Source organism: Papaver somniferum, chromosome 8, assembly GCF_003573695.1.
Source record: "Papaver somniferum cultivar HN1 chromosome 8, ASM357369v1, whole genome shotgun sequence".
Classification (NCBI taxonomy): Eukaryota; Viridiplantae; Streptophyta; class Magnoliopsida; order Ranunculales; family Papaveraceae; genus Papaver; species Papaver somniferum.
In genome coordinates, this window is record NC_039365.1 from 96,907,342 (window position 1) to 96,979,430 (window position 72,089).

The 72,089-nt window shown below is 38.1% G+C and overlaps 2 protein-coding genes and 1 long non-coding RNA gene across 12 annotated transcripts; 1 reads left to right on the forward strand and 2 right to left on the reverse strand.

Moving 5' to 3' along the window:
- Positions 1 to 11,278: 11,278 nt before the first annotated feature.
- LOC113302194 (trafficking protein particle complex subunit 3-like) lies at positions 11,279 to 15,857 on the reverse strand. 3 transcript variants are annotated; one of them, XM_026551047.1, is made up of 7 exons: positions 15,659 to 15,857; positions 15,467 to 15,564; positions 14,939 to 15,038; positions 14,669 to 14,716; positions 14,112 to 14,294; positions 13,767 to 13,898; positions 11,279 to 11,588 (listed from the first exon to the last, which is right to left on the reverse strand). In XM_026551047.1, the coding sequence occupies exons 1-6, from the start codon at positions 15,713 to 15,715 to the stop codon at positions 13,776 to 13,778; spliced, it is 609 nt and encodes a 202-aa protein (XP_026406832.1). In that variant the 5' UTR covers positions 15,716 to 15,857; the 3' UTR covers positions 11,279 to 11,588; positions 13,767 to 13,775. The 3 variants fall into 3 exon arrangements, with proteins under 3 accessions (XP_026406832.1, XP_026406831.1, XP_026406834.1); XM_026551046.1 differs by lacking the exon at positions 11,279 to 11,588 and having other exon boundaries at positions 13,491 to 13,898; XM_026551049.1 differs by lacking the exons at positions 11,279 to 11,588; positions 14,669 to 14,716 and having other exon boundaries at positions 13,491 to 13,898.
- A 30-nt stretch (positions 15,858 to 15,887) lies between these two features.
- LOC113302192 (pentatricopeptide repeat-containing protein DOT4, chloroplastic-like) lies at positions 15,888 to 21,389 on the forward strand. Of its 4 annotated transcripts, none has more exons than XM_026551045.1 (2): positions 15,888 to 19,111; positions 20,804 to 21,389. In XM_026551045.1, the coding sequence occupies exon 1, from the start codon at positions 15,914 to 15,916 to the stop codon at positions 18,662 to 18,664; it is 2,751 nt and encodes a 916-aa protein (XP_026406830.1). In that variant the 5' UTR covers positions 15,888 to 15,913; the 3' UTR covers positions 18,665 to 19,111; positions 20,804 to 21,389. The 4 variants fall into 4 exon arrangements, 1 of the variants encoding a protein (XP_026406830.1); XR_003336683.1 differs by lacking the exon at positions 15,888 to 19,111 and adding an exon at positions 19,807 to 20,568; XR_003336684.1 differs by lacking the exon at positions 15,888 to 19,111 and adding an exon at positions 19,807 to 20,556.
- LOC113302195 lies at positions 21,258 to 25,055 on the reverse strand. 5 transcript variants are annotated; one of them, XR_003336687.1, is made up of 4 exons: positions 23,879 to 25,055; positions 22,252 to 23,540; positions 21,475 to 22,029; positions 21,258 to 21,345 (listed from the first exon to the last, which is right to left on the reverse strand). It is a non-coding gene; the product is annotated as an uncharacterized LOC113302195 (long non-coding RNA). The 5 variants fall into 5 exon arrangements; XR_003336689.1 differs by lacking the exon at positions 21,258 to 21,345 and having other exon boundaries at positions 21,606 to 22,029; positions 23,879 to 24,361; positions 24,476 to 25,055; XR_003336690.1 differs by lacking the exon at positions 21,258 to 21,345 and having other exon boundaries at positions 21,606 to 22,029; positions 23,879 to 23,927; positions 24,135 to 25,055.
- Positions 25,056 to 72,089: the final 47,034 nt, after the last annotated feature.

Sequence of the window (72,089 nt, forward strand, 5' to 3'; positions counted from 1 at the left end):
CTTTGTATTTCAGGCGGGTAAGGGGGTTGATGCTGATGCATGTCTATATCATCACTTTTGATTCGATTCTGAAGAAGTTTCTCCAAATATTCTCGCGTGACAAAATTGGACGGTTGATTTCTCTCCAATGGGGTTCTGGCGCGAGTTTCTTCGTCTGCAAACGTATGCCCTGCTGAGGTGCCGGCGCCAGGGGTATTGGAGGTGTTCCTCATCGACTTTGGATGTCACGACTCCTGTGGTAGCCGATCCGTTAGGGTCTTGATAAAGACAAGTACCTCTTTCTGAGTCGAAGCCATGTCCGTCTGGGCTCTTGCAACAACTTCATGTCTTTCCATTAAATCAGCGATGGTGATATGGGGTCGGCTTCCTCTGGCTTCTCCGGTTTCTCGTCCTGATGACGGAGTAACTGGAGGTGCCATACTCGACGAAACATTAGGGGCGGTAGCAGCAGCTCTGGCCATGGTGACTGGTGGTGTAACACCTGAAGGAGCGCTTTCCGTGCTGATGGAATTGGTAGGCTGCGTAGAAACATTAGGGGCGGCAGCAGCTCTGGCCCTGGTGATCGGTGGTGTAACACCTGAAGGAGCGCTTTCCGTGCTGCTGGGATTAGTAGGTGGCGTATTGATGTTACCAGAAGGAGTGTTAGTACCAGGGACGAGTTTCGCGCTGGTGTTCTCAGGTCTTGTTGCTGACCCGGTTCTGAGTTCTACCATGTTAAAATTGGAATTGAAAGGTGAAACTGGAAATTGGAAATCAATATTGCAACCGAGAGATTGATCTCCCACTGTGGTCGCCAATTGTTTGAGGGTGAAAACGGTTTCTGCTGATTTTGGTAATTTCGTGTATGGGTGAGAAACGAGTTTAAACCCTAAACAATGTAATGCACGGGAGTACTTTAGATTCGAGAGATCAATCTGTACAAATCCGACCTAAACCAAGAAATGGTCGTTCCAGACTTGCTTCGATCACAAAGTGAAGAAGAAGGGTTGGTCTTGGGGAGGGAAGCGAAGAGAGTGTTGAGACCAGAATAGTTGATTCTGGTTGTTTTACGACTTGTATCATAAAGTGAAACGCTAACAATGTGGAAAGATAACAAGTGATTTCTGAGTGTTGTATTCTTCTGACCCAAAACTTGTCCTTTGATGGAAATAGGTGAGACCTATTTATACAAGTCGCAAAAAACGTACCCTGATCTCGTAAGAAATGGAAACAGTTGAGTAATTGAAGAGAATGGTAACGAGTAACGCCTGCAATTGATGTTTTCATAATGAGGGATACGTTTCACCATTATTTCCTGTCATTACTAACCGCCTTACTCTTATGACATTTTGTTGTAACGGGATTATTGCACGCCGCACACTGTAAACCGCCATACTAATACCCTAATGAGCATCCCCCAATTTGTGACATGTCTTGATGTCTCGAGTGTTTTCGTGGAAAATGTGTAGCATGTTGTTATTCTTTGGCAAGTTAAAATTGAGAGGCTTGCTGGTTCGGTGACGACCTTCGACGGCCGAGATTTTGCATCTTGAGAGGAAGGGTAGCCGTTGATTGTGGATACCTTTCGTTGGTAGCCAGTGTCATGGCTACGGTGCTGGCATGGATTGCGCATGCTCTTGGCGTGACCAATTAGGGTGCTGTGACCAAAGAGTTGGCAGCGTAGACAAAGGGTTGCCACAAGTCGTGTGGTTTGGCGTCAAGCTTGTACGGTTGAGATCTGTGTCTCAGGAGGAGGGGTAGCCGTTGATTGTTGCAACCCTCCGTTTGACAGCCAGTGGCATCGAGGCTGGCCGGCATGGCTCGTGCATGCTCTTGGCGCGACCAAATTAGGGTTTGGCGCAAACAACAGAATTTTGGCATCGCAGCCAAGATGTTGCACAAATCGTTTAGTTTGGTGGCAAGCTTGTACGGCTGAGATTTGCACCTCAGAAGGAGGGGTAGTCGTTGATTGTTGCAACCCTCCATTTGGCAGCCAGCGGCATGGAGGCATGAACAACATGGCTCTACATGCTCTTGGTGTGGTCCAAATTAGGGTTTGGCACAAACCGCGGAGTTTTGGCATCATAACCAAGAGGTTTCCATGCGGTTGGTGGCGAATTTGTACGGCTGAGATATGCATCTCAAGAGGAGAGGTAGCCGTTGATTGTTGCAACCCTCTGTTTGGCAGCCAGCGACATGGAGGCATGGATGACATGGCTTTGGCATGTTTTAGGCGCGGGCAAATTAGGGTTTTGTCATAAACCGTGGAATTTGGCATTGGGCCAGAAGTTGCCACGCGTTTGGTGGCAAACTTGTACGGATGAGAATTGCATCTCAGAGGGAAGGGTAGCCGTTGATTGTTGCAACCCTCCGTTTGGCAGCCAGCGACATGGAGGCATGGCCGACATGGCTTTGGCATGTTTTAGGTGTGGCCAAATTAGAGTTTTGGCATAAATCGTGGAATTTGGCATTGGGCAAGAAGTTTCCACGCGTTTGGTGGCGAACTTGTACGGCTGAGATTTGCATCTCAGAGGGAAGGGTAGTCGTTGATTGTTGCAACCCTCCGTTTGGCATCCAACGACATGGAGGCATGGCCGGCATGGCTTTGGCATGTTTTAGGCGCGACCAAATTAGGGTTTTGGCATAAACCGTGGAATTTGGTATTGGGCCAGAAGTTGCCACGTGTTTGGTGGCGAACTTGTACGGCTGAGATTTTCATATCAGAGGTAAGGGTAGACGTTGATTGTTACAACCCTCCGTTTGGCAGCTAGCGGCATGGAGGCATGGCCGGCATGGCTTTGGCATGTTTTAGGCGCGGCCAAATTAGGGTTTTCGCATAAACCGTGGAATTTGGAATTGGGCCAGAAGTGGCCACGCGTTTAGTGGCGAACTTGTGCGGCTGGCATGGTTGGGCCTTTGGTCCGTGAGGTGTGGATGGCATGGTTGGCATGCCGTTGGCACGGTGGTGGAGATGGCATGGTTGGCATGCCTTTGGCGCGGAGGTGTGGTTGGCATGCCGTTGGCATGGTGGTGCGGCTGGCATGGTTGGCATGCCTTTGGCGCGGAGGTTTGGCTGGCATGGTTGGCATGTCGTTGGCACGTTGGTGCGGCTGGCATGGTTGGCATGCCGTTGGCATGGTGGTGCGGCTCGCATGGTTGGCATGCCTTTGGCGCGGAGGTGTGTCTGGCATGCCGTTGGCACGGTGGTGCGGCTGACATGGTTGGCATCCCTTTGGCGCGGGGGTGTGGCTGGCATGCCGTTGGCACGGAGGTGCGACTGGCATGGTTGACATGACTTTAGCGCGGAGGTGTGGCTGGCATGGTTGGCACGCCTTTGGCACGGTGGTGTGGTTGGCATGGAGGTGCGGCTGGAATGGTTGGAATGTATTTGGCGCGGAGGTGTGGCTGGCATGGTTGGCATGCCGTTGGCACGGTGGTGTGGCTGGCATGGTTGGCATTCTTTTGGCGCGGAGGTGTGGCTGGCATGCCGTTGGCACGGTGGTGTGGCTGTCATGGTTGGCATGCCTTTGGCGCGGAGGTGTGGCCGGCATGGTTGGCATGCCGTTGGCACACTTGGATAGCATGCACGACTGGCATGTGCGCAGACAATGCCAGTCGATACTTGAGGGTTATTTCGTGGACATAGCGTATAGATATATAAAAAAAGGTACCGTGGTAAATTTCTCGTAGACGTATTGAAAGGCTCAATAAATGCGCTAGTGGAGATATTGATACTCACGACTTCATTTCCTTATAGAGTGACGTCACGTCAGACTAAGGTTTTACAATTTTAACCCTAACCTAAAAACCACCATCAACAGGTTCTTGAGAAACTGACATAATTTTATGTAATGAGCCAGTTATCTTGGAGAGTATGTAATGAGCCAGATAATCTAATGTCTCAAGTCTTAAGCAGCAGATACTTCAAAAGCGGAGATACTATGCATCAAAATATATCTGCAAAGAGTTGCTCATATGCTTGGAATGGTATAACTAGAGGTCTTCGGATTGTGCAACAAAATTACTTTATGGAAGTCAATAATGGCAAGAGAACAAAATTTTGGAAAGACAGATGGATTCCAGGTATGCTCCATCCACCAACCCCAATGCATGATATTTACAGATTTTATGAGGAGGTTGCTGCACATCTCTTGCCAAATTCTCACCAATGGAATATAAGTCTTCTAAATAAACTTTTTGATACTGATACTTCCAATAGGTTTCATAACTTGTTCATAGATAACACCAAAGAAGACATTATGGTCTGGACGCCTGCAAGGGATGGTAAGTTCTCTGTTAAGAGTACTTACAAAAAGTTAACCATGAGCAGCAATGATGTTCAGGTAAATGGAGTAGTTATTGAAAACAAAATCTGGAAAGCCTTATGAGGGTGTCACACTGTTCACAGGATCAAGATTTTTGTTTGGAAGTGTATAAGAGAAGCACATTCAACAAAGAGTAAATTATCAATGCATAATTTCAGCTTGGATGCACAATGTGATATATGCAGCCACAATGAAAAAACAACGGAACATATTATTTTCGAGAGAAGACATGCAAGAGAAGTTTGGAGGGGTGTTAACATCAATATAGATTCAGTAAGAGAAAACTGTCAGTATGTGTCTGAATGAGTCATAAGTTGGTCCTTTTCTATTGATAATAATAATGAAGACAAGTGGTTATATACTCTCATGGTTGGAGCCTGGATAATCTGGAAGGACAGATGTGATGCCGTGCATCAGGGAGTATCTCTTAACCCACATAATTCTGTTCATAAGATACACTATCATTTATCATTCCATATGCATGCAGCTGTACAAAATTTGTCTACTTATAATACCATTAAAACATCACACTGGAAACCTCCTTTAGAAGATGTGTTTAAATTTAACGTAGATGCATCTTTTGATTACAACACTAATTAACCAACATGGTACGGGTGTTATTTACATGATCATACAGGTTCTTTCTTTGGAATCAAAGGAACATACAAAGATGGAGCAGTGAGTCATGAAACAGGAGAATGCATGGAAGTTCGTGAAGCTTTATCGTGGGCAAAAGACATGCAACTCTGAAAGATACAAATTGAAGCTGATGCAAAACTTGTTATTCAAAGTATCACATGAATTACTCTTCTCATAAAATGGAAGAATAGAAAACATTTAATCTCTAGTTTTACTTCTTGTATTTTTTCCTTTGTCAGTAGGGATGATAATCAAGTTTTTGATGCACTTGCCAAATCTGCTAGAGAGAAAGGCTTAGCTTTTGAAAGATATGAAAATCTTTACTGTGTAGTTTGTGGTCTTCTGGCCATAGACTAGAATTTTGGAGCTCAATAAGCAATAAAACTTATTATAAAAAAATATATTAAAAACTTAGATATCTTTCAAAATACACATCGGATTTTTGCGAAATTAATATATTTAGAAAGCTCTTTGAATTATTTACGTAATGAGTACAAATAAGTACATTAATAATGAGTACAAATAATTACATTAATTTTTATTTTAAGAATTCTTTTTCATTATTATCAAATTTGGTGTTGTTAAAAGAATCAAATTTAAACATGTGCATCGTACATGTGGTCTTACTAGTCCACGTTAAAATAAGAACCCTATTATTGGGGCTTAAAAAGTCTTGGTCTTTTGGGGGCTTTTTAGGGTCACCAGATAGTAATTGGGTCACCCCCATCAAATATTTATATAATGACTAATATCACCCCTCACTGATTTTAGATAATAAACTTTATTAATAGCACTAATCATGATTAGCTAATTAATCAACACTAATTCATTTCTTTAAGTTAAGTGTTGAAGTTGAAAATCAAAACAAAAAAATCAGAGGGACGAGAAGAAGAAGAGGAAAAAAAATTGGGAATTTTTTTTTTTGAAAATCAGTGATTCAAGCAAAATTTTTGATATAGGTGAACCCTCATCTTCAAAATACGATAACATATTAATACCCATCAACAACGATCAGTTCTTTGCTGATTTTTCATAACATCATGAAATTTTTTCTCAAACTCAAAATAACCCTTATGAACCAGATTATGATTTCGGAGGACCAAACCAAGAAGAAGAAGAAATCGAAGAAATAATGTTCAACATTACCAGGTATACCTCTATTCTAACTCCTATTTCAGTTTTTAAGCTCAGAGTTGCAACAAGTTTCGATTTTTTCCTTCCGAAAACCCTAGGTTTCCAGCCGCCAAGTACAATCACGGCTGGGAAACCATGAACTCCTAGACGTTATTCAATATTACGGTTCACTATTGATGAACTCCCAGCCATTATCATAACGTTACGAATGGGACGATGAATATTCCTGGCCGTAACTTAAAAATGACGGTCAGGTTTTCTCTACGAGCATGTGAAGCATTTAATACTATCGGCGGCGGTTAGGTATCTTGTGCGAAAATATTAAATTCTATTTAATGCTGTCGGCGCCGGTTGGGTTACCCATCCGTAACTAATTTTACGACTCGTTTTTTAGGCCGTAAGCTGACTCATCCAGTTACAGGGCAATTTACGTCTTGGAATTCCTGGACGTAACCGATTTACGGTTAGGAATAGTACTTTTCAACCATCCGTTGATGTTATGACCGCTGGAAAATCACTTGTCGACCCAGCCGTATACTGTTTGACGGTTGGAATATCACTTGTCGACCCAACCGTATACTCCTTGACGGCTAGAATATCACTCGTAGGCCCATTCATCTCTGTTTGTTTAAATTTCTTTTGTGAATAATTATGTGACATATGTCATTCTATTATAGATTGTACCGTACATTCCGGTGGAAGACCAAGAGGTGGTTATTGAAGAGCAAGACGAGGTTATGGAAGATCAACCCCAACCTGTGCAAGTTTCCGAGGACACAAGTGCTCACTATACAAACAACTATGAGTGGAAATATAAGGAAGATGCAAAGAAGTGGGCTCGATCACAAGGGCTGAAAAAGATGTGCATCATGGTCCAGAATAAACAAGTTACATTCAACAGCTTTCAAATGGTTTGCGAGTGTAGTGGAAAGTATGAGAACCACTGGAAAAAGGGTAGTGAGTATAAACCAAAAACCGCGAGGAAGAAGGGAGTATATAATACGAAGAAGACCGGATGCCCTTTTAAGATTAAATTTAAAGTTAACGACGACAAGAAAATGTGGTATATGGAAAAAGTCGTCTTGGATTATCATAATCATCCTATTCCGAAGCGTTTGATCAACCATCCTTATTCGGCAAGGCTCAACCCTTTAGAAAAGGAGTTAGTTCGTGTTGAGTAGAGGACGCACAAGACCTATTGATATTCTTAGTGGCATTAAGGTGTTAAACCCATCAAACTCATCCTCATTGGAAACTATCTATAACAAAAGAGAAAAATTTAGAAAAGGGTCATGGGAAGAGAGATTGCTTATGCAACAATTATTGTTTTTGTTTGAGGAGGCAAAGTACTATACTGCCTATGAAACGAATGAAGAAAAGGAAGTGGAATATCTTTTCATGGCCAATCCGGAATGTGTACAATTGGAAATATGCTTTCATCAAATTCTCTTTATGGATTGCACGTATAAAACGAACAAGTACAACATGCCGATATTGAACTTTGTTGGGCAAACATCTACCAAGTCGACATTTACCGTTGCGTTTTATTTCTTGAAAGACGAGTCGGAGGAAAGTTATTTGTGGGCATTGCAAAAGGTAAAGTTATTGTATCAAGAAGGTTATACTCTTAGGGTGTTGATTACAGATAAGGAGAAATCATTGATGTGGGGTAGTTAATATCGCGTATCGGTCGAGTCCTGCACACTTATACAAATGAAAATATCTGTTTTTACAGGCGATACATCATTTAATATATAATTTCAAATAATTATAAAACCATAGTAAAAAATAATAAGAATCATACACATATCTCAAATTTCCAAAATACAAGGTGGTTTATTAGTCAACGTTGTGATTATTGTCTCATTATGCCGGTAAATCTTTTTTATTATCATTCATATTTATCTTTTATATTTCTCTGCCTTGCAATCGAAATATGGTTTCCATCTTATATCCTACCATATAGTCATTGATTTTATATTATAAATATATTAGGGATTTTTACCTTCTCCAATTCACATTGTACTTTTCTGTAAAGACTAGATGCATGTTGATGAAAATTTATTCATGAAACCGATAATATCGGTGTACAAGTAAAACCGATATGTCGGTCTGTAGCGGCCTGTACAACCGATAATATCATTTCATCTTTATATCTCCGATATTTTCTATATCGTATAGGTATTTTCCTATATCCGATAAAAACATGTATTGGCCTGTACAACCGATATTGACTACCTTGGCCATACCACGTGTTTTTCCCTACGCGCGTCATCATCTTTGCACGTTTCATATATGGAACAATGTGCAAACTAATTGCATGAGGGTTATATGGCCAGCAAAGAAGACCGAGATGGAGAGGATTAAAAATCTACCGTTGGAGATACAACAAGAAGAGAAAGAAAAGTTTGAGATCAATGACAAGATAGCCAAGGTGCTTTGAGCGGATTTTCAAGGTGATTGGGAACAACTAATATAGTCGCTCGCGGAACCATTATATTTCCTAAGGGAGCGTTTTGTAATGGAAAAATGGTCAACCTACCCGGATGTTATAACATATTTGAAGAACGAGTTATTGGATCCCCATAAAGAAAAGTTTGTTAGTGCATGGGTAAACCGTTATAGACATTATGACAATCAAGCCATAAGCACGGTGGAGTCGGATCACTATCGGTTCAAGAGTAAGTTAAATGGTTGTGATGGTGGATTCGTTGTTGTTTTTGAAGCTATGGTTGAGTATTTTAAGCGTGATCTCGATAGAATTAAAGGGGATTTGAAAAGAGCCGATATAGACTGGTTACCGACTAACGGGATAGACCTTGGGTCCAGGGAATAATATGTTTCTCAATGGGCAATCCTAAAAATGATAACGGAAGTGGAGGCTTGGGAGGAACACAATTTTCCACCAGGAATGAGATGTAATTGTCCCATTAAGTCGGCTTTGGGGCTCCCATGTAGGCATGCAGTAGAAAATTATCCCACAAGGATGATTCCGATTGAAGATATAAACAACTAACATTTAAAGATCCATCACCAAATCAAGGTCTTGGGGAAGTGTTTTGAGACACGGAGGTACACAAGGAACTTTTTGAGAAGTATGCTTCTTTACTACCGGAGCAAAGACAACTTTGGTTGTTTGAATTGCGTAAATTCAACCGTCCATTCACTAGAAAATATATTTTAGAACCTCAGAAGGGGCAGGGCAAGGGTAGGCCTTCGACCAAAAAAACAAAGAAACATGAAAGGGCAGAAGCTAAGAGAAAGGTTCAAGAAGGTCCACAGTTGACTCCTTCAATGCGAAGAGATCCTTCGGGTTTTGAGAAGTTAAACGAATTGTACAAACTTAAACGAAAGGAAATGGGAAAAGGCGGAACAAACGGAGCTAGTGAAATTAAGGGAAAAGGCCGCAAGAAGAATGTGGTTGTTACATCCCAAGAAAGTTCAAAAAGAAAAGTTGATAGTGGAGTCAAAATTAAAGACCCGGTTGTTCTATCCCAAAAAGGTTCAACAACAAAAGAAATTAGTAGTGTCCAAAGAAAAGTTGGTGGTGCGGTTGGTATTAAGCAATTAGCGAGAAGCCGAGGTAATGATGTCAAAGGAAAAGCACCGATGCTCAAACCATCACAACTCACCTCACAAAGAGTTGTTAGTAACCTTGATGGTGAGAAAGAGACGGTCTCTTGGATGTAGGTCAGATGAAATCACCCCCTATAGATGAGGAAGGTAATTATATCCGACCTACTTACACGATATACAAAATTTACATGCACTTTTTACCACATTTTATTCATGAGTACGTCAAGTCCAACGACGATGTTGAGGGCGACGGAAATTGTGGTTACCATGTGTTCGTAGATCAACTTGAACCTTTTGAGCAGGCAAAAGAATGGGGTGGCGACCTAATTACTTATGTTAGGAAAAAGTGTTTACTTGAACTACGTGGTTTCCCCGATTTCTACAAGCCAATGATGAGATTCGAAAGAAATGACACAGAGGCGATGTTAAACGAGGAGTTCAAAGCATTTGAGCGGCATTTAATGGGAAACACTACATTGACAAGTGAATATTGGATGAAAATGCCAATATGTGACTATCTACTCACCAACTCATTCCATTGCGTTATTCATTCCATTTTCTATGAAGATAGTGTTACATACGCACCAACAAGACGTTTTTTTACCGAAGAAGAATCTCCAAAGATAGTCATCATGGGGTTCAGAACATTAACCATTATATCGGTCTCCAATTGAAAGATGGATGCCCATTACCTCCATTAAGGAAGGTAGACGGATATGACAACGAAATACCAATGAGTTGGTGTCATAGGTTCGAGGAAAGATTTTCTATTGTGGGATGCCTTGCAGTTATCGAGGGATGGCCCCTTGTGTGTACTAATGAGTTCCGATGAGGATGACTATGAGTAAATGTGGTGTGAAGGTATATGATAACAATATTTTTGGTACGGTGGTGATTAAAATGATAACATGATAACAATGTGGTGTGAACCTATGTATTTTGAATCACTCATTATATATGAAGAATCCAGTTTTACTCTTATTATGTGTTTGTAACGATAATATGATAAAGTTATGTGGTTATTTAGAGGTATTTACGGCCAGGTCATACGCTGACACGACCTAGCCGTAATGACCCAAGTGAGCTATTCGCAGAATCACGGCTGGGAAACCTAACCGAAAAGCCGGTAACGTCTAGGAATCCTACCCGTGTTTCTCGGTACTGTCAGATTTGGCTGGTAATCCTGGCCGTAACTCTTCCTGGATTATCGGTTTCAGATTTTACTCCGTTACGGTTGAGACACAAAAACGTAAAACCGATTTCGGATAGGATTCCTTCCCGTAATTCTGGGAATTGTCAGTTTTACGGCTGGTAAACCGGGCTGTAACTCTTCCTGAAATATCAGTTTCAGATTTTACTCCGTTACGGCTGAGACACTGAACCATAAAACCAATTTCGTCCAGGATTCCTGCCCGTAAATCTGTGTACTGTCAGTTTCACGGCTGGTAATCCTAGCTGTTAATCCAACTTACGGTTGGAAATCCTGGTCATAAATTGCCTTGGAAAGTTAGTATCATATTATACTTAAACAAGAATCTGATAAATTAAGAATCAAAACAACAGTATCCATTCATTCAAGGTTAAGTCTGCATAATGAAAAGTAAGTCTGAAAAGTAAATCACCCAAATCCATAACCTAAAACATGCTAAAAGTCTGCATAAACATAAGCTGGAATGACTTAAACAAGTACATAACCTACAATCATCCACTACGACCAACAATCGAAGGAACATCCTCAAAAGATGATGAAGAACTGTCTGGAGTTTGGGAAAGACTAATCCAATCAACCTCGTCGTTAGTATAGAGATCATCCTTCGCTGGATTATGTAACTCCAGAAGCCTGAGAATCAGTGTTCTTTGTTCCTCGCAATCCAAATGTAAAACCTCCTCAATGTTACGTCTCAGTCCCCTGGCAATCCACTTAGCTCTCTTGACCTATTTTCACATCATTCAATTAACAGTGGTACATAATTTTAGAAACGTATACCAAAAAAAAAGAATCATATACTTAGCCTACGTACCATCATCGTAGCAATATCACACATTGGTAGTTCCTGGGGTTCTTTCTCCTTTTCAGGGTTCCAAAAAATGATGAAAAACATATCAGAAGATAGGATTACGGATTGGAAATAACAGATAACCCATCCGTTATACACATTATCGGCTAGGAAATGTGAGACCTTCTCACCGTAAATATAGTCTCGGCTAAGAAATATGCAGACGACCTAACCGTAAACACAACATCAGCTAGAAATTACAAATAACGGTTAGGAAAATTTATTTACGGTTAGGAAACTCCCAGTCGAAACACTCATCCCGTCCAAGTAAATTGGTATACCCTATTAGCATTCTATTCAGTATTAAGAGACGCTTCATCGACCGTGATTGGTTCCGAACCGAGTTTTCTCTTCCCCTCCAAAAGAAACTCCGTCCCCCAATATCTGCTTGATTTGAGATTGAGCCTTTTGGTGAGTTAATGCCATGTATTCGTGTTTTCTTCTCTTTTCTTTTGGTTATATAAATTTTGTTTATTGGGGTTTCGTTTGGTTACATGTAGTAGAATATCTGATTTGGATTTACGACTACTTATCATCATCTCTTGTTGAAGGAGGAAGCTATTGTGAATACAGAACATGTATCCAGTCAGTAGTTTGAGTTTGTTGTGCATTGGTTTGCCTGTAGCTATAAGTCTGTCATGCCCTCATGTGCTGTACGATCGTAATACTAGGAAACCTTGTAATATTAGGAAACCTACAAGGTTTCCTTACTTGTGGATTTTGTTTTAGTATAGATAGAAAAGCACAGCACTTTGTGTGTGTGCGAGAACGTTACAAGATTCAACTGCTATAATGGAATTATTAGCGGGAACAACTGAAGAAGTTGCACCACCACTGAACGTAAGCTTGTATAACCCGACACCACTACTGTTTTATGCTCAATTATCAAACTTATTGCTGTTGTGTGATTTTTTCTTTTGTTTTAAGATGAGGGGATCAATTATCAACAGTAACAACAATAGACTACAAAAATCAAGCTTTCTTTTATCATCTGTTTTTCTTTCCAAGTGTATGTTGTGTGATCAAATGTTGTGTAACCAATTTTGAACAGCTTTTGCAGGGACTCCCACAGAGCATTGAGCCCCAGCAAAAAAGAAGAAGAAGAGGATGATTATGAAGTAGAATGCAGAGAAAGCTTTAAGCGCGTGTTCAAATCTGTAGTGGCAATTGGGAAACTGTCGCAATTCGTTGCAAAGCTTGTTCAAAATGATTTATGTTTACACAAGACCAGAAAGACCATGAACGGGCTTTTGAACTCAGCAAAGATATTTTCTCTGATATCTCCATCCTCGAGAGTCGTGGTCTTAGTTGGTTCGTTGTGTGTTCTCGTGACAGGGAAAGAAATGAAGCTGCATATCATGTCGCGAATCTTCAACAAAATAAGGAGCTGAAACTAAGGGAAATTGTTGACTCGCCGGAGTTATGGGACATTTTGTATACACAAGTCTTTGGTCATTATTTCGAGTAAGCTGGTATGTGGGAATTGGGGCTGTGCCCATAGGGAGAATGGTCATTTTCCTGCAGCCTTCGAGATATGTCTTTGGTGAGAGCAAACTGAGCTAAAGAAACAGCCTTCGAGATATATTCAACAGTTTCCTAATCCAAGTGGTACTGCGACTGGTAGGTAGTACTAAATGGGAGATGTTTTCAGGATGTAAAAACAAACTTCGACTAACGAAAAGATATTATGTGGTAAGAAGGGATGGAAAGGGTTTTTAGTGACAGTATCAGTTGTCCATGGCTATTTTATTGATTGGTCTAGTTAAATAAAAGAGCATAGTTCAGCAATCACAAGAACTTTTATCAACTGATCTGGTTCAATCCTACACAGTAAATTTAGTGAAACAAATGGACTTTAAAGACACAGAAACAATTGATGTTTGCTACTAAAGTAGGACGTTAAACACCCAAAAACCACAATTCTAGTAAGGTTTCTAAGAGAGCTTGTTTGTGCAGAAATCATTACGAGCAAAGAGCAAAAGTATAAAAACTTCTGATGATTTGGAGATTTTTTTTTTTTAACATTGCACAAGAAAATGAAATTACTTATGCATACCGTCAGAAGTTACTCATCATCTTTGTACGGGTACTCTTCAGGAACTTGCTTCAGAAGCTTCACTCGTAACTCGTATGCATCATCTCCGCGCAACATATCACGAACCCATGTGACTTCAGTCTTCATTGACACCTGACAGTGACAGACAAATATTTTAATTACATAAAAGTATTTAAGAAACCTAAAGCAAAAGGCTAGGGGTGCTGTTTAACTGCTAAGAAAAACAAGACCAGTTTCCAAAAAGCAAACATTTAGATTGCTGAGATCGCTGAAGAAATCATATATACTCTCTGCTATCATAAAAATTCAATGTCAAAAACATTAAAGACTCGGTAAGAAAGCTACCATTTCTAGAGCTCCTCTGATGACTCCGCTAAGGACATTGCAATAATATAGACCTTGGCATGTATCAGGAAGCTCAACAAAGTCTACAAGGGGGTTATCCTCCAGGATGAGACTGCAACTTGTTCCATCAGCATCCCAATTGGCCACAGTTGCAGTGACCCCTAAGAACATCTTAAAACCAACCTGCATGCAAGTATTTCAGAGTTTGCAACAATTTTTTGTAGTGAAGAACAGCAAACCACAAGATTTCAGCAAGTCTTTGATCACAGAATCTTCGCTCTATCATGACAAAACAGCGTGCTCATTCTAAGCCCATTTTGAAGTAAACCATGACTTTAAATTGCATCTGAAAAATGCTCACAAACCCATCACAGTTCACAACCTAACCAGAACCCGGTGCTGGAGGCAAGTCCATAGGTGTTGCTATAAGCCTATAATATTACTGACTAGATGGTCCTGACCATCAGACTTGACTATGTAAAAAGCAATAGAGTGGCTAAATGAAGAGGATTTGTTGACAATGCATTAACTAAATGGTAGAGAGTGATGGAGCTTACATAGTTTGGGGTAGTGTTCGATGACTTTTTGGAACAGAGAAAGCATGCCTAATCACCAAACCACAGGACATACTGGAACTAAGTTAGAGAGTTTGCCAGACTGGTAACTCGATAGCATCGATGCTAAAATGACAGGCATCATATAAATATAAAACACCCTAGAGCAAAATTTCAACAAAAACTCGTGCCGGTTACATAATGTTAATAGTTTACCTAATGTTCGTCCAATCTATAATTGTTTGATGTCTGAAAAGCAATATATGAACAGACCTTTGCAATTACATCAGCAGATTCCTTGAAGTCAGCACAGCTAGAAACATTGGATTTTGCAAGAAACTCGTCAATTAGTCGAATTCCAATATTATAACCCCTGCATACATAGGACACAGAAATGACTCAAATACAGTTTGACATATAAAAAACTGCAATGCCGACACACACACACACACAAGACACCTTCAAAGCTGCATGGAAATGCTTTGGAAAGAACCTAAGGTAGGCATTCTGATTAACATTCTAAAAGAAAACCCAAGCTTAACTCAAAATACTTTGTACTTATATGCAAGACATTTAGCCTTTAACTAAAAATGTCATGTTCATACACAGTGAATCCACACCAGATGTACACACCACAGCTAACATTAACATGTCCAAGAGTCAGCTGAATGTCTATTAGTGTTGGACATGATAATTTTTTTAGGAAACTGAATTTCCTTGTTGTATAGTAGAAGTCAAATTTCTACTGATAGTGTAGTCTTTAATCGATTAGAGCATAAGGTGAGATAAAACATGACTTACATCTGATCAAGCTGCTTGTTAACTTCCTCTACCTCTTCTAAATCGGTAAGTAATTGTCTTACCATTGCTCCATAAGTTAAGCTAAACAATTCCGCATTCTAAACTCAAATTAAACACAAGAACTTCAGAAACATGACATAAAAAAGAATCAAATAGTAAGAAGAAGAAAAAGAATCAATGTTTTTAACTTACCACACGTTCAACATTAGCGAAAATTGCATCTCCAGATCTTGGACCAACCGGAGCCATCCGAAAATTCGTTAAGTCGAGATCTTCAAAGACAATCAATCAGCTGGATAACAAAATTCTGATCTACTTCTCTGTTCAGTTGCTCTGCAAATGAATTTCCTCCCAAATTTTCCTCTGTAGCCCTATATTTTCCAATTCCCGGTTTGTCAATTATTTTCTATTTAGACTCGCTCACCCGTCCGGCCGTCCCTCATAAAAATGGGACCCAGTAGTGAGTCGCGTGGGAGGTGGCCCATCTTAGAACAGTGGGTGGAAACTGGAAAGTGGAAACTGAACTCCTCTGAAGTTCACTTCTCAATTCTCACCATGTCACTCATGGCAACAACAACTACATCAACTGCTGCAACAGCAAACTTCTGGTTCTCTTCACCTAATCGAAGCCAGAGAAAAACTCTTCCAATTAAACAAGATGGTTACTTCCTGTTCAAACCCTTCTCAAAAATCTATCTCTTATCATCAAATTATACTGCTTCAACTTCCCTTAGAGCTTCTTCCACAGTGCTCATTAAACAAGATAAAATCAACTGCAATACAGAAATCGTAAGATTATGTGAATTGGGTGACCTTAAAAATGCCATGAATTTGCTATGTGATACTCCAGTATCTCAGATTGAGCTGAAGACATTCTGTGTAGTCTTGCAACTTTGTGCAGAACAGAAATCATTAAAAGACGGTAAGAAAGTTCATTCCATGATTAACTTATCTGGGTTTGTAATAGATGGCATTTTGGGTACAAAACTAGTTTTCATGTACTTACACTGTGGTGATTTGAAACAAGGTAGGTTGATTTTTGATGATATGACAAAAGACAAAGTGTTCCTTTGGAATTTAGTTATGAATGAGTATGCAAAAATTGGAAATTTTAAAGAAACTCTCTTTTTGTATAGAAAGATGAAGGAGATGGAAATTGAACCAGATTCTTATACTTTTTCTTGTGTTTTTAAGTGTTTTGCTGCTTTGGGAAGTTTGGTACAAGGACAAGAAGCTCATGGGTATTTATTGAAACTGGGGTATGGTTCTCACAATACTGTTGGGAATTCTTTAATTGCTTTTTATTCCAAGTGTAAGAAAATTCAGAACGCGCGTAAGGTGTTTGATGAATTGGTTGATAGAGATGTTATATCGTGGAATTCAATTCTCAACGGGTATGTGTCTAATGATCTTGCTAAGGAAGGACTTGGGATTTTTAGTGAAATGATGGCTGAAGGAGTTAATGTAGATTTAGCTACCATGGTTAGTGTTCTTCCTGCTTGTGCCGAAATGGGTAATCTTTTGATTGGGAGATCTCTTCATGGTTATGCAGTAAAGTCCCGGCATTTCTCCAGAGAGATTACTCTTGAGAATTGTTTACTGGACATGTATGCAAAATGTGGAGATTTGGATTCTGCTGTATGTGTATTTGGGAAGACGAGCAAGAAAAGTGTTGTGTCGTGGACGTCGATGATTACAGGATTTGCCCGAGAAGAGAAATTTGATATGGCAATTGGATTATTTCGTGAAATGGAAGTGGAAGGTATTAAGCCTGATTTGTTTACTATTACAAGCATCCTTCATACTTGTGCACGTAATGGATCAGTGGAAAGTGGTAAGGATATTCATGATTATATAGTGAGCAATGACCTGCAAACTAATCTTTTTGTTGTTAATGCTCTAGTGGATATGTATGCAAAATGTGGTAATATGACAGAGGCTCGACTAATTTTTAATCAGATGGTAGAAAGGGATTCAATATCATGGAATACCATGATTGGTGGTTATTCGAAGAATGGTCTTCCTAATGAAGCGTTCGATCTTTTCATGAAAATGCAAAGCCAGTTTGATCCAAATGCTGTGTCTTTCTCTTGTATCCTTCCTGCCTGTTCAAGCTTATCAGCTCTTGAAAGAGGCCGAGAAATCCATGCCTATGTACTGAGAAATGGGTTTATCACAGATCGTTATGTAACCAATGCCCTAGTTGACATGTATGCAAAGTGTGGAGAGCTATCAGTTGCACGTTTTCTCTTTGATAGGATACCTAAAAAGGATTTGGTCTCATGGACAGTGATGATTGCGGCTTATGGCATGCATGGTTATGGAAGAGAAGCTATTGCTATGTTCAATGAGATGCGAGAAGCAGAAATTAGTCCTGATGCGATCTCGTTCATTGCTATATTGTATGCTTGTAGCCATTCAGGATTACTAGACGAAGGATGGAGATTCTTTAACATTATGAGAATTGAGTGCAAAATTGAGCCTAAGCTGGAGCATTATGCATGTGTGGTGGATCTTCTTTCTCGTGGTGGGCGTTTAACCAAGGCTTACAAGTTTATTCAGGCAATGCCTATTCACGCAGATTCCACTGTATGGGGGGCATTACTTTGTGGTTGTAGAATTCATCGAAATGTGGAGCTTGCAGAGGTAGTGGCTGAGAAAGTCTTTGAGCTTGAACCAGAGAATACTGGTTATTATGTACTTCTAGCTAATATATATGCTGAGGCAGAGAAGTGGGAGGAGGTAAAAAGATTAAGAGAGAGAATTGGTCGTAGTGGTTTGAGAAAGAGCCCCGGTTGTAGTTGGATCGAGATAAAGAATAAATTTCACGTTTTTGTTGCACGAGACAGATCAAACCCACAATATAAAAAGATTGAGTCGTTCTTGGAAAGTGTTGCAATGAAAATGAAAGAAGAAGGGTGTCTTCCTAAGAAGAGATATGCTTTGGTTAATGCAGGTGATACGGAGAAGGAAGATGCTCTTTGTGGTCACAGTGAGAAGTTGGCCATGGCTTTTGGAATTTTGAATCTGCCTCCAGGTAAAGCTGTACGGGTAACGAAAAATCTAAGAGTGTGTGGTGACTGTCATGAGATGGCTAAGTTCATGTCAAAGATGGTTGGAAAGGAGATTGTACTGAGAGATTCCAATCGATTTCATCATTTCAAGAATGGGAGGTGTTCTTGCAGAGGTTATTGGTGAGCAAAGATTGAGGTCTGAAGCCAAATGAGTGAACTATTCTGATTCAGTGGTGGCACACTGACACTGCAGATAATTTTGACAGGGGTCAGGGTCAGTTTTAAAGCAACTTACTGGCTGCACCAGATAAAGACTCTTCAGGGACCGGTAGTTCTACTAGGCTGGTCATGATCTCCAGGCCAACTGGAGCTTTCCATTAATTAGATTAGTCTAAAACCTTCAATCTATCAAGAGCTAAAATGCTCAAGTTAGGATCATTTTCCCTCTTTACCTCCATATTTCGACTACTTTGGGTTCCCTGGACGAGTGTTTGATTCACATTAAGCATAGTTACAAAGAGCAGCAGGTACTGTCAGATCCTATTTTCTCTCTAAGCCTCGATTTTGCAACGAAACTTCAAGTTGGCGCAAGCAGACTGACATATCATATCTCTCTCATAATTTTGATCTGGTGAGTTTCTAAATTGTGTATATCATTGCATTTCTAGATTATCTCGTCAAGTATGTGTAGAAACCATATGTTAAACTACTCTCTTTGTGAAACATAGTTAAAATTTAGTACAAAAATGTTTAAAGACAAAACACGTGCATCAAATTCTGAGCAATTGCATCTCATTCTGGTGTCCAGGTTTGTATGTATTATTGTTGATAGGGTTATTAGGTTTTCTTTTCTTTGGTTTCTGAAACTAGTCGTTGATGTGCATCATCACAGGTGAGAAAAAATTAATAAACATAAGTTCTCGTTAACGATTAATCTTAATCTGATTATGCAAATGCATACTGTTAAGTACTTAAATCCTTTAGTAATAATCAGAATTTTCCTATCCACAGAAAGAGGAAAAGTAATTCCAATTCCGCACTCTTACTACTTGATTCCACATTTTGACTACACTCGCACCTTACTTACACAGAAAGTGCCTGTTGTGGAAAAAACTTAAAAGACTAATATTCAAAGAATATGATCCTTCAAAAAGACGAGCATCAACGTTACCCTTCGTACACGAGTATCAGCATAAAGTGTAATGCAGCTGTAAAGGAAGGATAAGTGGTGTGTAATTATTTAGAACAGAAAAGATACCACCAGTTAAGAAATCTAATAATTCAGTGTCTTAGGGTCAATATGAGTTGCTGAGACAAGTTAATAGAAGACAAAATCCATCCAGGGTCAGTGAACCCAAAAACATTACACTTGGTGGAATGCTAGAGCTAGACAACAACGTCTATATGTTCCTGGATCCAACCTCAAAAATCAGACTTTGAAAGTTAAGAGTAAACTCCTTGAGGAGCAAGTCAATCTTCAGTATAAATTAGTCCATGTCTGAGAACCTTAAAAAGATCAATGTCTTTTGCTCTTGCTACTGGTACACTCTAATTGTCTAGAATACTAGTTGATTCTATGGAGGGGAAAAATTGTGTTGATCTGTTGTGTAGATTTTTTCCAATGTTAAGATGTGTGATGGGTTTTCTTACTCTAATTTCTCAAGAGAATCATCTTCAACTTTCATTAGATGATCAAGAAGTAGACTGCAAAAATGAGGGCGCCGGTGCGGATAGTTCCCACCAAAATTGCTTGGTTTCGGCGCAGAACCACTTTCGACAAATTCAACACGTCCGGGGACCTTAGTTGTTGCTCTTCGCAATATTGATGGATAGTTTTTGATTCAAGTAATTGCTTGCTTAATAAGGTTATGTGGAAGATTTTTAAATTCTGAAGTTACTAGTACTTTAGTCTAACTAGGGTATCACCCAGGCCTTCGGCCTGGGCTCAACCTCTCGTGCGCCTTCGGCGCGGAGGACTCTACGATTTGGGCTGCGCTTTCGACATATCCTAATTCTTTCGGCTCCTATGATATCCTCAAGGATTCTAGAGTTGCATCGCTGCAATATAACTCGTGGGTAGTGATGAATGTACTTCTCCCATTACTCTCAGAATTTTAAACAAAGATATTACTATCATCTTAGACACCATCCAAACAAGCTTCAATCTTAGCATGCATCCAATTAACGTTAGTAGGATTTAATCTTGATTCTGGCGTTGCATCAACAGAAAAAAAAAATGGTTCTGGGGTAAACTATAGTTTTAGCATATAATTTGTTTTTGTTTTCATTTGTTACTTTTTAATTTTTTTTTTAATTGAATTAGGTTTTTATGAGGCTATTTCGTAACACGGTATAATAGCGCTCGGGATGGAAGGATGAGCCTCACTGATAAGTCCAACGGAAGACAAACTTTCTTAGGTGTATGTAAAGTCGAAGCACAAAATACAACACATTATTGTTGCACTACGGTTATACATCGAAAAAAGAGGTCGGTTAACTATAACATAAAAAATAAAAATAACTGTTAGATATTTTGTATACTTGCCATGTGCGGCGTCTGCCGATATAGAATTTATAGACTGCAAATGTTTAATTTTCTCTTAGCAAATACTCCAAACACTTCCATAAAAAAAATAGATGGAGTTATTAGCCTCGGTAAGAATGAGGAGAATCGAGGCACTAATGTGAACAATAAACTTCTTCCTGCTTCAAAATAAAATACAGTAAAAAATAAAATTCTCCCCACGTTGTTCCAGTAAAGTAAACTTTAGTACCTTCAAGAATTCTTGCATGTATCTGCTTATTTCTATTTCTACTACATTGTGGTGTTCATACATTCTCCACACTCTCATTTCCCACTTTCCCCTGTAATATACATATCAATTAGATGAAAAATTTCTTTAGTCTTAGTTGACTCATGCAATAATCACGCAAAAATTGGATGTTTTCACTTGGTTCAAATATCAATAAAAGAACGAAAGTGTATGTATTTACACTGTCTGTATCTCTATCCTTTTACCATGATATCCTGCAATTCATATACAAAAAAGAAGCTAAATTCATTAGCATCTCCGAAAATAAGAGAACCAATGTTAGTCGATCAACGTACAGATTGAAAGACACCAAAGCCAAAGATATAAATAAACACAAAGCAAATAGAAAACCACTTAGTCTTGTTGTTTTCTTTGTAATTGATACTATTTCCTCCCTCCAATTTTATTGCACTTGGGAAGAGGAGATCACTGGCCTCCAGGACGCACCGAAACACCCAACATTACATAGCAAAGAAAAGTAAAATAGAGAAAGATTATAAGGAAGGCAGAGAAAGTTTGCAAATTAAAAGAAGAAACGAAGCCTGTAAACTGCCTGCAAAAATGTTTGATATCTCTTTGAAAATGCAATAGTTACTGGAATTTTAAAACTCGGCCACCAAAGTCACTCGACCATCCCATGGGTTACTGTAAGAGTTCCATCCATAACCTTGGTCTGCATTTCATGATTAGCTAACCCCAATTCTTCCATGAATCTCAACTTCTACATTTTGATTGCCTAGTAAAAAGTTGTTCAAACAAATGGATCAAAAACATGTAATTTACAGAATTTTGCATGAGAAAACCATTTTCATGAATAATTTCGCCGAGTAAATGAGAACAAAAACAACTAAACGGAATGAGAACAGGAGACCTATAACAGTTATAATCATTACCAACATTAGTCAAATCCACGGTTGAAGAAGAACAATATTGTAAAAAATTGTGTGGAAAATCTCACATGCAACTTATTAAGTACACCAAGGCCACCAACTTTAGCATCATCATGGAACTTTGAATGTATTTCTTTCTTCTATTCGTGGTGTTGGTGCATCCCCTCTTTCTCTCTACCCACTATTCTCACCTGCAAAATTCACATCAACAAACTAACCTCAGTCTCAGCTAATGATGTGCAAGATTATGCCACAAACCCTCTCCCTCTACCTCTCTATATGGGCTATAGATTTTGGGAGACGATTTGTGGTGAAACTTATGGTAAAGAGAGAAAGAAGCCAGAAACCCTCTACTATGGCCATTCAACAATGAAGAATGCAAAAGAATTATTGTGCAGGAAAGTATGTAGAGAGACGATTTTTTTTTTCTATGAAACTGCTGACTAATTACGGTTTCTACAGTTAGGAAGATAGGATTTGTAACCACCCGCTTAGGATTTGTACGCCTGGCAGAGTTTTGAACAAATTTTAAGTGACAGCTCTCCACGTATTGAAACTGCAAAAACGGCACCAAACTATGATGCAGCAGACAAACTATAAAAACGATAAAGCATAACCAAAATGAAAAACAAAAAAGAAAATAAGTCATTCCTTCGTCTAAGTACTTTCGGTAAGAATAATCAACATTGGCGCCAAAAAAATTAAGAAAAAACACAGGCAAAGAAATGGTGCCACTTCATTCGCAACAGAAGCTAATAACATGCATAGAAATGGTTAAATGAATGGTACAGAAGAATATCACTAACAATTCTTCATCAAAAGAATTTTATCGTTGTTAATGTATCCTTTACAGAAGAAAATGTTCAGTAAAAGCAGAGATATTTTATGTGGACACTTACGTGGATGTAAAAGAATACGTTTTCCTTAACAAAATAATGCAAGAAATTACTTTAGTGCGTAGGAACTGCAGTTTTAAGAGTTCGATGACCACTACCAAAGAACTCCATAGACTCCACCTTTGGGTCCAAATACAACAATCACACTCAACAATGTGTAAAGAGAAATGTTATTTGATGCAAGTAAAAGTAACTACCGGTGTATACCTTCTTTGAGACCCAAGATACCAAAAGACATAGGCATACCTGAATCCAAGTGAAAAACAATGCTTATCAGTATTAAGTGATTGATGCACTATAATTATTTGAGGTTTAAAAAGAATAAATTGATGGCCACAGCAAAAATCTGTTGATTTATGACAGTACTCAAATCATTCAATCCAATAATTTCCATAGTGACTTCAGTTGTTACGGAACTCTTTTAACTACACTTCGAGTGGAACTCTTTTAACTTCAGTTGTCTGCAATACAATTTAAGGCATATTAGACTATTTAAGGCACCATCATAAGTTGAACTATTAATGCATGCACCAAAACAAAACAAAAAAAAAAATGGAAATGCCAAGAGTCGACTACTTTATTCTGGTTTACAAAGCCGGACATTGTTACATGTTGGACGGTAGAGACTCTGGACGAAGGTGATTTTTACGAAAAAGAGATTAAAGAAAAAAGAAAAAAGAAAAAGGACATGGATCCGTTCAAACTGTCCCGTTACTCTGGAGACACACGGTGCAGATTTGGGCTACAAAATCACGATCAACAACAACCACACAGTAAAGGGAACTACAAAAAGCCTTACGAATTTTTGTTGGATTCTTAAACGTAAACCCCTGGATCCATAGACATTTCTGCAAAACCAAAACCAAATCACCCTTTCACTTTTCTGAATCCAACTCCTAAGGAGATACGAAGAGACATTATCTGAAAAATGTCGTTAATGGTGGGGACGAACTATCAAAAGATTGAGGGAGATTTCTGAAACAGTTTTCATATCTGAAGTCCATGATACTCATCTACTTGTTGAGGGAATAAGTCAGGGTAGTTTTAGAATCAACCTGTATCAAAGACCCGTAGGGAGAATAGTGAGAAAAAACGGAGGACGTGACACATGATTGCCGGCAGTTTCCAACTTTTATCAAATTTGGAATCAGACCAAAATGAGTGATCAAGATTTTCTTAAAGACACAAAGAACGGTGGATGAGATCAAAATTCATCCTGACCACTATTTGTCTTTCCAAGACTCCATCCCGGCCTTTCTTTGTCTCCTCCAGAAAAAGGCAACTGTGTTATAGATTAGTGATAAGAAATATTTTGCTAGTTAAGTTAATTTAAATTTACGTCATTCTCATTTAAGTAGAGCCCTTGTATATCAGCCGCTAAAGCCATATATCTTACCAACAAAAATGAGATCTGAAGCTGCGAGAGGAAGCGTCCGTTATCATTGATTTGGCTGCACAGCTTCCACTCCTCCACCATTTAAGAATGCCTGGAAAACACCTTTACCAAGGCTTGCAAAAGTATATTTCTATGGTAGAAATGATTCGAAGTTAATTATCTACCATTTTCCAATCTCTGTAAAATTAATAAGGAATGAACACTTGAAATTACTGATTCAGATGAACCGAACCAAAATCACAAAATCAGAAGCAACCATACATATGATTAGCATCAATCGGTAGAGTTAAAACAAATCCATTAAAAATGACTATAAGTGTAAACAAATTATGCAACCCTACAATGGAAAAAAATTCACACATGGATAAAAAACAGATGGGAATAAGGTTTTGTACGGAGATGAAGTGATATTATAATCTGTTTTTGTGATTGAAACAGAGATGAAGATCGAAGTAATCAAAGATACGCGATTTGGAGTAATTAGGGAGTGAAACTCACATGTCGGAAGAACAAACTTATTAGGGGGAAGCAATTGGAACTGATTTGCAGTTTTGGTCTCTTGTTTGGGGAAGTTATACGGAGTTATGATTTACAAAAACTGTATAAAAGACACATAAGGAAGATAGGGAGGAACAAACGGAGGTTGTGCCACGTACACGCAAAACTGCATTGCAGCGGTTTTAGAAAGACAAAGGACGGCGGATTAGTGTTTACTTATGGTAAAGGACGGTGTAAATCTTCTCCCGTTTGAACTACAAAATCACCACCCCTCTTTGTGTTTCCAAAATTCAATCCCGACCACTGTTTGTCTCTTCCAAAAAGGCAACTGTGTCATAGTTAATTGATATTAGTGGAGTAGAAGTATTGATATGTGGGTGAGGTGATGAAAATTTTCATTTAGTACAATATATCATGTAATCAAGGTTTAGAAATCTAATTAATAAATTCATGGTTAACTTGTGTCTGATTATGACTGTTGATAGGCAACTATCCAGATTTATGTCGTGGTGGAGAGGCCGACACCGGCGGCTAGAGTAGAAATGAAATGTTAGTATGTTACCATATTATAGGACATCAGCTCTATTCTTAGAGCCCAAAGTAAAAAAGCCCAAGAAACAAAACCCACACCATCTGATGCCCTAATTAGAAGTTTCTGCATTTCTAATTTCTTATTTCTTATTTTCTAATTTCTTTCGGTCCCTTTCTTCTTCTCAAGTGCCGATTCTCTTTGTTGTTTTTGAAGGATTAGATTCTGGTTCAACATAATCAAAGTAGTAATCCTCAAACCCAAAGATGGAGAAACTTCCACGCGATATCATGGCAAAAATATTTTCAAGAGTTCCACATGAGTCGATCTTTGACTGCAAGTTGGTATCAAAATCATGGAATTCTATCATAAATCATGGTCTACGTACTGTTACTCCAAGTTTGGATACTTCAAAGGTGAGTTTCATATCCTTAAACATGTTAGAAAACAACACTTTTGAAATGCTATACTTAGAATATGATGAAAATGAGAAACAGTTATCTAAAATCAAAATTTCAAAGTTAAATCATCCACCTATTCAGAGAGTTCACTATACTGAGAAAATGTACGGTGAAGGACCATTTAAGAAGACAAAGTCTGTGATTATTGGTTCATCCAATGGTTTGATTTGTTTGGCTTTTCCTAAAGATGGTTTGTATGGGGCTGTTAATGATCCTCTTTACATTTGCAATCCCATCACTCGAGAGTATATTTATCTGCCAATACCAACTATCAATGAAAACTGTGCCACAGTTAGGAATGTGTTTGGGTTTGGGTATAATGATAAAACTAAAGAGTAAAAGGTTGTTAGGATTTATTATGAATCCGAAGATGTCAAAGAAAGGGGATTGCTACAAGTTTATACTCTTGGGGCTCGTACTGGTTGGAGAAACAAAGGAAAAATGATTTATTCGTTGCAATCAAACAATTCTTATTCACCTGGTACGAATGTGGATGGGGCTATTTATTGGTTGCACCAAGAGGAGCCAAAACTTGGAGTCTGCCATCCTAATTCAACTGAAGGTAGAATTGTTGCTTTCGATTTGGCTGATGAGGTGTATCGGGTGATTTGCAGGTATTAGGAAATAATATATGAGAGTCTATATTTAGGAGATATGCACATTAAGTTGTGAGAGTTATATTAGGAAAATGTCTATATTTAGAGTTTGATCTTAGTTAGGAAAGTACCTTGAGTGGTCGTCAAGTTTGTGAACAATATAAATAGGCTGTTGAGCCATGAAAGTTGACACACCGAATTATTATCAATGTAGTCTTTTATGCTTCCGCGTTTATACTCTTCTCTCTCTTGCTCGATCCTTAACATGGTATCAGAGCAAGGTGAGAGGAAGAGAGAGGAGAAGGAGAAAGAGATACAGAAGTTCTATTGTTTTTCGTTTTAGGGTTATCAAAAAAAAAAAAAAAAATCGTGTGAAGAAGAAAGAAGTTGAAGGTTTGTCAAGCCTTGTTTCTGTTGCTGAAGTGTTCGTTGGTAATTGAATCACGTCTGTAAGTTCAATATGTCAAAGCTGGGCTGTTGATTAAGTGCTAAGGTCATCGCCGGTAAAACATTGGTTTAGGCGAGTTCGTTGATGCTGAAAAAGTTTGAGCCTGAGTTGATGTGTTTATGGTCAATGCTCATCTGCATGGAGCATGGCAGCGATGGGGACGATGAGTGATTGGAAGTGATAACACAACCGGTGACTGATGGAGCTGAAGATGACAACAATAGAAGATAGTTTCGCTATTACCATTGGAGGTGAATAAAACTGAGAGATACTCGACGCTGTGAAGGCTTGGTGTTATCGATCATGAATCTGTGAGGTTGGTGCTAACCATGGTTGATCATGGTGGTGATTGCAAAGAAAGAGCCCAAACTGATCATCAATGGGTTGATCATTGTGCTTGAAAGTCTGTGGCAAAGATGAATAGAGAGAGTGGTTGCTGCGATGATTGATGTCAGTATTTGCGAATGTTTATGGGCTTCTTTTGGAAGTCAAAATAAATAAGGAAGTTGTATCAGTTTCCTGGATTTGATGGATTAGGGTCTGTGGTTTATGTGTTGGGTTTAGCTGGCGTATTCGAACTTGAGCTAAGAAACCAACAGTGATGATGAAAATTAGGTATTAATCACCTACGGATGGATGCTGATATCAGAAGGTCTAGGGCTGAAGACGAGTAAGACGATGATATTGATCATGATTCCAAGGAGTACGTGAGTTCGAGAAGGAAGAAGTTGAGTGTTGTCATTGTGTTTAGAGAAGAAGATTGTTAATCGCGTGGTTTGATTGATTGGTTGCGAAGATTGGCTTGTTTAGAAGATCCGAACAACACGAGACTTGATGGTTTGTTACAGAGGCCGAGTAGTAAGAGGCAAGACGAGAGTTGTTGTTGCTGTGGTTTGATCGTATGGTCGTTCGTGGATGGTGTTCCATGGTATGATGGCAAGCAACCCAAGATGTAGGTCGGTGGCTAGAATCTGGCGAGATCAAAAGTAAGCAAAAATCTGTTCTGAGTATTTCAGGAAAGCTGAGTTTGAGTTTGGCAGAGTTGGTGGAAAAGGGAAAGTGTTATTGAAAAGTTTGGGTGTTACAAAGGTTAGTGTTGCAGTTACAGAAGAACAGTAGTGTCACAGTTGTGACAGTGAACGTGACAAAGGGGTTATAACAATGAAGAAGTGTGGCACTTTCCGTAAGAGGTGTTGCAAAAATCAGAATTAATGATGATCGAGAACAAGGGTTGTTGTGGCAGAGCATTGGTTAATTTTAGAAGGTAAAGAAGCTTTGAGTGAGTGGTTGTTTGAGCTTAAGGGAGGATGGTAGGAGTTTAAGCTCAAACATGTTGGAAGATTGAAGTGTGTTTGAAGAGTTTGTGACAGAAACTTGAAAAACTTACAAAGTGTGGCAGACTTTGTGTTAGTTATTGCTTGTGGTAGAAGCGTAACAAAAGAAAGATTGTGAGAGAATCTTGAAGAACAAAGAAAAATCACCAAGAGGTGATGAGAAAAAAAAAAAGAAAAAAAAAAAAGAAACAACAATAGTAGGTTAAAATCCTATGAGTTGTCGAGAGAGTACAAAAAGTATTCTATCGAAGAAACAAAGAAACCAAGAGTACAAGAAGTATTCTACCTAAAACTATAAAGATGGGACCGAAATGTCCTTAAACTTCCGAAGATGGGACCGTAATGTCCTTAAACTTCCGAAGAGGACCGAAATGTCCTTAAACTACAAAGAGGACCGAAATCTCCCTAAACTACGAAGGGGACCGAGATGTCCTAAAACTAAGAAGATGGGACCGTAATGTCCTAAAACTTCCGAAGGGGACCGAGATGTCCTAAAACTATGAAGATGGGACCGAGATGTCCTAAAACTACGAAGGGGACCGAGATGTCCTAAAACTAAGAAGATGGGACCGAAATGTCCTTAAACTACGAAGGGGACCGAAATGTCCTTAAACTACGACCTGAAGATTTTTTTTTCACAAAAGTGTTGAAAAAAAGAAAGAAGAAAACTGAAGTTAAATTTCTTTTGTCCAAGATGGGCATTCTTGATCTACATGCTCCATCTTGAGGGAGGGTATTAGAAATAATATATGAGAGTCTATATTTAGGAGATATGCACATTAAGTTGTGAGAGTTATATTAGGAAAGTGTTTATGTTTAGAGTTTGATCTTAGTTAGGAAAGTACCTTGAGTGGTCGTCAAGTTTGTGAACAATATAAATAGGCTGTTGAGCCATGAAAGTTGACACACCGAATTATTATCAGTGTAGTCTTTTATGCTTCCGCGTTTATACTCTCCTCTCTCTTGCTCGATCCTTAACAACAGGCCACCTTATTTCACAACCCTATGCTGTGGCAGAATAATTACGGTTTTTTTGTATCATAAAACTCGGGTTTTAGGAGGCAGTATATGTGAGGTTCATGAATTCAGAAATGAATTCGGATATTACAGTTTAAACATATGGTCATATGTGAAGGAGTTTGATGGTTGGACTTTGGGGAGCAGAGTGCCATTGAAAGAGCCATTTCAAGACAGCCTTAATGTTGAATTTTTCGATCTCACAAAGAAACGTGAAATTCTCTGCTGGGACCATAAAAAACTTCCTTTTAAGCTATAATTTTTGGAAGACTGAAACTGTTAAACATCTTTTGGTTGACGGTCCTGCTGGTCTCGAAGTCCTTGAAACTATTCGTCATAAGAACAGCTTTGTTTTACTTAAAGCACTAGGAGAACTAGGTGTTCAGATGTTCGACCGGATCAACTGAATGACCATTCAATAAGCTAAAACTCTTTTACTTGTCTGATATTATGTATTTAGCAAACTATAAGCTATAAAAGTAACGTCGCGTGATGGTAGGTATGTTTACTCCTTACTTATCAGACCTGTTTCATTTTGAAGATTTTTTTTGCCCTTGTCTGTTAACACTTGGAATGTTTATCTATTATCGAGGTGGAGTTCTTATTCCTTTAATATATTGTTATTTGCGGTTCACTTATTGTTATATGAGCCCAATATTGCATTTATTGGTTTTGCGTGTGTATCTGTGATTCGTGTTGCCTGATTGTTTGATCTTCTTTATATGTCTTCAGCACTTGGGAATTTAAGATGCATTACACAGGTGAGCAGCGAGTCTACATCATACTTAATACTACCATGTCTTAATTTGTTTGTCTTTATTACATAGGAATCATGATGCATTTCACAGGCTATATCATAGTTCAAGGCAATCTAAACATAGTTCAGCGCAGAAATGTGAATAGTTCCATGTATTGAGAGTGATAAAGATACTATAGCTTTTATGGTTTGGAACTTTGGAAGACTACTAATGTAGACCCCTGATAACTGATGGAAGTTCTGTGCCTAAAATGCATGTGATCCCAACTTTATTCATTTGGACACCATCTTCAGTGCATTGGTGGTGGCTCATGGTGGTTGTGGTGGTCATGTGGTTTTGCAAACTCATCACCATTCTGCAGCAGTTTCTAGTGCTCAAGGCTTACCCCCAATTAATCATCACCTTGCTTTCAAACCTAATAACTTATTTGTTAGATTTTTGTTCAAGCATGATTACATGCTCCTCTCTCATGGGTTTGGAACAAGTTGATATCATATCTGTGTCACTGTGTGTTCTATGCCTCCTTGCATACCTTCTTTATGTTTATGCTGTTTAATAAAAGCGTAAGCTTAAGGGAGGTCAGTGGACTTGATTGGAAATGATTAGTAGAGAATAAGCTTAAATGAGGTAAGAAGGGTTCATCTTTAGGTGGATTAAAGAGCACAAGGTGGGTCGGATAGTGTTATAGCCTGGTAGGTTTAGTAAGTATATTACAGTATTGGAGTTTAGACAAATTTGTTGAATTTCATTACTGGTATAAAATAGTGTGAGAGCACCATGAAGTTGTCCTTATGCTTAGGGAGTGGGCACCGTATTGTGATTGAGAATGTAGGCAGAATGTATTAGTGCATGCATGAGTTTCTTATGATTTTCGTCCTCTTAACATGCTTTTAGCGCTATTTCCGTCTATGTGTTTCCGCAGTTGAGTGGTGGTGCTGTAAATTGGTCAGGTTCAAGACCTTACTAGTAACCAATTGTTGGAACTCCTTGAGACTGACAGGTACATTGTCTTGCAAAGATGTAAAAGCTCTTTTCTATATTGTGTGACACCTCTGAATTTATTATAGATGGGTTTCATTTAAGGTTGCACTTATAAATGCTAAGGTCATATTATCTCTTCTCTCTCTAGGAAGAAACTAAATGACCCATTTCGGAGTGAGTGATTAATAGGGCCTAGGATCCCAAACTTACACTGGTCTAAAGACTGATGAACAACTTACTGTTCAGGTTGTCAATTTATCTGCAGATCTTGGAAGGACCTTTACTGATGTAGGACATCCTACTCACAAGTTACCTATTTCCTGATACTAGACTATTTCTTAATTTAGGATTTCTTCCCTAATTCTAGTTTGTTTCTTTGTTTAGTTTGATTTCCTTTTCAAGTCCTAGTTATATTTAGAATGCTTGAAGCCTATATAAGAAGGCCTAGACATAGTAGAGATACACAATTCTACAACCAATATTATTATTTGATTAATATCAAATTTATCTTTTATTTTATTATCTTTATTTTATCAATATTTTTATGAATCTATTGATCTCACACTAGTTTCTATCTTTTATCGGATCTTTGATCCGAATCATACGCTTCCGTTATGTTGTTTACCTACCATTGTGTTGGATCATGGACACTTAATCATGGATGTTTAGTAATTGTTTATGTTCATTTGTTCTTTGTGGCCGCTGGTTGTTGCTTTGTTTGTGATATCTCGTGGTTCCAGCCTGCACAAATCGATAAATGCCGACATGTGTATTCAGCTTAGAACGGATACTAGCATTGTTTTGTTTGATGTCATGTGGTTTCAACTTAAGACTCTTAAACGAAGAATCTTGATTTGGGCATACTGAAATTTTACTAGGCATATTGTACAAAGACAAAAAAAAGGTTGTGAAATAGGAAAATCAGATTATCCCTTAACCCAATTTTTTTTAATGGCAAATCTGCCCTTTACGTATTAGTGTTAGTAATATTGATTAGTGATTAAATATTTTGTTTAGCGATTAAGATAATTTTCAGAATTATAAAGGTTATTTAGATGATTTTTTGGATCATGGTTCGGCGAAACAAGTTGAGGTTCGGCTCACATCTATGAGCTGAATCTACCAATTGATGAACGGTTCGGCTCACTGAATCTGTTTACTGCATGCGCCGAACCTATAATTTTGAATTCCAACCCTTTTGCTAGACACTAGTTCGGCTTATATGAAAGTTTCATAGTAAGCCGAACAACATCCTGAATAGCCCGGAAAAAAATAATTACTGGTTCGGCTTATATTTCGAAAATCGTATGAGCCAAACATCAATTTGTTATTTTTTGGGTTAAAATATTGTTATTGGTTCGGCACATATTGAGAATATCGTAATAGCAGAACCTCGTAAATGTGCTAGGTTCGGCACATATTATGATTATCAAATACGTCGAACCCCTATGCATCTCTATCCGTGACTAGGTTCGGCTTGAAATTTCATGAAATGTCATGCCGAACTGTTCATATACACTTACAGGAAGCTTTTGTGAAGAACAATTCGGCTAAAAACGCAACTTAATTTTGAGCCGAACCCAACACTGTAACCGTCATTTAATCGATGAAAAACAACAAATAGGAGATTGGGTTTGTAAAATTTACTTTCTTATCCTCATTTCCGGAGTTGGAGATGCAGTTGGTTCAATTTCTGGTTCAATTGGTGATTGATTTTCAGTTTCTACACCTTCATCTTCAATTGATGGATTAGAAGACGATTTGGTTTGCATAGTCCTTGCTTTTCTTTATACGAGTCATTATGTGGTTGAGCTTAATCGACGATCAAATTTTTACGAATCGACAATTAATCAGGATGATTAATTTTTTTTCGCAGGAGGGGGAAGAGTTCGGCTAGAGGAGGAGGAAGAAGAAGAGATGTTAAGGGAAACTGATTTTGATTTTTTAGAAAACTGATTTTAGATTTTTGTGTTAAGGGTATATAGGTAATTGAACTATCCATAGGGTACCCCTTGTAAGGTCATCCAAGATAGAACTATTGTTTTGTATGCCTAGAAAAATTTAGATATGCCCAAAATCAGGGTTCTAAACGAACTAAATTGTGATTTCGGGACTAGATTCCCTCGGAAGACAGGCCGTGCAGCCTGCAACACAATTAAGATTTTTCCAGCCCATATCACTGCATCATTAGTATATTTGCCTTCTTTTTTTTCTCTTTATTATTTTTTGTTGGAAGCAGTATACTATTTGCCTTTGATCGTGGACAATAACTTATTTGTTTTATTTCTATAGTACTGTATGCATGTTGCATGTGGTGAACATGTTACTTGCAATTACCGATGACTAGCAACTAATTCTCACTTCATACTTTGGGCAAACCCAAAAAGATGTTTGGGAGTACTAATAGAAAAATTTGACACCGCACCACCGGAGTTGCTTGAAATTTGAATTGTTTAATAATTTACGCTACATTTCAAACTTCACGTCCCTAACTTCCATACGCGGTCCACGACTCCACGCACACTAGTCTTTATTATATAATACGTAAAGGTGCTCAATAATTCAAAAACAAGTTAACCAGCCAGGAGGATGAACTGTACAGTACTGACTTTCTGAAGACTACCTTCACAGTTCACACTTCACAGATTGATTGGGTATTTATAGGAGCGTCATACTTGATTTTAATGAAGTAACAAATAAAGAAAAGTTTGAGCAAGTGCAAGAACTTGAGTTTGTAAAGCTTTTCTATTTACATCCTTCCTTGCTCAAACAATCAATGGCTTCAATTCAGATAGGTACCTTCGCTACAGCAAGTTCTTTAGGTGTTAAACCAAGCACTCTCAGACGAACCATTCAAAACAGAACCATTAGGTAAATACCTTATTTTCTCTTTCACTTAATCTTTTCGCTGTTTTCTGATGTATTTGAATGTTTAGAGCTAGGCATAAGCCGCTGTATAACCTTTCACCACTAGTGATGAGACTGAAATGTGTAGAAACTTGTTAAAGAAAGTTGTCTCCAATTGTTCGATAGTTGTCTCCAATTGTTCGATTATGCTTTTCTTTTCTTTCTTTTTTCTGTTCTCCTTTTCCTTTTTCCCGAAAGTCTCTCTTTTGTAAAGAAATTCCTCTACCTACAAGTACAAATTTAGGTAAAATGCCAGTTATTTTCACTTGGAGGACCTTCATTTCATTTAACCTCGAATGCCACAAAGGGTGGCGGTAATTTAATTTTACAGTGTCATAGGTTGTTTGTTTTAAATATAGCAAAGGAAAAGAAACAGTAAAAGTTTCTAGAATAAACTACGTAGGGTAGGATCCGTTGACATGGTTATAATGACATAATCTTGACATTTTAACGCCATTTTTTCTACCTAACCCAACCGACAATGAATTTGAAGATATATTTTTGATGACATGTTCTTCTTATGAGTCTTTACACTCCCACAAAAAATGAGAGCATTCCGAGATGGATATGACCACCATCTACCATTTTGAATATCAACCGTCGAAGATTAACGGTTAAAATTAAAATTTGTGGATGGTAAAGTTCCGTATTTCGGAATACTCTCATTTTTAATAGGAATATAGAGCTTTATATGAGGAACATGTCACCAAAATATTAGTTTTAAATTCATTGCCGGTTGGGTTTGGTAGAAAAAATGATAACCATGTCAACAGATTATGTCATTATAACCATGTCAAAGGATCCTTCCCCAACTATATATATGCTAATGAAGCTTTATGAAATTTTGTGTTCTTTCTCATCCAGAGCTGCAGTTAAAAAACCTACTTCTCCTCCCACTGAAAAGGGCAAGAAGCCACCACAAAAAAACTCACTGTCGATTAAGAGTGAGTCTTTAACTCGAAAAGCTGAAAATAATGCGAACAATAAAGCAACGCAATAGAAGGATTCTAATGCTGAGTTGTTTGCAACCGAGCAATAAAAAATATGTCATCCATCTTCCTGATTGTAATATGAACTATTCTCCCCGTTTCTAGAAACTAGGATGGTTTTATTGTTGGATATATAAAAAAAATAGGTTCATTTCTATAAATGGAAAGTCTATTATTACGATTTTTACTAGTCTACACATAGAGGGACCACTTCTCTTTCTCTTTTTTTCTCTCTTAACAAATTAGGAAAAAACATGATAAAGCAGCTACAATAAAATTTTTTTATAATTTTTGTGCAAACCAAATGAGTCTATTTTTTAGAAACGGATGGAGTAGTAAAAAGCAAGGCATGTATGTTATGGTAAAAAAAAAAATTGTAATTCAGGATAAAAATAGCTAAAAAGCGGATGACCCCAATATCCAGCCTCTGGCTGCCTTAATTTCCCATGAGTCACTGTAACTAAGTATGAAAACTACATTTTATTGGTGAATCCAGATTTCTTTTATATATGTGTTGGTGTTTGTAATATAATATAAATTCAAGAGGGTGAACTCTCAGGTCATACAAAAGTGGAAACGGATAACTCTGTTCCAAAAAGTAGTACACCGCTAAAATTACACTGAAAAGGCTTAAACTCCCGGTCTATTGCAAGAGGGTATTTATAGGATCCTTAAATTCCATGAGGTCGTACACGTATACAATCTTGGCTTCGTTGTCACTTCTGTACATTATGCACGTACACATGTACTTGATGACAACTTCATTTTTCTGGCACTTGTTTAACGGGTATTTGGCAGCCTTATTTGGGCACACCTGCCACTGACGTGTATTATATTCTCGTTACATAATAATCATATATTCTACTTGATCGTTGACCACATATATGGATGTCTGCATGATGAACACCACTCCATAACATGGACTACTCTTCTCTTACTCATTGTTCATCTTTTGATGCACCATAAAGAGCTTGATCGTGTGAGCACTTTGAAAACGCAGGGTAGCAAAATCCACCACCATTTTTTCTTAGGAAATTTGTATGGACAAACTCAATACAATTGCGAGAGTTAAACTCAATATAATTGCGAGAGTTAAATTCAATCAAAGAATAATATCTAGAGTTATATCTCCCTCTCTTGCGATTAGAACGTTTACAGATATAAGTTCGTGAACCTAATCACAAAGAGATTACTTGGATGGTACCAAAGACCAATTGTCCAAGAATCAATCTAATCATATCCAACAAACTAGGTCGGATGTATCTACTAAGATTGATCAACGTACAACCTGTGATATTTCAATTATAAAGATAAACAATATAATACGGAAAAAAGAAATAACACAAACACCAAAAGTTTTGTTAATGAGGAAATCTCAAATATAGAAAAACCCCGGGACCTAGTCCACATTGAACACCAAACTGTATTAAGCCGCTATAGACACTAGCCTACTACCAATTAACTTCATACTGGATTATAGTTGAGTCCTAAAAGGTATCCCACTGATTAAGGTATAGTCGCGCTCCTTACACCTCTTGAATCGCATCAGGACTCCGCGCAATTGATTCCCTTAGATGACATCGCATCAACTAAGAGTTGCTTCAACTCAGTTGAAGAATTTAATTAAACCAAATCTTCCTCCCACATATTAAGCCTATATGTGATTTCCTTTTACAATCAAATAACTTTATCAAAGGTGTGGAAATCGATAGCTATAGACAAAGTCTAGCTAACCTCAAAATCCGGACTTATGCAACCTGGAATGCTTCCTAGATTATTATTCACCTCACAAGTATAAAACTTGTGGAATCAACAAAGTTTGAGAGGAAGAGAACTTTGATGATTTCTATCTATCTTGACCGATGGACCAAGCTCTACAAACAATGCAGATCAGGATATTCAAGCTATCCAGGAAAGATAACTGGACCTGGATTCACGAATACCTATGAGGACTTTGTAGTTGCTAAACCGACTCTAGATACAAATAGGACACACAAAAAAGTAGAGTCGCGATTCAAAGATCCCAGTTGCTTGAAGTTCCCCTTTTATAGACATTCAAAGTATAAATTGCTTTAGGTTTAATCTACGATAGCTTTGGAACCAAGCAAACAATATCCACAGTCAGATGAATCTTTGAATCAGATTTACATAAGCAAGATAAACACTCTGGTTAGGTAAGACCGTAACCGAATCGTGTATAAAGACTATGTTCAACATAGTTAGTCGAAACTAGCCGATTTGAACTTAAAAGATTAATCTTCATTTTCATGAACACATAAGACATTAACTCTGAGTCACAAACATGTGATCAATTAAGTCTAGTGTTTTAATGAATTAATTAAATATTGATTATATTTTAAAAATAATTTAAACACACTTGAAAATAGAATCGACATGGTTAGTAGGTGTACATGGTACAAATACCATTATCGTTCGTGAGTCGGTTCAGTCATAGTACGCATATCAGTTTGTAAACTTTTAACCAAAACCAAAGTTCCAGAGTTCACAGAACTTTTTAGGTTTGCGTACCAGTTTGGAAACTTTCAATCAAACCAAATTTCTGGAGTTCACAGAACTTATTAGGTATTCATACCAGTTTGCATACTTTAAGACTATCGCCGGTTCCGGAGTTCACAAAACTAAATCGGTTTTCATACCGGTTTGGAAACGGTCCAGAGTTCAGGAACACATAAATTTTTAAATTTACGTACCGGTTTGGATACTCACCCCGGTTCTGTAACTAGAGTTCAGGAATGGTTTGCATACGAGTATGCATATCGATCCGGTTCACGAGTTAAATGGATTTTCATATGATGTGCATAAGAATATGCGTATCACAAACCTTTAAGTCGATATATATATAGCTACTCCGATACATATAAGAGTACATGTAATACAGGTTCAAACATGTAATAGTTTTCCCAGTTTGTAAGACTGATACCACTTTCTTTTATCCGAATCTATAGTAGTTTTACATTTCTTTCTAAATCGATTTGAAGCATTCCCATATAACATCACTGACACATATTACTGTTTCGGAATATTTTCGAACGATAAAACTTGAATCATGATTTTGATTCCGAACAATAAATTGTTCTTAACCGAAATTCATCAAGTATGAACAAATATTCATTAAGCTTAGTCATTATATTTCGAGAAGTCCACCAACTTGATAATTAGTTCTTGGCTCAAAATTCTTGTCTATGCATACTAGTCTAATTATTTATGCGACATTGTCTCAAATGATAGAAAAGTGAATATAACTTGAGATTATAGGTGGTTCAGTCTTCAATTACCTTTGGTTGATGAAGTTCTCCAAAAGCTTCGGTTGATTTTCGCCTTCAAACAGTAGAACGCAATGATAAATGTCGTGATCCACTGTTTCTCAATTACATGTCTATCCTAGTTCGAGAATTAACTAATTGTATACTAGAAATCAAGATATAGTTTTGACAACAAGCTTGTGATAGCAAAACTTGTGAGTTCGACCGAGCAATGCTCTAATACACTTCACCTACTCACAGTTTATTTTTTGATGTGCCATCAAGAGCTTGATCGTGCAGGAACTCCCTCCTACTCACGGTACATCTTTGACGCACTATCAAGGTATTGATCATGCAACCACTCCCTTTTCACCTCCTCACTGTTCACCATATTCCGCACGATCAAGATCTTGATCATGCGACTATCTCTCCCTTCCTACTTTGCTTTAATTGCGTGTCCCTACCTACTCATTATTACTCTATATTCTCACCGACGCCAACAAACTCCACCTTCTTCTTTATCCATCACATCCATCTTTTGGAGCACCGTCAAGAGCTCAGTCATGCTATCACTATCTCCTACTCACTGTTCATCTTTGACGCACTATCAAAGTCTTGATCGTGCAACCATTTCTCGTCTCACTCCTCAAATACTCTTGGTACATGACGTCACTTCCTTTATCATTTCATTCTCATATATCGGTTCTCTTATCATATACATTGGTACGTTTTAGAGTAAATCTCCCTCTCTAAATTTTGGCTATCTACATTAAGTCCCATGGCTGTTTGATTGGACATCATGCTATCAGACAGTATACTCGGTCACACTTTTCTTCTCTATCTCCTCTCATCATGGAGATGAGATGTCAATGCGGTCATGCTTATCTTCTATTTTTCCTCTCATCGTGGATATGTGATGTCTATGTGGTCACGTTCATCTTCTCTCTCCTCTCGTTGTGGAGATATGATGTCTATGCGGTCATGCTTCTCACTTCTTGCGTGACCACTCCTTGATCACGTGGCCATTTATTTCTATTATTTCTTGATACGCAGTCCCTCCTATTGTGTGTAACTCCATTTCACAGTGAAATATTTGTTTTACCCTTCTTATCATTTTCGGGTATCTACATTAAGTCTCTGGCTATTCTGTTAGATGTCAGGCTATCCAGTCATATACCCCAGAATTTTGGTTGAGTACCTGGGTATTACGAAAGTCCACTTAATCTGTTCTCATCGTTCACCATCTCGTACTTGGTCTCTTGGATTTACTCAAAGGCGAAATACCTACTTTCTCTCTCTCCATTTTACTATGAGTTATTTTAATGATGACTGTTTTATACACTGCTGGCCCTTGTGATGATGATTATCAAATTTTAATTATTCTTACACACTCTTGGGATATTTTCCATGATGTAGTGACCTATCTTGGTTTTGGTGGTGATAATTCCTTATCATTCTTTCAATCTAGTGATAACCGAAAGTGTATCGATGCTTTCCAGTTATTCGATGTCATTTTCTTGCGTCATTTGCATCGTTTGAGAGAGATGAAGTCCCCACACCCTTGGTATCTCTACAGATATGTGTGTGGTATCATAACATATTATTCATCCCTTCATATCTATGGCATGGCTCTACCTCGTTATCCACATGGGTTATCACATCTTACCTGGTACTTCGTTTACAGTACCTAGTTAGCTCTCAACAATGTAGCTTGGATGAATAGGGCACATCTTCTTTCCTTGATCCTTGTTGTTTATTCGTGTATCCTCTTAGTGTGGAGTAATTATGTTCCATACCTTCACATTGTGGTGATGTGAAATATTGTTATCGCTTTTATCTTAGCATCTCTTCATAGTACTCTAATATCGCGATTTAGTATAAGTCTCTAGCCCCCTAGTCGCCCTTTCTTAATAACGCAAACCTTAACTCAACATCTTCTATCATATTTTTTTTGTCGCGCATCAAATCTTGATCCCTATGCCTTCATTTTGTAACTCTAACTCTTTCTTTCCTTGAGCATATTATTTCTTAACGTTCAGTGCTCGGTCTCCAGTGTATAATTTCATGTTATATCCTTCAAATAATTCTTGGGTATCTATAGTAAGTCCCTTGATTGTTTGGTTAGACGTCAGGCTATCCAGCAGTCACATGCCTCAAAATTCTTCTTGTATCTACGTCTTATTCGCGAATTCAGTCCCCAAGTGTTTGGTTGCATGTTAGGCGCATGCCCGGGGGTTGTCTTTGCTTTATAAGATCATTTTTCTGCTAAGTCACCGAATTGCGAGCGCGACTCTTGCTTAATAAATTTTGTGGATACCCACAAATTATTTTTGATGGAAATTTCATTTCACCAAAAATTATTTTTGAGAGATTTTTATTCTAATATAAGGTCACTCAAACTAAATCAAGAGTTTAACATTGAATTTTGATTATCCGTTGTTGACAAACTCCGTTCAATGGATGATCGATCATAAGTCAGGAACCAAATTTGTTACTGTGCATGTACAAAAGTCTATTAAAGATTGAAGACAAGAAGATTTTTCTTATTGGTTTTGTATCTTCGTGATTTGATTCGTGAACAAACTTGATCCGCTGGCATCCTACTAGATCTAGTTTATCTTTTGATAGACTGATTATTGACTGGTCGTGTTTAGATTTGCAAGCTATCATTTGGTGGTACGCTTCAGTATCCGATTTTGTAGTTCTGTTTGACTAAATCTGGTTTACTTGTTTAATCTAGATCTTGGAAGATCTAAAAACCAACAAAGGAGTTTAATCTATTTTAAACAGAAAAGCCTTTGTCACACTCAAAGACAAATATATCTCTGATTAATTTTCTGAGTTAGGAGAGTGGTAACTAAATAGATTAGTCATTTATTGTTTGGAAGACGATCAAAAGGGTTGAGTTCTTAAAGTCTTCATACATACTGAAGGAACTTAAGATAGTGAACTATATCTTATGATTCACGTGTGTTGGCCAGATTGGTTATATGCGCAGGGATACTGGGGCAACTAGGTAACTAGGGGTAGTTTACTTGGTCTCAACTATACGAAGTTGGTAGTATCTTTTTATATCAGCTTAACTATGAGAGTATTCAAAATTGGACTAGGTCTCAGAGTTTTTATGCATTTGCGGTTTCCTCGTTAACAAAATATTGTTGTGTCATTTAGTTTAGTTCCACTTTATAATTGTTTAGTTATAATAAAGTAAATACATTGTACGTTAATCCAAAGCACTTGATATTGATCATATAGTAAATTGGTCTTGTACCATAACTATTATCAAGTGATTATCTTGTTGTTGTATCATATCACTTCTTTTTCCATAGACGATCACATAAGGTATCAGATTTATAGGTTGATATCGAAAAGATTTTGGTGTACTTGGTACCCACGTCATCTCAATTTGTATTAGAAGGCAAACACAAAAAGATCTAACAATCTGTGTTTGATGCGATCTGACCTATAATACTGGAATCTAAAATGGTTTAGACAAAACCTTTAATTAACTCAGTTAATTTACCATCAAGATTTAATGGTTCTAACTATTTGTGGTGGAAGTATGTTATGAGATCTTTTCTTCAGTCACGCGATTTTAATACTTGGTTATTCATCGTAGAAGGTTATAAACATACGAAATTGGAAAATTCGGAAACTGAGTTTAAACACTTAGTGTTCTATACAAACGAAGAAAAGGCTCTCGCCAAGCAGAATTTGGATAGATTTAATGCCATAATTCATGCAGTGGGTCTAGATCTTCAGCATCATGTCTCCAAGGGAAGCCTGTGATACACTTGAGACCGTATTTGAAGGTAACACATCTGAAAAAGAAGCTAGACTTCAATATCTCACCTATGAGTGGGAAAATCTTCGAATGGATTATAACGATTCTTTTGAGGAGTTTCATGTTAAATTATATGAGATTGTCAATGCTTCTTTCTCTCTTGAAAAAAATAATCTTTCTACACTTTCTCGAAGCTCCCTTTGTTGGAAAGTTAAAAATCTTTAATCAAGAGGTTCTGCTAAAAGACAAGAATGCTAGATTTAATGCCTCAAATAATATCAATCAATCTTCAGAGAAAATAAGTATAAATTGGGATGAGGAATATTGTAAAGAAGATAAATTGCTCGTTGAATATGAGATTGATTCAATAATTTCTCTTCCAACAAAACATGTTAAAGATCGGAGCATAAAAGATGTGGTCGGGTACATCTTACAAGTATGTGGCTCAGTTTCTTTTCTTGCCACGTCTTGGAAATCATTTAGTCTTTTGCTTTTCAGGGAGATTTAGAAGGGCCTAGTTTTGGGGAAAAACAGTGTCATATTTTTTTGAAAGAAAAAGTAGAAAAGGTTTTAACTAAACTAACTCTCGATTACGTGTAAATAAATGAAGAGAGGGCATATACTTAAAGTATGTGGCCCAACCACACCGTAGCCGTGGCGGTTAAAGATCTTCCAAAAATGAGAGATAAGAAGATCTATAACAAATCATCATATATGAAATCTGTTTCACTTACAATGAAAGATGTCGTATCAAAAGATGATGAAGAAATCTAATGCTTCAAATTTCGCAGTTTTGGACATACAACCAAAGTTGTCCTAGCAAAAGAACCTATAAAAGTGACAGAGCATTTCACACTACCCTATATGATATTTATGAGGATAAAACCTATGAAGGGAAATCATGTTGTAATGCCTTTTTTTCCGAATCTAACTGTTTCCCTGTTGAGGAATCTAATCAACTTCTCAAAGATTGTCTAGCCAATATTGAGATAATGTGCAAAGATAATCGAAAATTGATAAATGAACTTGATGATTTAGGAAAATCTTTGTCTTATAAAACTCAAGAGGCAAAAAGTAAATGGGAAAAACATTCCAGCACAATTGTTGTAAAAGATAGAGAGATAAACATCTTAAAAGGTGATTTACAACGTCTCTCAGGGAGTTCCAGCAAAGTATCGGCTATGCTTTTTGGACAAATATATTTTAGGAACGTGTGTGGTATTGAGTATACTGGAAACACCTGTACCGATAAAAATAAGTCCCTGCTAAAACTGCTCTGTCAGAAAGCATTGAGGTCAATGATGACAAATGTATTATTGTCAATACTCAGAAACTTACAAATCTCATGCTTTGTTCCTTATGTGGAAGAAATGTCCACACTGTCAATTTCTTTGGATTCCAAACGGAGTGATAAATTCATAAAGACCGTAAAAGGATGTGAAAGATGGATTCAGATCTTAATGAATTTACCAACTCTAGAAAAGAGATTGCAGATTCCAGTAACAAACAAAAGAAATAAAACAAGTTAAGAACACAAGTTATTGTGTTAATTGATCATCCTCAGGTTGTTTCGGTTACCTGTGGTGAGATGAATTCTCACCCCAACACAAATTGATTGTATTGGAAATATGTATTCTCACCTTTGCCCAATTTTGTGTGTGAGGAGGCATAATCTTGGGAAGGATTCGGAAATCTATTCAACAAGGTAAAAACTTTTCATGATTGATTTTTATTAGTGCCCTATCTTTCACATAAAGGAATAAAATCTTTTAGAAAGGATTGAATATATTATGTTTCTGTAAACAAAATATAATATTCCTTGTTTGTCTTATATTTTTGATATTTATACTAATCTTTTCTTAAAGGAAGTCACTTGATATCGAATGGAGAACCAGTGAAAGAGTGTTTATCATCCACTAATAATTCAACACTATTTTCTTGTGAATCAGTTATGAATGAAACAAATGATGATAAAAAATGAAGGTTCTGTGAGATTCTCTAAGAAAACATATCATTTATGTCAGAAAAAGTATCAAGCATTATGAACACATACTCAAGGATTCAAGAGAAATGCTTATTGGTCTTCAATCTCAACTGTTTGAGACAAAAAATCATACAACTGAAAAGGCATATGCTTGGAAGAATCTGAATTATGATTTTAATAGTGATGTCATCAACACTCCCTTGAGGACTCACGAAAATCTAGAATAGACCCTGTATTGATCTTCATTGTCTATTCATTCAACAATCAATATACGAATGATTAATATTTTATTTTTAAATTCTTTGTGTCATTCTTTTGATAGTTACGATTGCATTTTTTGATCCGGATGTTTTTTTTTTTTTGCTTTGCTTTAGATTTATGAGATTTTGTTTCGGTCTTGATCAAATCCTGAAATTCCCGATCTCATATTATGTATATCTATTATGATGACTCTTTGATATAAGCAGGTTTCAGATCTAACCATGTGGGATGCTTTTATCAAATGATCATAAGTAGATATGATTAAACTCATGTTTGAAGCCAAGATTATACAATTATTGATTTATGTTTCATAAATTATGTAGTATACACATAAGTTTCGGTTTTAGTTTTTTTCATTGGCAACGTAAAATGTAAGACTTTGTCGACCTTTCTCTGGTAAAGGTTGTTTTATTTTTTATTCTTTTATCTTGCACGGAATGACAACTCTGTTGGAACAATTTTCGAAATCCGCCTGCAAAACAATCACAAAAATATAATAATCAAATAATGTTATGGCTGGGTCACGACCAGGTCGCTCTCTTTAAGACGTTTCGCGGCTCTGCCCAAGATTGTGCAAGCAGTTATTCCATGTCGCGTCGTCCCCAGGATAAAACAACCGAGTAAATCTTTTTCACAATCATTCCTGCACTTTGAGAGTATGTGATACTTGTGCACTTCTATTCTTGCTCAGAATCAATTATATAGAAAACAAGTGATAATCATACACTAGTTTTCTTTATCTCAAATATTCTTACTTTTCTTTTAAAAATCCATAAATAATAAAGAAAAACTTTCTAACTATTTTTCCAACCAAAATCTATTTTATAGTCAAAAAATCTTAAATGAGTTTAATGAAAAATATTAATATGGATCAATAAAAATCATTTACTCTTATAATATGAAACAGTCAAAGAATTTATTACAAAAATAAGTTTCTTTTATGAAGATCATTAAGGAGTGCTATGTGCACCCCCACTAAACCAGGTGTGCACATTCCTCCCTTCATCATTTGCTTATTTCTAACCAGGGCTGCACAACGGGTAGGGTGGGTCGGATATGGCTTATTTTGCCACCCTACCCGCTAACTGTCGGGTAAGAAATTTTTTACCCGCCACCCTACCCATGGCGGTAAGATCCTACCCGACCCATCAATTGGCGGGTATAACCGTTTGTTTGTTTTTTCTTTTTTTTTTTTTTATGTTATGGACTCTCTGCTTAATAATTACTATTGACTGTGTATACATAAAATGCTTCCCAAAAAACAGGAAAAAAAATCTTGCAACAATTATATGTATCCAATGGTACTGCCAATCTAATTAGGGAAAAATAAACAAACAAAAACATCCTGCTAGGCCATTTGTTGTCTCAAGAAACAAGAGTTCTATTCTTTTCAAAATCGACAACGAAACCCAGCATAATTCCATGTTCTTCATGTAACCTTGTTCTTCATATAACAATATCACCACCAAAAACTCTTCATATGACCTTCTTCAATCATCATCTAAGAGGATAAACCTGACAAATATTTCAGAGAGAACACAAACAGCTTCAAGAATATTAAGGTTTCTTAAGTTTTGAGAGAGAACAAAGCAACGATATTATTTAAGGCTAACGACAAGGATATAAATAGGGATGGAATTCAGTTGTTATAGCTCCGCCAAAGCCGAAGAATTTCCCATATGTTCTAAATACTGGACACAACAGAATGAACATTCGTACACAGTTATACACACCCAAATATGCAAAAAGACCAAAAATGAGATTCTCGTGAACTCACATCCCATACAGATGAGATACCGTGGCACCATACTAAATTTACAAGAAATATACATTGTATCTTAGGGTTCCAAGAGACCTTGCATTCAACCTAAGACAGGGTACGTTGAGACTTGCTTAATGGATCGACCTCATGTGTTTAAAAGACACCAGATCATTGCATCAAAATGTTAGCCGAGCGTACAGAAGAAAGTAATAGAAGATACTCTACCTTATTTACGGTCACAGGATATTCTCCTTAATTGACCAAAATACTAATAATATATATGGCCATTATCTCTCAAAAGAGGGTAAGGCATTATACCAAAAACTCTAACATGGTATCGACCTAATAGCCGATCCTCTTCTTCTTCTTCTTCACCTACTTCACCAAAAACAACAATGGCAGGAGATAAAAAGACAATCCATCCGGTGTTTGCTATCAACAACATCAAAACCCTAATCCCTATTATCCTAGACATCAAACAGGATGAATACTCATCTTGGGTTTTTCTGTTTGAACTCCATCTTCAAGCTCATCGCCTTCTTTTTCTCATCAATGAAGACAAACCCCCTGCAGATGTTGACGCCGACACCGTGCTCCAACTCGACGCTCTCTGTCGACAATGGATGTTCTCCACCATGGCCAAGGATTTAATGCTTACCGTCCTCAAATCTGGCAAAACTGCTAAAGAGCTTTGGGATCATCTTAAGAAACTCTTTCAAGACAACAAAGGTAACCGCGCTGCGACTCTTGAACGTAAGTTTGTCAATCTTAAGTTTATTGATTGCAATAGTATTGATGATTACTGCGATAAGCTAAAATCCCTGTCCGATCGATTACTTGATCTTGACTTTCCCATGGATGACAAACGCCTTGTGATCCAACTTGTCAACGGCCTTCCGGAGGAATACAACACGGTAGCCTCTTTTATCCAACAATCAATGCCGAAGTTTGATGCCGCTCGATCCCAGCTGCGTACCGAAGAGATTCGACGCTCCCAACAGCAATCACAGTCTGCACCTACGGCTCTTGCAGCTGCAGCTCCAACCACAGATCGCAACAACCAGCGCTCACAGCGTGGTGGTCATGCCAGACGTGGTGGTCATCGTTCATCTGCTCCAGCCACCGAACCACCCTTGCTGCCAACACCTACGTCCCCTTATCAGCTCTACGGTGCACCTCATCCTACGTACAACCTCCACTGTCCACCACAATGGGCAGTACCACCTTGTCCGTATCCTACAGCACCTCCGGCAACACATTGGCAGCAACCTTCCAGCCGCGGTTCCTTCCACGGCCGTGGCCGTTCTGGTCAGTCACGCGGTCGAACATCTGGCGTTGGACGTGCACAGGCATACCTTACTCCATCCACGGAATATCTTCAACCAAGCGACATTGCCGAAGCATACAGCTCCATGAGTTTATACTCACCTGACGATGCTTTCTATATGGATACCGGTGCTACATCGCATCTCACTGCGGATTCAGGTACTTTGAATACTGTTTTTAACACTAGTAATATTCATTCCATCTTAGTTGGCAATGGTCACAGTATTCCAGTCACTGCCTCCGGTACCAAGTTCATAGATATTCCGTCCCGCACCCTAAAACTCAAAGATACTCTTGTTGCTCCCGACATAATCAAAAACTTGGTTTCTGTTCGTAAATTCACCACTGATAATCATGTGTCTGTTGAATTTGATCCGTCTGGTTTTTCTGTGAAGGATTTGATTCGAGGAAGATTCTCCTTCGATGTAACAGTTCCGGGGAGCTTTATTATCTATTACTGCTGCCTCTGCCGTATCACCTTCAACATCGTCTCTGTCTCATCCTATATCCCTTGCCGTGTGCTCTCATGACATTTGGCACAGCCGTCTCGGCCACCCAGGGAAGCTATCTTAGATAATTTACGTGCAAACTCTTCATTCAATGTAATAAAACTCAGTCTACCAAACTTTGTCATTCTTGTCAAGTTAGTAAACATGTTCGTCTGCCATTTTTTGAATCAAATTCTGTTACCTTTGCTCCTTTTGATATCATTCATAGCGACTTATGGACCTCACCATTACATGTTGAGACCGGTTTTAATTACTATCTTATCTTGTTAGATGACTTCACAAATTATCTATGGATCTTTCCTCTCAAATTAAAATCCCAAGTTTATACCAAGTTCTTGGAATTTCGTTCCTTCGTCAAAACTCAGTTCGAACGTGAAATCAAATCTTTTCAATGTGACATGGGTCGTGAATTCGACAACTCATCGTTTCATGAATTTGCTCAAAAACATGGGTTAGTTTTCCGTTTCTCATGCCCTCATACCTCCTCTCAAAACGACAAAGCTGAGCGAATGATTCGTCGTGTCAATGACATCACTCGCACAATTATGTCTCATGCATCTATCCCTCCCAAATATTGGGCCGACTCCTTACACATGGCCGTCTACCTTCACAACATTCTTCCTTCCAAAATCCTAAATTTCTCTTCTCCGGTGTCCATTCTCTATCAACGTCAACCAACCTACTCTCATATCCGTACTTTTGGTTGTCTTTGCTACCCAAATATTTCCGCTACCACTACTCATAAGCTTTCTCCTCGTTCTACTAAGTGTGTTTTTCTTGGGTTTCCAACCCATCACCGTGGCTATCGATGTCTCGACTTAGCCACTAACAAAATCATCTTGTCTCGTCATGTGACCTTTGATGAAAACGTGTTTCCATTCAAGAACACTGTCTCTACTTCATCAAACTATCAAGACTCTTCCTCTACACCATCTTCCACTCTCCTTCCATTTCGTTTCTGTTACCCAACATCTTCTAATCCTACTGTCCAGCCTCCTTCCGCTACTACATCAATTCCTTCCTCTACTGCACAGCAACGCCCTGACGTTGCTCCACCATCTTCCGCCACTACACATACTCCGTCTCCTGCAATACAGCTCTACACAACTCCTCATCGTCGTTCTACTACAGCACCTCATCTCCACATTCCCCCACAGCAGCAGTCAGCTTCCACAGCTCCTGACAGCAACACTTCAGCACCTGCAACAGCGCCTGACTGCACTACTTCAGCGCCTGACTGCACTACTCATCTCCACATTCCCCCACAGCAGCAGTCAGCTTCCACAGCTCCTGACAGCAACACTTCAGCACCTGCAACAGCGCCTGTCTGCACCTCTTCAACACCTGCAACAACGTCTGACTGCACCACTTCAGCGCCTGACTGCACTATCCAGGCAGTCACGCCTTCATCTTCTGCTCAGCCTGGCACTTCAGCCAACTCCTCTCGTCCTGTCACTCGTGCATCTCGTGGAATCTTCCATCCCATTCACAGACTGAACCTCAATGTTCAGACACAACAACACATCTCCAACTTGCCAAAATCTCACCTTTATGCTCTTAGGGATCCCAACTGGACCAAGGCCATGCTAGATGAGTTTATTGCTATGTTAAAAACTAACACTTGGGATCTAGTACCACGACCTATTGGATCTCATGTTATTCGTTCCATGTGGTTATTTCGTCACAAGTTTAATGCAGATGGTACATTGCAGCGATACAAAGCCCGTCTTGTTGCCAATGGTAAATCGCAACAGGTTGGGGTTGATTGTTTTGAGACTTTCAGTCCGGTTGTTAAGCCTGCCACCATTCGTACCGTTCTCAGCATTGCCACATCAAAATCTTGGCCGATTCACCAATTGGACGTTAAGAATGCTTTCCTACATGGGGACTTATCTGAGACAGTTTATATGCATCAACCTCCGGGATTTGTTGACCCTGCTCGACCTGATTATGTTTGTCGTCTTCGCCGATCTCTTTATGGTCTCAAACAGGCTCCTCGGGCGTGGTTCCAGAGGTTTGCGACTTTCATCACAGGTTGTGGTTTTCGGGGTAGTGTTTGTGATCCATCTCTATTTATCTACCGGTCTGGCCGGGAAACTGCATACTTATTACTATATGTTGATGATATCATACTCACTGCCTCTACTGATGCTCTCCTAGCCCGGTTTATCGACCTGATGAAACTGGAATTTTCTATGACTGATCTTGGCCCGTTACATCACTTTTTGGGTATTAATGCTTCTCGTTCTTCCTCAGGGTTGTTTTTATCTCAGTCACTCTACACAAAGGACATCATTGCTCGTGCATCAATGACGAACTGCAAACCAGTAGCAACTCCGGTTGACACGCACTCTAAGCTCAGTGCTACTTCTGGACCAGCACTTTCGGATCCTACTTTATATCGTAGTCTGGCCGGAGCGTTACAATATCTCACTTTCACTCGACCGGATATCTCTTATGCGGTTCAGCAGATATGTTTATTTATGCATGACCCTCGGGAGCCACACATGCAAGCCATTAAGCGCATTATTCGATACCTACAGGGCACTATTGATCATGGTTTGTCTCTCTCGGTTTCGAACATCTCTGGCCTCACCGCCTATTCTGATACTGATTGGGCGGGTTGTCCTGACTCACGCCGATCAACATCCGGTTACTGCATTTTCCTTGGAGACAATCTTGTCTCTTGGTCTTCCAAACGTCAAGCAACGGTGTCTCGCTCAAGTGCTGAAGCAGAATACAGGGGTGTCGCTAATGTTGTGGCTGAAACGACCTGGCTCCGGAATTTACTTCTTGAGTTACATATGCCATTACAACGGGCCACTCTAGTGTATTGTGACAATGTGAGTGCTGTCTACATGTCTGGTGATCCGGTCCAACATCAACGTACAAAACATGTGGAGATTGACATTCATTTTGTTCGTGAACGGGTTCGTATTGGTGATATTCGTGTCTTACACATTCCTTCCGAACATCAATACGCTGATATCTTCACCAAGGGTCTTCCAAGACAATTGTTTATTACTTTTCGTTCTAGTCTTAGCGTTTGTTCCTCTCCCGCTCAGACTAAGAGGGTGTAATAGAAGATACTCTACTTTATTTACGGTCACAGGATATTCTCCTTAATTGACCAAAATACTAATAATATATATGGCCATTATCTCTCAAAAGAGGGTAAGGCATTATACCAAAAACTCTAACAGAAAGCATGTCAAGTCTGGATGTACTTATACACACAACTAAAGCATAGCAATGCATTCATAAGAAACATTAATTCAACGACATGATTCAAATTATAAAATAAGGATAGCAACTAATTAGCTAAAAGACTATGAAGACCTTCCATAAATGTTGAGAATAACGGTACGTAAGGTAGAAAATATAGAATCACTTGGATACTGTGCATATCCTAAGTTCTGGCGGGATTCAATTATAATTTCAATAGAACCATGGAACAACAGACTTTACATGGGTTAGTATACTGCAACCATGTGCATGAATGTCAAGTTACAGAGAAATCAAAATAATTAAAAACATGTTATTTTGATTACTTAACGCCATTTATATTGGAGGCTAGTTTGATTTGCAATGACGTTCAAGATTTTACCAAGCGGAAGATCTCTCAGGTGACAAAATCCTGAATAATATACCAACCAAGTAGGATACATACAACACATATACAGGGTTGCAAAAAAGCACGTACAACTAAATAGTAAAAAGGACTGTTCCATTTTGGTCAGATCTCTGATCAATCATGGATCGTTCATTCCAATTTGGTTTTCATGAGAATTAAAACTATAATATATAGTAAAATAGAATCAAATCTATTAAATAATGATTTTAATAACTAAGCATTCTCCCGATCTAGCAAGGTTAGATAGCTTTGCATAACTGACAAAATTAAGTGAAAACTACAGTGAGACCCATTCTCCCAGATTTTTCTACTGAGAAACCCACGGACAAAAAATTTCAGGCGCGCCCCCATTTTTGGGAAAAAAATTACTCACAAACCCATATTTGTTAAAAACTTTGCTTTTTAATTTTCTCCGTATCCTTAAGTGTAAATCTCGTTTCTCAAATCTCTACCTTCTGTGGACGAATCCGAGTTGTTTTCATTGAATTGAAAACTTTGATTTCTTCTCACAGAGCAATTTGAGATGATTATCTCTGATTCGCAAGGTTATCACAGAAAATGCAACCAAAGATGAAACCAGCCAAAGTTTTCATCAACAATCGATTATGAAGAAGATGAATTCTCTATCTATTTCTTTGATTTTACTCTTTATATTAGTAGATCTGATGATTTTATAAACAAAACCTTGAGAAAATTTTTCTAAAACTTTGCTTGTTCTTATACAAATGTGATTTTTCTTTTCAAAATCTTGATTCAAAGTTATTCTTGATTGTAGATTTACTGTCAACGAATCATGGTTGACAAACCCATTAGGTGAATCACAATTTTAATCTCAAAATTTTCAGTCAATTTGGGAATCTTCTTCTTAACAAAACCAAACGAATTTTCGTCATAATTTTCATTCTTCGTATGAAAAAATTTAGCACAAAATATTTTAGATTACTCACTAATTGATCCTCTGTTTGCAGCAATGTATGATTGAACTTCTTTCTCGTTTCGAGTGGTTGACCAGAGATATTTCACCATCTTCTCTTGTCTATATGTAACGTACTCAGCAGCGACTCTAAGTGGTACCTACCCATTGTATTCCCGTATTTGAGTCAATTTTGGATTTTTCTTCACCATTGCTTCAGTGACTTCAACGTTGCCTCCGACAACAACAGCATGAAGTGTTGTATAACCATACTTGGTTTCTTGTAACTCGAGTTCTTCTGGTTGCGTGAGTTCGAGAAGCTCCTTCACGAACATCCACTGCTTAGCATTTGTGGCGATATGCAGTGCAGTGTGTGAATACTCTGTGACCACCGCACTAATTTCTTTTGGACAAAAGTCGAACAGTGATTTTGTTGTTGCATAACTTGTTATGCAGCTATGAAAATGGATGCATAACCTGTTATGCATCTACAAAATTTGTTGCATAACTTGTTATGCAGTCCAGAAAACGGTTGCATAACACGTTATGCATCAACTTTTTCGTCACTATTGAAACCAACAAAAACAAAGACTGCACAACTTGTCATGCACCTACAATAATATCTGCATAACATGTTATGCAGTCGTGAAAATTAATGCATAACCTGTTATGCATCCGAAAATATGGCTGCATAATGCATTATGCATCGAGAAATTTGTTGCACAATCTTTTATGCATCGAGAAAATAGATGCATAACCTGTTATGCATCCGAAAATATGTTTGCATAATGCATTATGCATCAATTTTTTATGTACGCACTAAAATCAACCAAAACAATAGATGCATAACTTTGTTATGCAGATGCATGATTTGTTATACAGTCGAGAAAATGGTTGCATAATTCGTTATGCGTCTGCAGAATGTGTTATGCATCTCTTTTTGGTGGCTGCATATTGGTTATGTAGTCAGTTTTCGAAATTTGATATTTGCCTAAAATGAGGATCACCACGATTTTTTCGTTAAAAACAAAAATTTGATATTCTTGTTTGTATTCGTTGCGTAACTCTCTTAAAAAGATTTCCAACGATATAAAATTTGTAAAATTCCAAGGCGCGGATTTTTAGATATGTTATGTCCAAGTTGCGCTGCCAATTATACCCCTGAAAAAGATAGTATGCATAACGAGTTATGCCTGAAAAGATAGTATGCATAACCAGTTATGTATTGATTCATATAATAATTTCATATAATTATGGGTGTCATGGTATACAAAATTAATTGTGGGCCTGAGAACGAGAATATTATTTTTTTTTTGGGTCTCTCCTTAATTTCCCCCAAAATTAATTGTGTAAAGCCCAAAGAGGTGATAACAGAACTTATAAATAAATGTGCGTAAAATATCCGACGATTGGAACTAACACAAGATTTCCCCACTACAATCCCAGCTAGATCGACATAGCATGCAACTTGAAAATGCAGTTAGTTTAGTGAATTATCTACACTGACAGCTAGATCGACATAGAGGAGGGTTTTTTCTCTCATGTATGCTTAATTAAAGCATTAGAACGTACGTAAAGACCATATACAATATGACTGACACAATATATTTATTTTATAGCAAATAAGTATCTGTACTGAATTATTTGCCGGGTAATCTAGAATATCCACTATTGTATTAGAAAATTCGTTTGCAAATTTTGATCGTTAATGCAGGCTTTTCAAAAAATAACAGATAGAAACGTATAGTACTCATGCGAAAACCTTTTATTGTATAACCTAGCCTCCCTAGTTGTTCAGTCACATAGAAACACCACCACATGTAGGAATAAATTTGACTATGTTCTATCATCCAACAAAGATTCGGATGCAGGATAATTTCAGTTACTCTCGTTCTTTGTTGGTTTAGCCCTCCACGTTGTAATAAACAAAGAGCCCTTCGTCTTTCGCTCACTTAGAAAACCTAGATTCATACCAAAAGTCCAAAATGTGAATACAAAAATACTAAACAACTGAAGAGCAGCAATTTCTTTTAAAGACATGGGTTCAAAGTCAAATAATCAAAATCTTACTGAAATTGTTTGAAATATTGAAAATGTATACATTTAAAGACATGAGTTTTAGTTAGAAATCATGAAGATCCAATTTATCAATCAGTTTACAAATGACCAAATCCCTAATTTCTGATCGAGAGAAACAACTAAATCAATCACAGAACCAAAAGACAACATCTAATGAGATTTTCAAGTGAGAATATGAAAACAATAAGAACTGCAGAAATGGGTTTCTAGATTTATACCTTGACAAGAAGTTTCAAGTAGATATCATCGGATTTTGGTGCTATCCTTTTGGTTCTCTTGCTTTTTCCTCCTGCGATTAAATCGTTACTCTACAAAACAGAAAACCATTGAAATGATATTAGCAGTGAAGATGCAGATACTAGAAGGGTAGTGTGGCGAGAGGGAGACCATAAATCAATTCAAAGGAGATGATTTTATAAACATGCAGAGTATGAAATTAGTAGACATATCAGAGTCACCAATTAATCAAAAAAAATCCAATTTACCTGTTGTATTCCTCTTTACACGGAGATGGAGCAATAACAGGAGAAAGGGGTTTCGTTAAGAATTCAATCGAATGAGTACTCCACTTCTTCTGATAGATTTGGGAGGAAGTATTTTGTGTGTTCGATTAGGTATGGGGTGTGCGTTTGATTTGGGAGAAGAAGAAAGATAAGAACTTAAAAAGGAAGAGCAAAAACATGTTAGCTTTTTACCCCTGATATCGATGAAAACAACAAAAATTTACGCAGGAGAAAAAAATATGAAAGGACTATTTAGTCTTTTCAGATATTGGGCGGGTAGGCGGGCATGGTAGGATAATTTCGAGTTTTACCCGTCACCCTACCCATTTAATGACGGGTAAGAAATCTTTAACCGTCACCCTATCCGCCGTTTGACGGGTAGGATAGGATACGGGTGAAACAGTGACGGATAGGGTAGAAATGGCGGTTAAGGGTAGGATATGTGCACCCCAATTTATAACCATGGTTTATATGTTTATAAATAGGAAGGTAATATATGACGTGGGAAATTGGGAAGTATCTTTCGTTCTTTATCTTTTACATTTTCACTTTCTTTTTTATAATTTCTTCTGCAGAAGCAACAGAACTCATGAAAATAGTGAACTATTAGCGCTGGTTGATGAAACATTCGAACTCATCCATCTCTTCCAGTCGTAAAGAAAAATGATTAATCATGGTGAATATTAAAAGAATCATCCAGATTAAACTAACTTGTCGAATAAGAGAAACTAGACGCAAAATGGAAAGAGAAAAATAATTTTGAAAAAAAAAATGACCTTTCTAGTATCAGATATCTCTGCAGATATAACATACAGTCTTATGTGTTTGTCACAAATTCAACGAGTCCCCTTTGCACATATAACATACAGTCTTATACGTTTGTCACCCTAATCAATTTTGAAACTATTTGAGTTAACCAAGTAATCCAGTTTCTCATTCAATTTTTTAAGATCTTGTTTCAAAATATATGTTGACTAATCAAACTTACATGCATTTCGTTCTTATGTGAACTACACAGTTTTTCATGTTTAGTTTACATAGATTCAACATTTAACTCATATATTCAATATATTTTTCTACATATGATATACAATAAATCACGCATCGTAGAAACAGAATCACCAATCAGGAATGTAAATCCAGCGACATGAATACAAGTATCAAAGATTAATTACCCTTTCTCTATTTGTCAAAATAAAACATTTGGTTCTTAAAATCTTTTTCCAAAGATTGAAATTATGAGTAGTTACGTATCTCAGACAAGGTAATAATCATGACTAAATTCTTTTTAGTTTTACTACTTACACATACATTCTTAATGATCTTGTGATGTCCATTTACAACTGGCTTTATAATATAAGTTTAGTGTTCAAACATACATAGGATAAACCTCCACTATTTTTCGACTCAAAAGGAAATTTCAAATCAACACCAAAATATCTTAAATTGAGAAGTTACCTATGCAAATTTCATTTATATCCACGTTCATTCAAAAAAATTAATAGACTTCGTTAGACGTCGGATTTCGGTGTTTAATACCAATACAAAAACTAGGAAATTTCCCCATTCACATAAAAGTTAGAAATAATTTTCTAAGCGCAAATAATTTTTCAAAATTTATATTTAACGCCCTATGCGTTCTTGCTCATAACTAATTAAATAACGATCTAATTTCAAAATTCTTTTTGGGACAACATAGAGGACGAAAAAACAAGCATTTTTCGTGAAGACAACATTGCATAATTCACTACTGAAAAGATCAGTTTTAGTCACCAAGTTAGACTACGTGAAACACCAAAACTATCTTATAAAATTCTCAAATATTTTATTTCACTCGATGCTTTTGTAAACTAGAAAGATTGGGAGTCTACACGATTTGATGAGTTGGGAAAATTAGATACATTTTACACAAAAAAAATCTTTGAAAGTTTAGAGGAAAGCACAATATGCTCATACTCATCACTAACTCAAAAAAAATTCATAGACACAAGATAAAATCAAATATTTCAAACATTCAAAGTTCCAGTCATATTATATGAAGAATAATATAATATCATGTTGTGACGAGGGCACCCTCGTGACAGCTACTATAAGGGTGTGGTTCCTAACCCTTAGATATCACGTCTTAGATGTGCACGTATCTCAAGACAAAAATTTTAGAAAATAATTCTTTAATTTATTTTTTATTATATTTATTATCTATTAAATCCTTATATTTTATGATATTTGCTATTTAATCCCTCTGGTACTCATATTTTGGCCATGAGTAAAAAACCCGCATCCTTTTTCTTCTTTCTGCTTCCTAAAACCTGGAATCGTGTTTTTTTTTTTCAATCCTAAATCCTACAATCGTGATTTTTATTTTCTTCTCAACTTTGATATGACGGCTTGAAGGGATTTGGGGAGAGATTGAATGGTGCGATAGATTGATGATTCCGGAACACTAGCCGGTTTTTATCCCTTTCTATAGGACATACTACAATTCTTCTTTGATATGATAAACGATAATAATTAGAGGATGATTATGCACCCTGAACAATTTTCATGGTAGTCTTTGCTTTATGTTATAATAATTTCTTTTTAGCTTGTATTTTTGGTGGAAGATGTTGATTATATAACGAGATGAAGGAATAAAAGTAGAACTTAATTGATTCTGTTGAGGATGTTGATTATGCATGGACTCATTGATTCTCTATCACACAATTCATGATCGTGTGACAGACATTAATCACATTTCATGTTCATGTTTAGTAAAAACAAGGACTAATTAAAGGGCTTAATATATCATAGTATCATACTTCGTTTTTCTTTCCAACCACTGTTAATCGTAAATCCTTTTCAATCCGTCACGATCCAAATATATCAAGTCTTTTTCCGTATTTCGAGAAACAAAAACAAAAAAAAGCCAGTTTAGGAAAATAAAACTTCGTTGATTTATTTCAGGGACTAACATAAAAATATCGTGGAATTTTGAAAATTTGAAATATGAAAAATTATTTTAAATTATAAATTTGGTCTTGAGATACGTGCACATCTAAAATGTGATATCTAAGGGTTAGGAAGCACACCCTTATAGTAGCTGTCACGAGGGTGACCTCGTCACATCTCGACTCCTTAGTTCAAGCATTCCATTGATAATATATCTATTGTAGTGGGGCGGTGATCAAGTTCAACAATTTTTTTTAATCTCAATATTGTTAAAAAACAAGATAGGCGGAAACTAGATTCTTTCTCATTTTGGTGGTATGAACATCTTTAACAAGATAGTTCTACCCTAAGTAACTTTTGAGACCATACTGTTAGAACACTGCTCGGTCGAGCTCGCAAGCGTTGCTATCTCAAGCTTGTTTGTCAATTTTAGTTGTCAAAACTACAAGTATTTATTTCTAGTCTACTTATAGCTATGTCTCGGATTAGGATAGAATGTGTAGTTGAGCATTATACTTCACGGCATTCATCTATTGAAGACGAAGAACTACTAAGGGGAGCTTGTGGAACTTCATCAACAAAAGGTATGTGGACACTTGAACTCATCTATCACTCAGAAGTTTATTTCTATTCAATCTCCTATTGAGACAAAATTCATATAGCTATATAGACTTTACATTATACACATTTGATATTTTGAGCTGAGTTTAACTCGCTTACATATTTCTCGAAATATGTGTTTTTAAGTTTTGGCTTTAACCAAGTTCATCTTTTATTCTTGACGAAATTCAAAATATGATCATGTGACAATCGCATGGTAACATCTTATATGGTTTGTGTGAGACAGCCACTTGATGTAGACTCAGAATGTTTCGTATTGATCACTTGATCACTTGAAATTACTTCGAAGCCAATAGTTTGTGTGAGACAACTATTCTGGTCTTCCAAGAATGTTTCAATGATTAAAATGAGAGGTTAGAACAATTAACTATTGATTGGATATAGCACAATATGCGTACTTGTATACCAACTGTTGCAAGTGTATTCCAAGTCCGAAAATTTAGTATGCATATCCGTATGCGTACTGATTCAACAGTTGAAGTCCGGGAACTATAGTATGCATACCCGTATGCATACTGATTTCAACTGAGTTTGGTCATGAACGACAGTATGCGTACGCGTTTGTATACTGGCGAACAAGACCAAGTTCGGGAACTTAGGTATGGGTACCCGTTTGTATACTTGAGTGGGTTAAGTTCTAAAATCGGTTAAGTATGTTTACATACTCATGAACAAATACATTTATATAATAAGGAATGCAATCTTTGCAAACTGTGGATATAATGTTCATGAATTGATTCGAGTGAATCACAATCGATTTTGCTTTAATTGTGTATTGTATACTTCTATGAGAATATAAACAATATAACAACTCTATAACTAGTTTCATTTGAGTCATTTGAACTAGTTGTGATTAATATGAAAAGGTTGATATGAAAGTGTTCATATGGCTAACTTCGGTTAACTATTGTTGAGCCAACTAAGTGTACACGTTTAGGTACGGTTATCCATATCTAAATGAAACTAAATTTCGTTTATGTGTAAGGATCCAAGACCATATAACGATTGAAATATATTGGCTTGAATCTAATCAGGTTTTCATCTAACGGTGAATATTGAATTCTTTGTTACTAAGGTAACATTGATTGCAAACCCTAATTGAAAGACTATATAAAGGAGAACTCTAGCAACTGGGAAGCGTAATCCCTACATCTCATGTGTTATACTAGTTGCGACTAGAATCGATTCTTCTTTAAGCTAGGTTTTTCCTAAACCATTATAGCTTAACGAATTAAATGTTAGAGCATTTCTCAGTCGAACTCGCATGCGTTGCTATCTCAAGCATGTTTGTCAATGTTAGTGATCAAAACTATAAGTCTTGATTTCTAGTCTACTATAGCTAAGTCTCGGACTAGGATATAAAGTGTAGTTGAGCTCAAAAACTTCATGACGATTCATCATACAAGAAGAAGAACTACTCAAGGAACCGGTGGAACTTCTCGAAAAAAAGGTATGTGAAGACTTGAACTTATCTGTCACTCAAAAGTCTATCTACTCTATCTCCTACTTCTTCAGAAAAAAAGTTGTATGTTATATATAGACTTAGATTATACACATTTGGTATTTCGAGCCGAGTATACCTCGCCTATCTATATCTCGAAATATGTGTTGGTAAGCGTTTCGCTTCGACCGTGTTTATCTTTACCTAGTGAAGAAAGCCATGATATGTTTCAATCACTTTGAAAATTGCTTTGACGATAAATGGTGTAACAACTATATAACGTCCTCTAAGAATGTTTCAATGGTTGGAATGAGATTTTAGATTACATAACCAATGATGGACATAAGTATTGTTGTGGAAACACATATGTGCATAAGTCCTATTCCTTGAACCAAAGTTTGTGAACTTTGTTGATCAAGAGAAACCGGAAGAATGGCTTGTTTCCAAGTCCGCGAACTGCCGAAATTCTCATCCCGAGAAATTATCCTGGAGTTGAAAAACTTGTTACGTGAGTACCAGTCCGCGAACCGGCAGAAAGTCTTTGCCGAGATTTTCTGCTGGAGTTTGTAAACTCTGCCCAGTTGCTTAAGTCCGCGAACCTAGTGTGTGAACTTAAGAAGGTTATATATCTGAATATGATTTCTGAACTTAAACTTATAAAGACTAAGGAATGCAAATTGCAAACCGTGGCTATAAAGTTCATGAACCGATTCAAGTGAATCAAACCATCTTTGCTTCAATTGTGTCTTGTGTAGTACATAAGATTTCCTTGCAATTGAAAAACTCTCTAACTAGTTCATTTGAGTCACTTGAACTAGTTATGGTGAAGAAGAATGTGGTTGGTATAAAATGCTCATATGGCTAACCTTTTGGTTAACTATTGTTGAACCAACAATGTACACGTTTGGGTACGGATTAACAAACCTAGAAGCGTACATTTCATTTTTGTATAACAAGCTAAGTTTTTGATCTAACGGTTGAGAAACATTAGCTTGAATCTAAATCAGGTTTTCATCTGACGGTGGATATTGTTTGCTTTGTGACCAAGGCGAAACCATGATTTGAAAGACTATATAAGGGGACATCTAGAAACTCTGCAAAACTAATCCCCACACCTCACATGTGATACTAGTTTGCGTGCTAGAGCCGTTTCTCCTTTAACCTTTGGTTTTCTTCTTCTAAAACCAGTTAACGACTTAAAGACTTCATTGGGATTGTGAAGCTAGACCGATACTATTTTTATCGTAGTTGTGTGATCTGATCTTGCATCTTATATCGTACGAGTACAATCAGATTGATTGGATTGAGATTAATATCTCCGATAGGCAAGATATAAAAAGTAATCACAGACATCTTCGTCTCATTGTTTGTGATTCCGCAACATCTTGTTTCGCTACCATACGATTAAGATTGTTGTGTGGTGATTGATTTATCTAGACTGTTCTTCGGGAATATAAGACCGGATTATCAATTGGTTCCTGTTCACCTTGATTATTATCAAAAGACGGAACAAAAACTTTAGGGTTTTTCTGTGGGAGGCAGATTGATCCTTTTATAGACTTGTATGTGTGAGACAGATTTGTTTATTGTTAAAGCCTGCGATTTTGGGTCGTAGAAACTCTTAGTTGTGGGTGAGATCAGCTAAGGGAATCAAGTGCGCAGTATCCTATTGGGATCATAGGCGTAGGGAGTACAACTGTACCTTGGATCAGCGGGAGACTGATTGGGGTTCAACTACAGTCCAGTCCGAAGTTAGCTTGGAGTAGGCTAGTGTCTGTAACGGCTTAATACAGTGTGTGTTCAATCTGGACTAGGTCCCGAGGTTTTTCTGCGTTTGCGGTTTCCTCGTTAACAAAATTTCTGGTGTCTGTGTTATTTCAGTTTCCGCATTATATTGTTTTATCTTTATAATTGAAATAATACAGGTTGTGCGTTAGATCATCAATTAGAGTAATCCAACCTTTGTTTGTTTATTATCATTGATTGATCCTTGGATATTGGTCTTTGGTACCATCCAAGTTATTCCTTGTGTTTGATTAAAGACTCGTTGATTTCTATTAGCTCGAGTAAATCAAAACAAGAGAGAGATATTAACTCCTTGAGATAATTTTACTTAGATTGAGTCTGATTGTTTAGTTGACTCTCTAGAAAGTATTTAGGAGTTAGTCCATACAGATTGCTAAGTGAAATATTGGGTGGTATTGTTAGACCCCCGCTTTTTCAATTGGTATCAGAGCAGGCAAACACGTTCAAGACCTTACAAGTCTGTGTTTGTAGCTATATGACTCTATGGACAGTTGTGATATCTCAGTAAACGTACCACCAGTCTTCGACGGTTCAAACTACCTATGGTGGAAAATTGCTATGCGCACTTTTCTTCAATCGTGTGATTTCCAGTCATGGGTTTATGTTGTTAATGGCTATGAGGTTCCCGTTGTTATAGTTGAAAATGCTACCATGCCTAAAAACATCGGTACATATATTGCTGCTGAGTCACTTGCTGCAAAGCAAAACTCCGACGGTTTGAATGTCATCATGCATGCCATCACCCCAGATCTTCGACACCATTTTCGGATCATTGTGTAAGGGGGAGTGGTTTCCATGTGAGATGGAGTATTGACAAGGGGGAGTGATACATATCACCATAGTATTATTGTTGAAGTTGTGATACAATTGGACTTTGACACTGTGTAATAATACTGTGACACTGTATAACAATGATCGAGACCGATGCTTTCTCATTGTTATAGCTACGGATCTTCAAAAACGGTGATGCTAAACTTATAACCTTTGGGATCATTGGAGTACTTGGAAGTGACGAAGATTTCGAGGAATGTAGAAGATTAGACATGTGAAATAGGAGCTATTAAAGTTTCTTTATCTATTTTGTATTCCATATGTATTGATAGTTTGTCACTAAAATTGACAAAGGGGGAGATTGTTAGAGCATTGTTAGGTCGAACTCGCATGCGTTGCTATCTCAAGCATGTTTTTCAATTTTAGTGATCAAAACTATAAGTCTTGATTTCTAGTATACTATAGCTAAGTCTCGGACTAGGATAGAAAGTGCAGTTGAGCTCAAGGACTTCATGGCGATTCATCATACAAGAATAAGAACTACTCAAGGAACCGGTGGAACTTCTCGACAAAAAGGTATGTGAAGACTTGAACTTATCTGTCACTCAAAAGTCTATCTACTCTATTTCTTACTTCTTGAGACAAAAAGTCGTATGCTATATATAGACTAATATTATACACATTTGGTATTTCGAGCCGAGTATACCTCGCCTATCTATATCTTGAAATATGTGTTGGTAAGCGTTTCACTTCGACCATGTTTATCTTTACCTAGTGACGAAAGTCATGATATGTTTCAATCACTTTGACGAGAAATGGTGTAACAACTGTATAACGTCCTCTAAGAATGTTTCAATGGTTGGAATGAGAGTTTAGATTACATAACCAATGATGGACATAAGTATTGTTGTGGAAACACATATGTGCATAAGTCCTATTCCTTGAACAAAAGTTTGCAAACTTTGTTGATCAAGAGAAACCGGAAGAATGGATTGTTGCCAAGTCCGCGAACTCAGTCCGCGAACTGCCGAACTTCTCATCCCGAGAAATTCTGCTAGAGTTGACAAACTTGTTACGTGAATACCAGTCCGCGAACCGGCGGAAAGTCTTTGCCGAGATTTTCTGCTGGAGTTTGTAAACTCTGCCCGATTGCTTAAGTCCGCGAACCTAGTGTGCGAACTTAAGAAGGTTATATATCTGAAGATGATTTCTGAACTTAAAATTATAAAGACTAAGGAATGCAAATTGCAAACCGTGGCTATAAAGTTCATGAACCGATTCAAGTGAATCAAACCATCTTTGCTTCAATTGTGTCTTGTGTAGTACATAAGATTTCCTTGCAATTGAAAAACTCTCTAACTAGTTCATTTGAGTCACTTGAACTAGTTATGGTGAAGAAGAATATGGTTGGTATAAAATGCTCATATGGCTAACCTTTTGGTTAACTATTGTTGAACAAACAATGTACACGTTTGGGTAAGGGTTAACAAACCTAGAAGCGTACATTTAATATGTCTATAACAAGCTAAGTTTTCAATCTAACGGTTTAGAAATATTAGCTTGAATCTAAATCAGGTTTTCATCTAACGGTGGATATTGTTTGCTTTATGACCAAGGCGAAACCCTGATTTGAAAGACTATATAAGGGGACATCTAGCAACTCTGCAAAACTAATCCCCACACCTCACGTGTGATACTAGTTTGCGTGCTAGAGTCGTTTCTCCTTTAACCTTTGGTTTTCTTCTTCTAAAACCAGGTTAACGACTTAAATACTTCATTGGGATTGTGAAGCCAGACCGATACTATTTTCATCGTAGTTGTGTGATCTGATCTTGCATCTTCTAGCGTACGAGTACAATCAGATTGATTGGATTGAGATTAATATCTCCGATAGGAAAGATATAAAAAGTAGTCACAAACATCTTCGTCTCATTGTTTGTGATTCCGAAAATGATTAAGATTTTTGTGAGGTGATTGATTTATATGGGTTGTTCTTCGGGAATATAAGACCGGATTATCAATTGGTTCCTGTTCACCTTGATTATTATCAAAAGACGGAATAAAAACTTTAGGGTTTTTCTGTGGGAGACAGATTGATCCTTTGATAGACTTGTCTGTGTGAGACAAATTTGTTTATTGTTAAAGCCTGCGATTTTGGGTCGTAGCAACTCTTAGTTGTGGGTGAGATCATCTAAGGGAATCAAGTGTGCAGTATCCTGTTGGGATCAGAGGCGTAGGGAGTACAACTGTACCTTGGATCAGTGGGAGACTGATTGTGGTTCAATTACAGTCCAGTCCGAAGTTAGCTTGGAGTAGGCTAGTGTCTGTAGCGGATTAATACAGTATGTGTTCAATCTGGACTAGGTCCCGGGGTTTTTCTACATTTTCGGTTTCCTCGTTAACAAAACTTCTGGTGTCTGTGTTATTTCAGTTTCCGCATTATATTGTTTTATCTTTATAATTGAAATAATACAGGTTGTGCGTTAGATCATCAATTAGATTAATCCAATCTTTGGTTGTTTATTGTCATTGATTGATCCTTGGATATTGGTCTTTGGTACCATCCAAGTTATTCCTTGTGTTTGATTAAAGACTCGCTGATTTCTATTAGCTCGAGTAAATCAAAACAAGAGAGAGATATTAACTCCTTGAGATACTTTTACCTAGATTGAGTCTGACTGTCTAGTTGATTCTCTAGAAAGTATTTCAGAGTTAGTCCATATAAATTGCTAAGAAAAATATTGGGTGGTGTTCTTAGACCCCCGCTTTTTCATTAAAGACTTCATTGGGATTCTGAAGCCAGACCCAACTGTTTTCTCTGTAGTTGCATGTTCTGATCTTACTTTGTTCTATCGTATTGAGTACTATCTTTTCTAATATTTGATCGAGATTTAATCTCCGATAGGTAAGATAAAAAGTAATCACAAAGCTCTTTGTTCCATTCTTTGTGATTCCACAATATCTTGTTCCGCTACCATACAACTAAGTTTGGTGATTGATATTACTAGGTTGTTCTTAGAGAATATAAGCCTGGTGTATCAATTGGTTCCCTTTCACCTTGATTTATCAAAAGATGGAACAAAAAATCATACGTATTTCTGTGGTAGACAGATTTATCTATTCAATAGACTTTTCTGTGTGATATAGATTTGTTTATCAAGTCTTCGACTTTGGGTCGTAGCAACTTTTAGTTGTGGGTGAGATCAGCTAAGGGAATCAAGTGCGTAGAGTCCTGTTGGGAGTAAGGAACACGACTGTACCTTAATCAGTGTGATATTGGTTAGGGCTCAACTACATTCCAGTGCGAAGTCAACTTGTAGTAGGCTAGAGTCTGTAGCGGCTTAATACAGTGCGGTGTTCAAATCTAGACTAGGTCCCGTGATTTTTCTGCATTTGCGGTTTCCTCGTTAACAGAACTTCTGGTGTCTGTGTTATTTCTTTTCCGCATTATATTTTCTATATAATTGAGATATCACAGGTTATGCGTAGTTCAATAAATTGGTGAATCCAACCTTTGGTTGTTGATTGAAATTGATTGACGCTTGGATATTGGTCTTTGGTATCATCCAAGTTATTTCTGATATTAATCCGGCTCACATATATCGATCTATTTGATTGCAGATTGATTTAAGAAATTGTGATATAACTCTTGGACATATTTTCCTTGATTGAGTTTGACTGTCTAGGTGATTCTCTTGAAATTATATTGGAGTTAGTCCATACAAATTGCCTAAACGAAATATTGGGTGTGGTTGTTAGACCCACGCTTTTTCATTTGGTATCAGAGCAGGCAAACACGCTAAGACCTCATAAGTCTGTGTTTGTAGTAATCTGATTATTATGTACGAGTCTATCTCTAATAACGTACCAGTTTAGAAATTAACCGATGTATTTCAAATCTTGGATTTACCTGAGAGAACTTTCATATCCAAGCCAATATATAAACATTGTCTTGATATATAAATTGTTGATTAGAAACACGCTTAGAAGAACAGTTAGATGAACTTTCGGATGAAGGTGATTCAGATATTGATAGAGATATTGATGAGGAAGTCTCAGAGTATGTTAAGGTTTGGAATTCGTTGGAAAAGAAGAATATGAGAACTTCTCATGTCACACCTCTTCTGAATCCTCTCTGTCGAGAAAACAAGAAATTGAAAAGGATTTACGGAGGTCTTTGTGTTTTGAATCGCTCTTGCGAATCGATCCTCAAAGATTCTGAGGAAAACCTGAGTAGAAAGTCACTTGAATGTGATAATTTTTATCAAAAATACTTCTTGTCGGAAGAGAAACTTGCAGAAACTGAAGCAAGGATTAACTCTCATCAAGCAAGTTTTGATGACAGAGAAAGCGCTTATCTCGCTCGAGAAAAGCGCCTTGAGGCTGATTTAGCTGCTGCTCTTGATAAAATCAAGATGTTGGAAGATGGCTTGAAAATTTTCAATAGTAGTTCAAGCAAATTAACCACTATGCTAGGAGCAAGTAAAAATCATCGTGATACACGAGGATTGGGCTATAAGGGAACAAATGCTCTAAGTACTAATAAAGAGGTAAAATTTGTCAAGGCTAGTGATTCTTCTCAAAAAAAGGTTTCCGCTGATGGCAAAAGTGAAATTCCTTCACCAGCAGTTAAGGTTCGAAAGAGCAAAGTATATCAACCTCCAAATACAACACACATGAATCCGGGTAAGAACATTCCTTATATTTGTCATTATTGCGAAAACAAAGGTCAACTGGAAAGGAGATGTCGTTCCCGTATAAGGAATGAGAAACTTCATGATGTTCTTGTTTGGGCATCACAAGAAGTTGTGAAACCAAGATCATATGTTAAGGCTAATCCCCTTAACATTCCAGGTTGTAGCTATCCAACCTTTAGGCAAAGAAATCAGTATTGTAATAAATCTAGATTTGCTTACAAACGTCATACGAAGCCTTTTCACAATCGTAATGGTTATCAAAAGGATAACTTCGTAAAGACGAAGATAAGAGAAAACTAACTTGCAAAAGAATAGACAATCCAATTCTCTTCCGAGAACTCTAGAAGAGAGTAATAGGAAGAAGGTTCCGGTTGTTCCTAAATACACTCAGAAGTGGGTACCAAAGAAATCCAATGATGCACCGAGTGTCAAAAGGAATGAGCTCCCAGAAAATTCCATGACTATAGAGAAGGCAAAACCATGGTGTTGGAAGTTACAAATTTCTTGGGAAAAATGAATTTGGATATGAAAGGTTCTAAAACTGATATCTTTCATGATAATTCAAAAGTGGAACACAAGAATCGGTGGAAGAAGAAACGAAAAAAACCAAAAACTATAGATTGTGAGAAATCCATGGTTGCGAAAAAGTTGGTTTCTGACACCTGTGGCGAGGAAGACATTGTTCACCACAACACAACCTGATTGTGTTGAAAGTGCATCCTCACCAAGAAATTCCATGTTATGTATGCGATGAGGGAAGCATAAGAATTGGGGAGCACACATTATGTTGGGAATGATTTTGAATTTTTGGTAACATTGTAGAATTTGATTGGATTCTTATTAAAAGGTATGTCTCTAATCTTGAGTAAGATTAATGTTTTTATTATTTGCTTAAAGTACTTATAATGATTCATGTACCTTGTGTTTTCTTTCATGTCTACCTAACTTGATTTGTGTTTAAGGTTCTTAAATGTTCCAGTTGAAAATAGTTTTTTGGGATGTTTGGCCTTCTTGGTACACTTCAGGAATGCATACCTGTTTACATACCAGTTTGCATGCTGAAATTTTACAATAAATTCCAGGGAAATTCGTTTGCATACCCCTTTGCAAACTGAAAAGTCAGTTACTCCCGTTTGTAAACTTTTTCTGTCTTCGGTATTCGATAAAAAGCTTGTTTTGACCGTAACTCCTTCGTCCGAACTTGGAATGACCTCATTCTTTTTGAATTCCTTTTCTATTTAAATTCTCTTCTAAATGGTGATGAAAAATCCACGATTTGGACGAGTTCATATTGATCTTTGTTCCGTTTCTTGTGTTTTAAGTGTTTTGCGTCGTTTCATCGCACTTGTACCACTTCTCATGGACTTGGTCACTTGGATTCTTGGAGTACTTCTCTTCTAAGATCATTTGTAATTTTTTTGAAGATTTTTTTTGGTAAATCAAAAAGAAGAAAGTTCAAGAATGGGCAGTAGTACGCGTTACTCTGGGATTCTTGAATGTTCACAATCCTCTTTTGTGAACTTCGGTGCATGGTGGTTAATGACTTTGTATTTTCTTTTTTGTTAAGAAAATATTTTATACGCACTTGGTAGACGATCTTGGTGTAAATCCGTGCGAAAAAGATTGACTCTACCTTCTAAGAGCAAATATTGATTTTGCAGTATTAATCTTCATTGGTTTTATATATTGCAAAAATAATTTTGTATATGGGATATGTGGTTTACGTTCGTGAACAGTTGTTGATGGTGGTTTTTAGCCTAGGGTTAAAATCGTAAAACTCTAGTCAAAAAGTGACGTCACAGAACTTGAGTAATAATGTCTCCACCAAGCGCATTTACTAAACCCTTTAATATGTATGCGAGAAAATTACCAGGGTACCTTTTTTTAATGCTAATTAGGGTTTCGATAGGCCAAACCCTAATTTCCACACTACATGTGCCAATGGCATGCCGTGTCAGCCACACCTCCGCGCCAAGGCATGCCAACCATGCCAGCCGCACCACATGTGCCAATGGCATGCCGTGCCAGCCTCACCTCCTCGCCAAGGCATGCCAACCATGCCAGTTGCACCACAAGTGCCAATGGCATGCCCTGCCAGCCACACCTTCGCGCCAAGGCATGCCAACCGCACCACATGTGCCAATGGCATGTCGTGCCAGCCACACCTCCGCGCCAAGGCATGCCAACCATGCCAGCCATGCCACCATGCCAACCACGTCTCCGTGCCAAGGCATGCCAACCGCGCCACCGTGCCAGTGGCAAACCATGCCAGCCACGTCTCCGCGCCAAGGAATTCCAACCATGCCAGTCGCGCCACTGTGCCAATGGCAAACCATACCTGCCACGTCTCCGCGGCAAGGCATGCCAACCATGCCAGCCACGCCACCGTGCCAGCCACGTCTCCGCGCCAAGGCATGCCAACCATGCCAGCCGCACCACATGTGCCAATGGCATACCGTGCCAGCCACGTATCCGCTCCAAGGCATGCCAACCATGCCATCCGCGCCAAGGCATGCCAACCATGCCAGCCACACCTCCGCGCCAAGGCATGCCAACCATGCCAGCCGCACCACATGTACCAATGGCATACCGTGCCATCCATGTCTCCACGCCAAGGCATGCCAACCATGCCAACCGCGCCACAGTGCCAATGGCAAACCATGCCAGCCACGTCTCCACGCCAAGGCGTGCCAAAGCCATGCCGGCCATGCCTTCACGCCACTGGCTGCCAAAACGAAGGGTTGCAACAATCAACGGCCAACCTTCCATCTGAGATGCAAATCTTAGCCGTCCAAGGTCGCCAGCTAACGCGTGGTAGCCTTTGGCCCAAATTTTGGCCGCGCCCAAACTATGCCAAAACCCTAGTTTTTGGCCGCGCCCAAACTATGCCAAAACCCTAGCTTGGACACGCCTAAACCATGCGGGCCTTTCCTTCACGGCCGCCAAAACGAAGGGTTGCAACAATCAACGGCCACCCTTCCACTTGAGATGCAAATCTTAGTCGTCCAAGGTCGTCAGCTAACGCGTGGTAGCCTTTGGCCCAAATTTTGGTCGCACCCAAACTATGCCAAAACCCTAGTTTTTGGTCGCGCCTAAACTATGCCAAAATCCTAGCTTGGCCAAGCCAAAACCATGCCATACCGTCCTTTCCTTCACGACTGCCAAAACGAAGGGTTGCAACAATCAACGACCACCCTTTCACCTGAGATACAGATCTCAACCGTCCAAGATCGTCGCGCCAAGACATGCCAACCATGCCAGCCGCACCACATGTGCCAATGGCATGCCTGCAACCTTTCCACGCCAAGGCATGCCAATCGTGCCACATGTGCCAATGGAATGCCGTGCCAGCCGCATCTCCACGCCAAGGCATGCTAACCGTGCCATATGTGCCAATGGCATGCCGTGCCAGCCGCATCTCCACGCCAAGGCATTCCAACCATGCCACATGTGCCAATCGCATGTCGTGCAACCTTTCCGCGCCAAGGCATGCCAACCATGCCGCATGTGCCAATGGCATGCCGCGCCACATCTCCGTGCCCAAAGCATGCCAAAACCATGCCAGCCTTTCCTCCACGCCGTTGGCTGACAAAACGAAGGGTTGCGATAATCAACGGGCACCCTTCTATTTAAGATGCATATCTTAGCCGTCCAAGGTCACCAGCTAACGCATGACAACCTTTGGACCAACGCCAAGCCCTAATTTTGGCCGCACCTAAACTATGCCAAAACCCTAGTTCTTGGCCGCGCCTAAACTATGCCAAAATCCAAGCTTGGCCACGCCTAACCATGTCAAAGCCATGTCGGACATACTTTCATGCCGCTGGCTACCCTTTCTCTCAAGATGCAAATCTCGACCGTCGAGAGTCACAACCGAGCCGGCAAGTCTCCCAAGCTTGACTTGCCAAACAACAACAACATGCTACATGTTTTCCACTAAAACACTAGAGATATCAACACATGTCACAAACTGGGGGATGCTCATTAGGGTATTGGTTTGGCGGTTTACAGCGTGCGGCGTACACTACGTCCGTTACAAGACAGTGTCATAGGAATGAGGCGGTTAGTAAATACAGGGAGTAATGGTGAAATGTTTTCCTTCATTATGGAACATCAATTCCAGGAGTTACCGGTTACCACCTCCTCCCATTTACTCATCCGTTCCCATTTCTTACGAGATCAGAGTGCGTTTCACTTCGACTTGTATAAATAGGTCTTACCTATTACCACCTAACAACAAGTTTTGTTCAAGAGCATACAACACCCAGAAATCACTTGTTATCTTTCTCACCTGTTAGCTTTCACTTTATGATACAAGTCAAACAACTACTCTTACAGCTATTCTGGTCTCAATACTCTCTTCGCTTCCCCCCCCAAAACCAACCCTTCTCTTTCACTTTGTGACTGAAGCAAGTCTGGAACAGCCATTTCTTGGTTTAGGCCGGATTTGTACAGATTGATCTCTCGAATCTAAAGTACTCCCTTGCAGTACATTTTTTAGGGTTTAGACTCGTTTCTCACCCACAACACACGAAATTACTGAAACCAGCAGAAACTGTTTTCACCCTCAAACAATTGGCGACCACAGTGGGAGATTGATCTTTCGGTTACAATTTCAATTTTCAATCCTCGATCTCATACTTCGACCCAGACATCAGGGCGGTAGAAGCAAACGATCCACTCAGGGATCGATGACTCAGTTACCAGACGGCCTGGTTACCAGTCATGACACGACAAGGGATGACTGGGGACTTCCCAGAGGTTAGAAGCAAACGATCCGCCCAGGTATGGACGACTCGGTTATCAGGTGACTC

Excerpts from the sequence above, each read along its gene's own strand:
- LOC113302194 (XM_026551047.1), bottom strand. The coding sequence starts at position 15,715 with ATGGCTCCGGTTGGTCCAAGATCTGGAGATGCAATTTTCGCTAATGTT. Across the intron at positions 15,565-15,658 it reads TCGCTAATGTTGAACGTGTG|AATGCGGAATTGTTTAGCTT; the intron begins GTAAGTTAAAAA and ends ATTTGAGTTTAG. Across the intron at positions 15,039-15,466 it reads AACAAGCAGCTTGATCAGAT|GGGTTATAATATTGGAATTC; the intron begins GTAAGTCATGTT and ends CTATGTATGCAG.
- LOC113302192 (XM_026551045.1), top strand. The coding sequence starts at position 15,914 with ATGGGACCCAGTAGTGAGTCGCGTGGGAGGTGGCCCATCTTAGAACAG.